Source organism: Uloborus diversus, chromosome 10, assembly GCF_026930045.1.
Source record: "Uloborus diversus isolate 005 chromosome 10, Udiv.v.3.1, whole genome shotgun sequence".
Taxonomy (NCBI): domain Eukaryota; kingdom Metazoa; phylum Arthropoda; class Arachnida; order Araneae; family Uloboridae; genus Uloborus; species Uloborus diversus.
This window is the reverse complement of record NC_072740.1, coordinates 88,288,842-88,360,930: the sequence shown is the minus strand read 5'-3', so window position 1 is coordinate 88,360,930 and position 72,089 is coordinate 88,288,842.

Genomic DNA, 72,089 nt, shown 5'->3' with positions numbered 1-72,089 from the left:
TTTGTCCAGCAGTGCATTTATACGTTTCTCATTAATTTCCAAAAACAAAACTTTTAGCAATCACTGATGTCAACATTTATTCTTTCTATGGCGTTAAATTAACATTTTGGAAGGAAACCTTCTCGTAATCCTGGATTTTTTACCTCTGAGTTTATACTTTTGTCCAGGTTTCACATAATGATAAAATATTAAATTTGCAAATTTTCTAATTTTATGAATTTTTTAATTTAATTGATAAGAGGTACTAATTTTAGAACTATTTCTTCAACTATTCATCTTTACGTAAAATACACCGCCAGCTCAGTCATTTCCAGCCGAGGACTGCAGTTTCGTGCTTATTAGCACTCATCAGCCCGGCATAGGAAAGTGACTGAGCTGGAGATGGAAAACCTCTTAAGGAAGCCAAGAGTGCGAAACAAACTGGTAGCTAATATAGAATTAGCAGACCAGACGAGTGACCGAAGCAATGGTTCGGTTCAACTCGAAGATTGAACGCGAGGCAAGGTAAATTCAGTAAATTAACGCCCATTAGCCAGGGCTAAAGCAGAAATACGTGAAATACACCGCCAGCTCAGTCATTTCCAGCCGAGGACTGCAGTTTCGTGCTTATTAGCACTCATCAGCCCAGCATAGGAAAGTGACTGAGCTGGAGATGGAAAACCTCTTAAGGAAGCCAAGAGTGCGAAACAAACTGGTAGCTAATATAGAATTAGCAGACCAGACGAGTGACCGAAGCAATGGTTCGGTTCAACTCGAAGATTGAACACAAGGCAAGGTAAATTCAGTAAATTACCGCCTTCCTATACCGGGCTGGTGAGTGCTAATAAGCACGAAACTGCAGTCCTCGGCTGGAAATGACTGAGCTGGCGGTGTATTTCACGTATTTCTGCTTTAGCCCTGGCTAATGGGCGGTAATTTACTGAATTTATTCATCTTTACTTCAATGAAAATAATTTAAACTGAATCATGTTGTAATTGAAACAAAAGAAAAAAAACCGAGTCTATAATTTTGTCCACCACTGTATATATATACATATACAGGGTGTTCCGTTTTAACCTGCAAGACCTCTATTTTCGAAACCGTTAATCCTAGATGCATACTTCCAATTGCAACAATGTTCAAAATCAGATGCAGAGTTAAAATATTGAAAGTTTGAAGCGAAAGTAAAAATAAATAAAAAAATACAAAATTTAACTTTTTATGCGAGCCCTAGGTCCCCTAACTTATATTGAGAGAAATAATCGCCACTGAAAACTATTACTGACACAAAAAACGTGACATTTGTGCCAGCAAAACTCAAGAAGATATTCCAGTTCAAAGTTTTAATGGACCATGTAGAAAATGAGATTGAAACTTATCGTCTTTTCAGAAGTATGGCAGGTTGTCGAAGCAAAAAAACAAAGTATTTACATTTTTCATTGGTATTCAAAAATAAATGCAAATCTGATGCCATGATACTGCAAAACCTCAATCAATTTGAAAAAACACACTGTATGCGCACATATAATTTTAAACCCTTGTTTTAACTGCTACATTTTCCTCTATAAGATGTTATTGACGGCAAGTGTAAAGTGGTGTAAATCACAAAACGCTGCGTTTCGTATCTCGGTAAATATTTGTCGTTCTCATGTCAACCTTTTTGTGTTGGAATTGTTTTTCAATGGAGATTACTTCCTTGAGTATAAGTTAGGGGACCTAGGGCCCGTATAAAAAGTTAAATTCTGTATTTTTTGACTCATTTTCATTTTTGTTTCAAACTTTCAATATCTTAACCCAACATCTGATTTTGAACATTTTTGCAATTCGAAGGCATCTAGGACTAACTGTTGCAAAATATTCTGTACTGCTAAAAGTGTTTTGTAGGTGTCCCTTTTAATTAATTAAACTTGATTTTTAAAAGCTAGGGGTTGAAAGTGCACCCTCTTGCACCCCCGCCGGCATTAATGGATAAAGGTATGAGATTGGTATGTTTCATGATATACTTTATAATTTCAGCATTTTATAGTTTGTCCATTGTTCAAATAGAATTTATGGTTAAAAAAAATCAAATTAATACATTTTTAATCAAAAATATTTTTTCTTTCAAAAGCCGGGAGGGGGGAGGGGGGGGGGTTTCAAATGCACCCACTTGCACCCTCTGTAGGTGCCACTGACCTTGTCTCACTCTATCACATTAAACAATCCCGAAGTTTTAAATTTAAAGTTTAACTTTCAACATCACGAAAACTTCCACAATTTAAAGCAGATTTCAACTTCAATAAACAGACTTCGGTTTCAAGTGTTGGGGAGAAGTGGGTATAGTGAGACAGGGAGAACAGTGAGACAACAGCAATGTATTTTCTGTCTGGATATTTCCAGCCTGGTAAAACTTTTGAAAAGTCAGGTCGTCATACTGTGAACAACATTATAGAAAAAAGTTTGCTTTCAAGTAAGAGAAATAACTCTGTCGTTACAGTTTGAACCCATCGAAGTAAAATCATCTCTATTGTTTGTTGCAATCTTTCTAAACTGTTAGATAAACGTTACTGACAGGTGTTATTAATCTTATATTAGCTTATTAACTGGCGTTCATTTTAGCAGTAGAATGATTCTGTTCATTTTCTTTGTCTAAGAATGGCAGTCATTGAGTTTATATTTCGCAATGAGGGAACAGAGGGACAGGAACAGTGATATACCATTAATTTGTTGCTTACTGCTCCCATGGCAGTTTTATACTAAAAATGGAAAAATTATGCATTGAATTACCCTTAATTACAACTACCCTGTTGATGCAAATAATAATAAAATAAGTCTGAAAGCCCTTTATCATCAAAATAAGGATTCTTGAACAAAATTATGACTTTTATTGCTACTCAATGTCTCATAAATACAGTCAAACCTCGTTAACACGAACTCGACGGGGATGCCAAAATATTTCGTGTTAACCGAATTTCGCGTTAACCGATTTCTACGTTTACCGGATTTTGTGTAAGCAGACAAGTTTTTTTGAAGAAACAAAAGTAAGTCAAAACAGACAGTGGGCTATTCGGGGCATTGTGCATTTTAAAACACCTGATTTTTCCTTGATCGCAAGACTAAATTTTCGTTGCAGAGTTGGTGGGTAAAAAAACACAATTTATCGCTTTTAGACCTTAAACCTCTGCATGGACAGAACAGGTGTCCAGAATTAGACAAATTTTTCTTTTTTCACGATGAAATTTTAAATCTAGGTTTATCAGCCACTTGGTTAAGATTTCGCTGTTCATCCAAGCTTTTTTACTGCTAAAGTTCGTACTTTCTTGTAGCAACGAGATTTTCACGATTTTCCTACAACAGGGAGAGAAATTTTCCCGCTGCCATCCATGTCGCTTGAGGCCATGTGCAGATCTTTCAACAATCGAAAGTAATTTCACATAAAAAGATAGGGATTTAATTTTTTTCTTTTCCCTTTTTTATTCAAGACCTTAAAGTTTTCTTCGTCTTATCCGGGATTTCGTCTAAATCCTCTTCGTGTTAAGCGATTGATTTAACACTAATTTGTAGCTTTATCTGACGGGGAGTGGCATTTGTTTCGCAATAAGCGAAATTTCGCGTTAAGCGATTTCGTATTAACGGGGTTTGACTGTTTCCATTTCGTACTTATTCTATTTATTCATTTTTGTTTGAATGCAATATGCTAAATATAATAATATTTTCTACATTTCATAACTTCAACATTCCTAGAAAAAAGGAAGTCAGATAAGATAGTTTAGAGATTTTCTAAAACAGACAGGAAAGAAGCTGTTCTACTAGTGATAGACAAAGGGTACAGTGAAAGCATTCCATCCTTATCAAATGTTACAACACATGATGACACTTTAGGTCATTTTACCAATCCCAGAATCATCTAAATTCTAAATCATTCCATCTCAGTCCCAAACACTCAGTCCAAATGCGTGGTAAATGTCACCAGTGTGTGTCAAAAGGACATGAAATTTACCTTGCCAAAGGTACTAGCTGATAGTAAACCCAACGACAACAATCATATTTTTCCAGGTACATTCAGATTTTTTCAAAGTTCGCTAATTCAAAAAAAATATGTGTCTCACTGTTCTCACCTATCAGGGGAACAGTGAAACAAAACTGCATTTCGTTTTAATTTTTTTCTCGTTTTTGTGAACTCGTATTTTTTTTCCAGATCCACTTTTACATATAACTGACCTATAACTGACCTATAACTATAACTGACAAATATTGTACCATTTAAAATAATTTATTTTTTGTGTTTTTTAATGATAAAAAGTGCAATTCAATTTTCTTGTCTCACAATACCCACTCTTTCCTTACTGATAAGTGATTTTTATGTTATCTTGCTTTTCCTACCAATGATGCTGCGAAAGAGGCCTTAACTTTTAGCACATCTAAGTACGATCCCTCTTTTACGTGTCCCCATTACGGGGTTGATGTCAGAAGATCATATGAAAAAAATTCTGCAGTCTTAACTTTTTTTTTAAAGAAACTTACCTGTTTTTGTTCCGGGACCAAGACATTACAAATCAGTAAACAACCAAATCAGCTAGTGGAATTTCGTATGAATATTTTCAATATTTACTAAAATAGCTGCCGTTATATATACAATGACAGCAAAAAAAAAAATCTTTACATCTAGTTGGCAAATAAAAATTTCACATGCAAACTTCTTGTCATGATTTTATTTGGCATGTTCCCTAGTTATTTCGCCGAATACCGAATATTCGGGCAGACTGTGGCCGATTATTTGATATCCGGCCAATTCGCAAGGGAGCATGCCAAGTAAAATCATGACAAGAAAAAGTTATGCATATTTAAAGTTTTTAATTGCCAGTCAAATGTAAAGATTTTTTTGTCAGCACTGTACACTCTATGTAGAATTTATTTTCATATTTTTTGTGAAAGTATCTCTTATACCCAAGGAGAAATTAGCATTTCTTTCAAAAATTGAAATTTTATTTTAAAGTTTTCGACTCATGGCACGCAAAGTTCTTCGTCAACCGTTACTAAATTTTCAGAAAATTTGACAGCATATAAGAGAAATATAATAATAAAATTTGAAATTAAAATATTGAAAATTTGTTGAAATATGAACGTTTGAAGCAGTTGAATTTTCAGTGCGCGAGGGCGAAAGATATCAATTTATAATCTTCATAATCCAAAGCCCAGATAGATCCTACTCCTCGTGATAAAATTCCAGGTCGATAGCCTAAAAATTAAAAAAGTTATCAGCGATCTAATGAGCCAAATTCTAATAATTCTCAGATAACGAATCAGTTGACGAATCGTAAAGGGTCGTCGCAAACTGGTAACACTTGCCTGCCGTCATTCAGTGTGATTCATGATAAAAACAGATTATTCGCGAACGATCCCTAACGGATCGTCTCCTATCAAAGAATTATTGAAATCCCGCTTATTATATCGCTGATAACTTTTTAAATTTTAAGGGTATCGTACTGGAATTTTATGACGAATTGCAAGATGTATCTGGGGATTGGATTATGAAGATTATAAATTGCTATCTTTCACGAAGGCGCAATGAAAATTCAATTGCTTTAAACGTTCATATTTCATCAAATTTTTTTAACTTAAAATTTAAAAATTATTTTTCTCTTGTATGCTGTCAAATAATCTGAAGGATTAGTAACGTTTGACGGAAAACTGTGCGTGCTATGAGCCAAAAATCTTAAAATAAAATTTGCATTTTTGAAAGAAATGCTTACATTTCCATGAGTATAAGAGATGCTTTCACGAAAATGTAAAACTAAATTCTAAATAGTATGTGTAGTGCCGGTAAAAAAAATTACATTTGGTTGGCAATTAAAACTTTACATAACTTTTTCTTGTCATGATTTTACTTGGCATGCTTCCTTGTGAATTGGCCGAACACCGAATATTCGGCCACAATCTGGCAGGTTATTCGGTATTCGGTCAAATCACTAGGGAGCATGCCAAGTAAAACTATTAAAAGAAGTTTGCATGCAAAATTTTAATTGCCAACCAAATGTAAAGATTTTTTTTTGCCGGCACTGTATGTATATATATATATATATATATATATATATATATATACATATATATATATATATATATATATACATATATATATATATATATACATATATATATATATATATACATATATATATATATATACATATATATATACATATATATACATATATATACATATATATATATATATATATATATATATATATATATATATATATATATATATATATATATATATATATATATATATATATATATATATATATAAAATATTAGCCACAGAAAATTGGAATAACAAAAAGATTGAAAAGTTAAACAAAAATCCCAAAACACACTGGGCCGTCATCAGGGGGATTCCCCTAGGGCAGGGAGAACAACGAGATGTTTCATGAGGGCTGCAAGCATAGAAGCCTAAAACATGCAGCACTAGTACTTCGAAATCTCACAAAACAAGCAAAGGGGATACTGGAAGTAAATTTCAATATACAAGCATGATATAAATTTAAAGTAAATTTCAAACTACATCAAAACTACTCTAAAATAACAATGTATCAAGCAAGCTGGACACAATTGTGTCAGTGCATTAACACTATGTTTAAAATAGGCTCATCAATACATCTTAACCCCCCTCCCCCCCTGCAAAGATTAAATAATTTAATTGAAATACACATTCAATAAGGAAAAAAAATCCGCAACCCCTGGAGAAATAATTTAATATTTTATACACTATTTTCTTAAAAAATTACAAAACACATATAAATAAGATAATATATTTTAAAGTTATTTTGATGTCAATTCTCTATACGTCAATTATACACGTAATTCTAAAGGTCACTGTTTTAAACAAAAATATACATAGTAATGATAAACATATAGTAAATTTCTTACCGTTTTTTAACCCTGAGAAATGTAAAAAAATGATACATATGTATTTTAAATAACTAGTATAAATGCATACTTCAAGCAAATTCATAGTTCATAAATAATTGAATTTCTTTTTCAAATGTGTTTTAAAATCCATCCTATTGTATATTTCTGATTCTAGAATAGAATAGAATAAAGTTTTCCCAGTTCAAGCTTTATTAAAAAGCCACTTTGAAATTCAATATCATCTAATTGTATTAAGTAAAATACTGTGTATTAACAAGTTGATATTCCTTTTAACATGAATTTTCAGTCATAGGTTAAAAAAAAGTCAGATTTAATAAAAATGTATTTCGTCTGTGTGCCTTAAGACAAACAGTTTAATGTAAAAAAGAAAAAAAATGAAATAATAGTAATAATTAAGACGTAAATAATGAAATTAAAAAAAAATCGACAAAAAAATCGGATAACGAAATCATTATTTACTTTTCAAACACTTCACGTGTAAGAAAAACAAAACAAATCTGACGAAAATCTTTTAGATAGGTGAATTTGATTACCGTTATTATGAATAAAAAAAGTTAAAACATTCAGTGCTTTAAGGCTTAAACAGATAAGTAACAATAAATGACTTCGCTGTTAGAACATTTCAAAAGTCGATCTTTAAAGTTAGAAAATGATAGAACGATTGTCAATGGAATTTTCTTCGTCCAGCAGCCCAATCAGCAGATGGCCACACAGCCTGTTCAATCTTACTAAGAAATCAATATTTGAAAAAAAAAAAAAAAAAAAAACTGGAAGACTAATAATTATCCCTAATTCCAATTCTCTATTAAACGTACTAAGGAGCGGGAAAACACAGCGAGTCCATCGTGACCATAGACTAATAATAAGAGTAGACCGAGCTTTCTCATTCTTACTGATGAAGAAAATTGGTTCATAGATGTATCATGTGACTGGTGGAAGGGTTTGGCGAAGACTTTGGCAGCATGGTTGCTAGATGGAAACATTATCTATAGTTTGGCACTCGACATGTATTTTAAGACGTAATGTGTTTTCATTATAATTTTTTTCCAGATGCTGAGATGGAACTGTTTTTCTTTTAGTTATGCATTATTTTGACATTAGTAATTAGTTTTTGATCACAGTTTTCGGTAACTTTTATTTTATTCGGAACTGCTACGTCAGCGTTGGCGTAAACGTTTTGCGTCAAGGCAAAAATGTACTAATCGGTACCTTAAATTGAAATTGTAGGTAAAAATCTTACCGTTTGCCGATTCTTTTTGGGCGCATGCATCCTTAATTGCTTAGAGAGTTATTGAAATTGAATAAAGAAAATGCACAGTACTATCTAAACGAAAAACTCACTATATTAACAAAATTTTTACAACTTAGAATAACAAATTTACAAATCGGACTCCATAAAAGATCATTCTTCCGTGTTCCATCAATTCAGTTAATTTTATTTATTGTTGATCGTCTGCTACGATCAACGCCCGCTGTTGCTAGGATATCCACCAGTCACATGGTTTGGTTTATGAGCAGCAAAAGGGTTGCCATAGCTCGGTCTATTCTTATTATTAGTCTAAGATCGTGACTGATTGGTTACAGTAATGGATAGTCTGCTTCCTTGCATGAATTCTAATTCTATTCTATATGGTGGCAACATTATAGCATTTTTATCAACTGGATCGTTCAAGAGGGCTCATGCAGATGTGTTGGGCCTATTTCCCTACAATTTCTGAATCAAGCCGTGCTTCATGGGATTTCCGATGGCCCTGATGGCTACAGCTTATAGCTACGTTTTGAATATCTTTTTAGGTCATTGACCAGCTTTTCAAGAAAAAAATCCCCATCTTTTTCAAACTTTCCGTGTGTTTTTCTCAAATCATTGCTGTATACAAATTACGAACAGTCATAGAATAGAACGAAATAATACGAAAATGTTTAAAAACTGTACAAAAAGTTAAAAAGTGTGACTTACCTCCACATGCTTTTGTTGTTTCCTCTGTGGCTTTCCATAGAGGCACGATACTAGGTACGATTTTCTCTTCTAAGTATATATTGAACTCCATGCAGATGTGTCTGGTAGAGCTTTTAAAAAGTTTGTTTGTAAAAAAGATTAGTTTTTTACACATTAAATTTTGTTCTGTGTATAAAGGTATTTCAGAACAAAAATATAGTTTCTTCTTTTTGTCATCTAAGAGAGTCACTGTAAAAAATGATGTACATTCCATTGGAGCATATAGAGCTGCATAAGTAACGTAAAACACGGGGTAAGTTGTGCACCAATCACGGTCCCCATAGGGGTACAAGCACAACTGCCACGAAGTGGCATAAAATTGAAAAGGTGGGCTTTTTATTACTTCGCTTTCTATATCCATTTCCCAGGCAATTTTAGCCTCAAATTGTCTGGATTCAGAAATTGTACATCTAGAAGCGACATCAAAAGAGCCCATTTTTCTCTCCGTAACTTTTCAAAACCAAGAACACACTAATATTATTTCAGTTCTTTCGAAGCTGTAAAATGGATACCGGTTTGGAAAAGTTTATTTTGGCATTTAAGGGAGATGCGAAGTTGAGGCCACTTATTTTTGCTCATTTTAAATATCAGTTATTACGGAAAAAAAGGTTCACATTTGTCGATTATTATTTTTTTATCAGTAAGTATAAATACTGTACAGGGTCGCAGTTTCAAAAGTGCAGCTGGACCAATTCAAAGCGCTCCGTAAATAAAAAGGAATAAATAATTATGGGGAATAGAGGACGGAGAAGAACATACAAGAAGGTTGTTTAATATGTCCGTTTTCAAAGAATTCCATCTAAATGGGTTTCGATGAAAATGTTGGCATTTCCTTTCAAGCATTCGTGATACCCTTACGCTTGAAGAGAAAAGACTCAAACCTAATTATATAGTTCTCTCCCATCCTAGTTTTGACTAGAGCTTCGTTAAAATCGTGTCAGACGATTGTTATACGTATATATAAATATATGGGTAATTGAGGATTGTTGTGATGCCCTGGAAAGTAGGCGTGACACTCAGGGGTGAATAGAGAAATAGCTTTTGAGAGGGGACACCAGAGAGCGCTCCGCATTCAATTCCTCCCCCTCCCCCTCATTTTGCAAGTACAAATATAAATGGCTGATAAAACTGCAGAATGTAAATGGAACTTCCAAAAAATTGCGTACTTCATTTCAACGTGTCTGAAGTATTTTTTTTTACTTCCGTTTACAAAAAAGGAAGTATTGTATTCGCGAAAAAAATTTCACTCAAAAATCGGCCTTAATTTCCATTTTCCTCACCCCCGAATGAATGATGAGTTTTTTTTTTTTTTTTCGACCCGATCACACGTGGATATATGCCTAAGAACGTACAGACACCCGAAATATCCATTTTTACGACCCCCGAGTTAATTACAACGAATTTTCTCGTGACGTCCGTATATACGTATGTATGTGCGTGTGTGCGTATGTATGTATCTCGCATAACTCAAAAATGGTATGTCCTAGAAAGTTGAAATTTGGTACGTAGACTCCTAGCGGGGTCTATTTGTGCACTTCCCCTTTTGGTTGCATTCGGGTGTTTTTAAAGGGGTCTTTTGCCCCTTTTTGGGGGGAAATCATTGTTAATTTCGATGTAAACTAAAATTGTGTTATAATGTGTCTGACACTTGGCGATATATAGTCAGTCTTTTGGTCGCCTTGTCGCCAAATTGGCGACAAATTTGGCGATTTTTTTAAAATTTGGTTTCAATTTGTCCACTGTTGGTGATATTTAGAGAGTAAACAATTGAATCACATTAAAATTGCCAATAATGGGGAAATGACATTAAAGTGGAGTAAAAGGAAGTCATGTGATGCACACATCAGCTCGTTTTTTTTTTCTTTTGCCGATAATGAAAATTGATTTCGTTTTAACTATAATCAAGGTGTTGTACGAATTTTTAAATAATAGTTCAAAAATTTGATTCAAGTTTTGAAATATTACTAGCTTTGTTTTTATTTCCTTTTATAAAAACGGAAGCATTGTATTCGCGAAAAAATTTTCACTCGAATATCGGCCTTAATTTCCATTTTGCTCTCCCCCGAATGAATGTTGAGTTTTTTTTTTCGACTCGACCACACGTGGATATATGCCTAGGAACGTACAGACACCCGAAATATCCATTTTGACGATCCCCGAGTTAATAACAACGAGTTTTCTGGTGACGTCCGTACGTACGTGCGTACGTGTGTATGAGTGTATGAGTGTATGTATCTCGCATAACTCAAAAACGGTATGTCCTAGGAAGTTGAAATTTGGTACGTTGACTCTTAGTAAGGTCTAGTTGTGCACCTTTCCTTCTGGTTGCATTCGGATGTTCCTAAGGGGGTCTTTTACACATTTTTTGGGGGAAATCATTGTTAATTTCAATGCTAACTCAAGTGGTGTTATAATTTGCCAAACACTTGGCAATGTATCGCCAAGCTTATGGCCGCGAAGTTTTGTCGCCCACTTGGCAAAAAATTTGGCGATTTTTTTCATTTTTAAGTCTGGTTTTAATTCGGCCAATTTTGGTGATATTTAAAGAGTTAACCACTGAATCACATTAAAATGCCAATAATGGGGAAATAAATCTGTGTGAACCTTTTTTTTTTGCTTCGGTTCGCAAGAAACTAGGGGGTGAAAATATTTAGTGTTTCCTTGCTTACTCCAAGGTGCTAATAGCATTAAATTGGCGTAAAAGGAAGTTATGTGATTCACACATCAGCTCGTTTATTTTTAGTTTTGTTCTTAGTTTCGTAAACAATTTTTATCAGTAAAATTTAATACATTGACTGCGTCGTCGACAGCCTATATATGAACTCCCTGCGCGACCGCCTGTAATTCTTGTGCATTCTCTTCTTCTGCAATTGGAAAAACATTTTCAGCGTTACCTTCTGTTTCAGCTATGAAGCTGTGTGAAAGGTCATTCATTATCAGTAGATGCAGGTTGAAGGTCTACAAGAGCAGGTTCAGGGTTGGTGAAATTAGTCTCTTCGTTTTCGATCTCCCTGTCGCTCAAGTTACAACTGTCCCTGTCATTGTCATCATCGTCAACTGGTTCATCATCCAATAAAGTAACATATTTCACTGCATCTTCGAGCGACATATACTTACATTTGTTACATTTGCTCGTTTTACCTTTTTATTTACTCAGTGACGCCAAAATGTGTTCTCTTTTTGAACCTTGTCTAAATGTTCGTCTGTGCGCGGCAGAACAGCCAGGAAAGCCAATGGAACCCGCTGAAAAAATATAGCAACGTGTTGGCTGCAGGACGAGTTATCTCGTCCCTAGTGCATACAGAATATTTCTGGAGGACGAGTTATCTCGTCCCTTTAAAACGTATGTTCGGATTGTTTAATGTTTCGGATTTATGGGGCACGGGTTACTGGGTTCTGCTGTAAATGAAATGATTTTCTTTCACGTAGTGCTTTAATACATAAAAAACACAAATTTCTCAAACGACCCCTCAAGAAATGTTACAGACTTTGTATAGTTAAAGTTTTATCGAAAAAAAAAGATGTTTTAAGAATTATTATTAACATTAAGAGGTTTAGAAATATTTTGATGGCTTTATAAGCTTTAGTGAGTATAATAGAACTTCCAAAAGGAGATACAGCGGGTATTTTTGTAAAAATAAAAAAGAAAAGTAGTTTTGGATTTTCGACCAAAAATGGCCGCCAGGAGCAGAGCCGTAACTAGAATATAATTTCGGGGAGGTTTTAAAATACTTCATGCGGAGCTTTGCGCTATTTGTACTAATGCTCAAGTCATCGAGTTATCTATTATAAAAGCGTTTTATGCAATTAGTATACATATGAAAGACATTAGAGTTTTAGAACAATATTTTTTGGAAATTTTTAAATATAAACGAACATTTAAATGTCAAACCGAATTTTTCGAGAGGGGGGGGGTGTTGAACCCTAAGAACACACCAATTGTATACGACCCTGGCCAGGGGGGGTTCGAAATGTCTCCCCTTCCACAAATGATTTTTAGTACATTGTCTACATGCCTGCGAAGTTTCATGATTTGATCACAAAATGTAGTTTCCGGCTATATTTTCTACCTAGTCCCTCTACTACTAAGGATGTGTAACATACGACGCGAGGGAGGGGGGAGGCGGGGTATGATGTCCCGGATGAACATTTCACAAATCTGGCAAGCCTACTGATAGGGTTATAGTGGGAGCAAGGGAAGTTTCGCAGAATATATTAAAGGATAATGATAGATAACGCATTCATGGTTTCATGACAATATCTAGCAATATTCACAAAACGATGTATTACACAAGAAACACCAATCATTGGTATTTACAGACAAATGCATGCATTTATTGAAATTTACAAAATAAACATGGTAATAAAACGTGCATTAACATTTGGAAAATATATGTTTATTATATTCCACAAACATTGATGACTATTTATGTTACTTCTTAACTTCAAATGGACCATTAAGTTCAATGCTTTAGAGCTGACTTTCGTAGTGACTGTAATGTTGTCTTAAGATATGCTTCAAAGGAAATATTTCTTTACGAATGAGAGAATGGGCAAGCACATCATTCCTTTCCCAGATGAAAGCAGCGTTTATCAGCGATTTCTTCTTTCCGTTTCTTACGATTTCCCCCTTTTCACTCCGCTTTAAATCACAGCCAAAGAACGGGGAAGGGAAATAAAGCTTTGAATTTCCCATTCCCTTATTGAATGGATGTATCCATGCATTGTTAAAAGAGGGGACTCTGATGGACGAAGCATCGCTTTTGTGGTTTGAAATGCCCTTTATTAGTTGATTTTTGGATTGGAATTGCACTAAATTTATAATATAATGTAGCGAATGCGTAAACTGCGCTCAGTTGCAGCTTATTTTTAAGTACCGAGGAACCGAATTGCTGGTAGTTCAAGTTGTATGGGAGATCCTTTTCAAGAGCTTGGAACTCAATGGACACTTTTATGGGTCTAAGTACCTTTAAGTTTCAAAATTTTTGACTTTCTGGAAAAAATATATGTTATGCATGGGAAGGAATATTCATGTTATTTTACAAGAACGTAACTTTGAAATGGAAGGTGAGAGTAGGGGCTCTGTTCTCCTACCCTTTGACACCTTTTTTGCCCCCCCCCTCTCTCTTTTTAATGCACTAGTCGCCTTTAATGCCACTCAGGACACTTCGTCACTCCTAGTTTATCCTCAGGACATTTTCAGCCATTCGTAGGATGGCTAAGGACATTATTTTTTCCTCGAAAATTCGTATACACCATTGAGAATTATGCATACAAACCAGAAAAAAAAAACAGACATAAGAAAAATAAAATTACTCCTAAGCATAGCTGGGGTTTCCATTGTAGCAGTTAAAAAAATAATAAATTGCTCTCTCACAGTTTATGTAGTTAAGTAAATAATGGAAATAAAACAAAGTCAGATATGTACATTAAATGATCAAGTAATACAGTAGACCCTCGTTTTACGCGGGTTCATTTCACGCGGTTTCTATTATACGCGGTTTAAGATTTGACACATTTATTTTATTTTACGCGGATGAGTTTCGGTTTTACGTGGATGCGGCAATGCAAACAGATAACACATTTTCCTCTCTTTCAAAATCCAAACTCCCAAAGATTACAGATTACACGTAATAAACTGCATTTTGGCGTGCTAATAATCGAGCTTGGGCCACTAGAGACATTTTATGCGATTGGTTCCAGAGCTCTTTCCAGAAGTAAAATTATTAAACTCACACAGTACAGGACTTACTGGAAGAAGAGCTTTTAGGAGTGACAAAGGAGGCCGAAACCAACGAGGATACCGACGTTGGTGACGCACAACCAAAAACGTTCACACTGAAAATTTTGAGCCAGTCCTAGACAATAGAAATGATCTTTCTGATTTGTTGGTGAAGAAAGATTCTATCATGGAAATGACGCAAGTGATCATGGATGAGTTAATGGTCTTCAAAGAATAGAGAAAAATTCTTAATGACTGCCAAAAGACTATCAGAGCTCTTTGAAAACAGAACACGAAAGTGATTTACATTTTCTTTATGCATGTTGTGCATAAAAGTCAATATAAGTACATATTAAACTTATTATACAATTAGTAATCACTAGAATGAAGTATTTTGCTATCTACGGAACTAACCCCTATTTTAACACTGGTATTAGGTCTCAATTTGCGCGGCATTTCCGTGGAACGTAACCCCCGTGTAAAACGAGGGTCTACTGTAATTTCTTTCTATATGTTCTAAATTGAAAGTATAAAAATAAGTTAGAAGGTTACAATATTCGAAATTTCGTCATGACATTATAAAAAAAGAGCAATTTTCATATGCTAGAAACTCCTTGTTCTTTGTCTTCTTTACAGCTTTTTGCTTTTAATCATTCGGGTATTTAATTTGGTTCTTGCTTTTCACAACCAAAATACACCAATCAACTTTACACCAATTTGAAACGTATTTTAATGTACAAAAAATGACATTTTTATAGCGCTAAGAGGGAAAAAAAAAACTCCCAGGAGAGCTGAGTGGGATTGTAACACCAACGACTCAGACAGCTCGCAAAGCAGGAGTTTTCTTACTATTCGGTCACGAAGGTCGGCCTTCGTTTCGCTTATGAGCGTTTACCAGTTCTGCGTCGATGCAGGGGGTCTATATCCTCCCCCCCCCCAATTCAATGGCGCAAATCCCCTCTCCCCCAAAATATCAACCTTCTTTCCCTTTTTTTAATTTTTAGCCTCTTTTTTAGTTTATTTTTATAAAATAGTTTTATTTATTTATTTATTTAGTTTTAAGTATTATTATTAATATTATTGTATTTGAAAAGCTCTGTGCTACGCCAATGACATACACGCCCCCCGACACACACTAAATAAATAAATAAAATATAAACAGAACTGAATAAAATACAATAAATAATTTAAATTAAAAATAAATCTGAAAATAAATTGAAATAAATACATTGTAATAACTTAAAAAATCCCCCTCAAAAATGTTGATGGCACCAACTTGTGCCATAATCCCCCCCCACTTGTGGGCCCCCCTGTAAAAAATGAAAAAAAAAACGAAGTAATTGTTTAGCCATTTTTTGAATAAAATGCGATAAACCATTTTATTCAGAAACAGCCAATTTATTACTTTATTTGTATGACATCGTTTTTCTTTCCATTTACTAATCAATTATTTTTCAAAAAGTTTTCATGTACATTATCTTTATTTCCTGACAAAATATAAATTTCTTATACCTGTTTTTTTTTCATCAACTAATTAATTAATTTATCAAAGCTTTTTCATGTACGTTACCTTTATTATGCCTAACAAAATAAGTAGTTTCTTAAGAGAGGCTTCGACTTTTGGTCATAATCATATTATGTGAATACCATATGAATTGATCGGTTTGCATTACAAACTTATTAAGATGTGATTAAACGATCACATTGTTTCTGTTCTTTCGTCTTTCGAGAATTTGTTATCAGCGTTATTCCTTTAAGATTTTTGCACTTTGTTACATTCAGTTTTCGAAATAGAAAAAAGGAAAACCATTCAATAATTTTGGTTGACGCTTTCACTTCGAAATTCTCCCCCAAACAGGAACCTTGAAAATGCTTTGCAATTAAATTTACTTTATTAAGCATATTTAAAAGTGTAATTTATAAATTATTTTTATAGATAAAATACTTTTATCTTAACTCTAGCTAAGAACTAATTACGAATGCGTCATTGCAGAAAATTTGTGTACTCACCTTTAACTGCTGAGGTTTTTTTTTTTTTTTTTATTTTAACGTAAAGAGTATGAAATTCGAAAATAATATTTCTTGTGTACTCCACAAAATTTAGCAAATTAAAGCATGGAAATTTCGAAATTTTTTTGTACTATTTACTTGTATAAATAACAAATGAAATAGTACTGTAAGTGACATACATATAGATATACTGTCGTGGGCAGGTCAACGCCAGAATCTTCAAAATGAGTTTTTGAGATATTTGAAGAAACGCGTTTTTCACTCTTCACAAGCAATAGCAAAATGTTGGAATTGAACGTTTTTTCATGCCTTCTTTTTAGCGTAAACCAAATACACTAGTACAATAAGTCGTAAGTAAAAAAACGACAAAAATGCAAAAGAAAGGAAAATTTGCAGATGCTGCTATTTATCTGCCTTGGACAGTATAAGGCTCTCAATTTGGAACTGGTAAACAGGTTTACCAGGTAAAACTCAAAAATGAATAGAGCTAAATGTACAAAGAAGTCCGTCGCCAAGGGAGGGGGGGAAGTACTACGCCCCGCCACTTTTTTAGTAATAGAACCGCCAATTTTGTTTCAGCAATGCAAAAAATAAAAATAAATAAATTTAAAGAAAAAGTGAAAAAAAAAAAAAAAAGAAAGAATGGGAAAGAAAGTTTTAAAAAAAGTTTAAATGCATTAGTCTCACTCTTCTAGGGTGTGAGACACCCTACAAGAGTTTATGTCATGGCATGATGTATGTAAAATTATTATTACATGAACAGTTTAAACAACCTTTAATGACTTAATTAACGGTCTCAATTGTTTTCACATCATTTTAAAACTCGAATAAGAAATTTTGTGCTATCCAGCAAAATTATAGCCAGCAACATTAAGATATTGCGTTGTTTTCTCTTCTAAGACGCTATTCTTTTCTTCTATGGCTTCGCCGCTCCCCCGCCCCTCCCAACTTCAGAAACTGGTTTTTACACAAGTGTCGGGGCTGCGTACAAATATGACTTCGGAAAAGGAAGACGCAAGAATAACTTGTTAGGTCAACATCGATTGTTGTGGAAGTAGAAAAAAAAGGAATATCTTCCTCTTGCGTGGGTGCCTCTGATGTCTAGTGGAATATACTTTTAAAGCAATGAGTATTGAAAATGCTTTTGGCGTTTTCTTATACCTGAGATAACAGAAAACGGCGGAAATTCGCATGCTTGCAAAACGATTCCACCTTGAAAAATTTGATTGTGTACAGAGGTGGATTCAGAAAAAATTTCTGAAGACACTGGATGTATAGGAAAGGATTCTCTTTCGTATTATTTTTCATAATTATATCACCATAAGAGCTTTTTTTTTAATTTTAATTTCTTATTTAAAAAAAAATATGTATGGTTTCTTAAAATGGAATAGACGAGAACTGTGAGAAACGGAACAGCTGTATTTATGCCGAAATATAATGTGAAAAAAAAAAGTCTAGCTTGACCAGTACACGTAGCAGCTGAAACTTTGGCTTGATTCTAATGTGCTAGCTCTACTGATCAAGCTAGAAATTTTTTTTTTCCCATTTTAATTTTGGCAAGCTGTACCATTCCTTCAAACTCTCCCCCAATTTTCTAGCAAATACAAATAAAGCAAAAACATTTTTTTTTTACATTGAGATAATTATATAATTTCTGATATTTTAAGTTGCTGAAACACTAAAGCCCGTTCATAATTTTACCAAATACCCGAGATCAAAACGTATAAACAAAAACACACTAATCGGCCAAAATAAAAATAAAAATAAAAGAAGAAAAACAGACAATAAAAGTGAAAAATAAAAGAACTACTCTGGCTACTTTAGGCAATCAGTAGATTCGCTAACAAAATTAACTGCGTTGTAATTGCGCTATGGATTTTGCAGGAATACATCCAAAACTACGTTTAGGTCCTAGTAGAAAACCCACCCATTCTCCCAGACACCAAATATATCTATATCTATCCGTGTATATATGTATACATAGTAAATTACATTACTGAGAAACCGTTTAATTCTTTTGTACGGCATATGTTTCCCAAAAGCAGATTATTTTGCTAAAAAGCCATTATGCTACTAAAATAGGAGCCTTAGATGTATTTTCGCAGCCATTTAACATCCTGGCATGAAACTCCATTGATTGAGTCATAAAGCTTCCTGATGAAGTGCAGCTCAAGCCAATTGATTTTCAAAAACACTCCTTGATTTTTTTACTCTACAGAAATAATCCAGCAGATTTTTTTTTTATGTACAGTAAATTACTTTCTTCGTTTTAGTTTTATCTATGGCTATTTCCCTTAAATAAAGTTTTAGACTCCTATTATTTTTTTTTCTCTATTTTTCGATTTTGTCGGATTTAAGGTAATTAAAGTTAGTAAGGATTTTTTTTTGAACAATAAATTAAATGTGTGCAGCTTGTGCTTATGGTGATAAAGTCCATTAAAAGAGACCAAGTTTAGTTGATACACATTTTACATTTTGATTCCTCTATTTTTTGTTATTTATGTTACATATCAAATTAAATATCGTATAACAAGAATCTTCAAACATTTTTTTGAATGATATCAACTGTACAATGTATTTTGAAACGTATCAATTACCAACAACGTGTATCAAATTGATACACAAACGAATAAGCTAATATGCTGACGTAATAAACATTAAAATGACGTTTTTAAGTGTAGTGACTACAAAATAAGACTCTCATAAACGTCCGAAGTTTTAATCCAAGTCAGATGATAAACTTGAATGAGATTTACAGTCAACACAAGCATAAGTATGTATAATGTATATGCTCTCCGAAGTAGGTCGTTTCGAAAATTTGAAGGAGAATTTCCTTCCTTTGCGTTTTTTTTTTCGAGTCATTTCTGGGGGGGGGGGGGGATTAAAAACGTGTGAGTTAAATCGTTGTAAAGCCCGGCTGATGGCGTGATGGTTAGGCGCTGGCCTTCTACGCCTGTGGACCCAGGTTTTGACCTGGGGTGGCCAGTCGGTGAATTTTCGAGATGCAAAAAATCATCAGCGCCCATGTCGTATGATTATGCGGCATGTAAAAGATCCCTTGGGTATTCGTTTGGCTTAGAATATCATTCAGCTAAATTAAATTCCTAGTGCAATTCCGCATCAAAAAAGAGCCCAGGTGCCTCCATCTGGTGAAAGCTGGGCGTCCAAGTTATCCGTGCCGACCGGATGCCGTATCGGGGATCGCACTAGGTCTGCTAAAAGCTAAATAGCGTTAGAACGCACCCCCATTAGAGAGGAAAAAAATCGTTATATGATATCAATCTGACCCAATAGTGATGTTTCAACTTGGACCCAACAACGCCATTACGTTAACTCATTACGGTGAAAAAACAGCTTCGAATATAAGATTCTCTTAGGTAAAACCTTACCTTCAGCAGGGATGGTTACAGCAGCGGGGCCCACGTCATGCGCAGACTGCGCCATCGAAAGTTTTAGATTTCTTTGCGATATTTCGGGGGGCGGGGGCTTTTGGTCTTAGGTAGAGTGGGCACCCCTGCCTTATGTTCTAGGCATTGCTTTATACGATAAAATCACTTCAAAATAAAAATTTACTTTCGTGCACAAAAGACGATTTCTTATGAACAACCGAACCTCTTTTTTTCTTTAAATTTACTTATTTAGAAGCTAAACAGCTTCACATACACGGATGACTGCGTGCCAAGCGCCTTTCCTCCGGCCCACAAAGGAAAAATTTACAACACAAGAGAAGGAAATAACACCCAAGGCACCGGCGAGAATCGAACCCACGACCTCCGGCTTAGAAGACGAAGCTTCTACCACAGAGTCACGGAGGCCACAGATCGGTTTTCACGCGAACGTTAAGTCAAATCAGTATAAATAAACTGCTTCTTCATAAGAAGCTCAGTTCGTGGCACACACGTGTTCGAAAATTAAAGCAATTGCATCAACTTAACCTTGTATCAACTTGCACCCGGTCTCCCATAATGTTAACTGAAAAAACTTGTTGTGTGTAGTTTTCAGTATAACAATAGGCTGTATAGCTCTATTTCATTGAAATTAGCTTCTCATTACGTTGTACGTTTGATTTCTTTGAATGAGGATGTATGTACCATATTTTTGCTTTAAGGAGTCTTTATTTTCTCATTTATTTCAGTTGTGAAAACCAAACTTTACTTTCACTTGTTTTTTTTTTTTTCATACGAACACTCCTAATTATTATTTTTTAAATAAAAATATTAATCAACCTTTTGATCTCGAGACTAAGTCAATGAGATGCTAACTGCTTCAAACAGTAAAAATTATTACGCGTGCTACATATTGTAAGTTGGTATGCTTTATTTTTTATGTTCTTGAAACGTAAGTATCTGTTATCTTTCAGATTACGTTACAAATCTAGATCGGGCAAGTTTAGGCTTGTATATAAATCTAGGCTAGAATCTATTTCGTTAGATTATTCAAACATGTGACAGTCGTGTGCGTTCAAATATGTGATAATCGTGTGTCTTCAAGTAAGTGATAAGCATTTTTAAAAAAAAATAAAGAAACAGTATACAAACTGTAGTAGGGGAAAAGGGAATGTGAACATGGGGCACATGTAAACATGGTACGTTTTACTAAGTTCACTTCAAGCAAACAATCTGGAAAAATTCTCAAATAAAGACAGTACCAGTTGTACCTCTTGGACAAACATTTAGAGCAATGTGGAATTTTATGTTTCTGTGGTGGCATCTTCTTTGCTTTAGCAGGTGCTGAAAAATTTTTATCACTGTCTTCTTCACGTGAAAACATTTTTAAAACTAACTGCTAATCTAAATCTAAGTATTACAAACCATTGTATGAACATTCAAGTAAATTTATGACAATGTTTAAAATTTTTTATTTAATTAAAAATTCTTTATTTTTGTGAGTTAGCTCTAAAGTAGACAATGGGGCACTTGTGAACACAACATCTAGGGGCACAAGTAAGCAGTTTCCATAGCCGCACTCCGTAATATTATTATTAGTGTAGTATATTGTAAGTGTTATGTGTAAATATTTATAATTATTATTTTCCTATTATCAGTTAGTAAATTTATTGTTAATTGTAATTAATACTATGAAATATTTATTTATCTATATTTATTATTATTTGTTAAATTGTTTGTTAATAAATAGTTGGTCAGTAATTTAGTGTTATAGAATACTTACAGGAAGTAAAAAGACACAAAATATTTTCATTTAATTGAAAACTGAAGTTCAAAATCATTTTAAAATACATTATCAAACAATGTATGAAGCTTAAAAGCGAAGTATTATAGAATAACCCTTACGTAAGAAAAATTTATTTTTATTATGTAATCATATAAGTTTTTTCTAGTGTATTAAGAAATCGGAACAAGTTACGAGACTTTACAATTTGACAGTGAGCAGTTCCGTTTTTTTTCCATTCGGGAAAAAAATTTCTTTAATGAAACAATTACTGTACAGTTAAAATTGACGCAGTATAGGTTACAAACCCTTCAAGGTATTTGTTATTTAGGTATATGTTTCAGATTGAAGAATTTTCCTTTAAAATATGATGCTTCTCCTGCATATGATGCTTCTCCACCCATGTTCATATGTGCCTCAGGTCAGTTCACATGTGTCCCTGGGGGACCCATGTGAACAACTGCAGAGTTTTTAAAAAATATCATAAAGTTAAGAAATAATTTTTTTAAAAAATCCCAAAAAATTCCATGACACAAAGAAAAGTTTGTTCAATTACGAGGACACTTGCGCTGAGAAATTGATTTTATTTTTGAAAATAAGGAAATGAAAAAATGTGTTCACATGTGCCCTCCTTTTCCCTTATACACAACAAATAACAAAGCTTATGTATTTTCTTTATTGTTAACGGTTTTTCTTGATCGTTCATAGAGTGTTTTTCTTTTTCAAATTATTTACTAATACATTTATTCATGAAGCAGTAATGCTAAAGTTGATGGTATTTAAGTATTCTGCGATTTTAAGTGTTTACAATTAAAATTAATCTGATATGTTGTTAGAATGACATGTACGTTCCACCAAACATTTAACGCTTTTAACAATAAGTGCTACACGTATCGACTAATAAAAGTTAGAAATGTTTTATATTTCTTTGTTATTTTCTTGAAACATTTGGAAACTTTTCTTGATTTCATGTTTTCTTGAATCATTTACGTACATATTTGTCCACATGCCGTTAAAAGTCCTTTGAGGAGGATGATAGAATAATGAGTTACTTTAAGCATTTAAAACTAGTACTGAAAGCTTAAAGAGTGGGGGGAAAAGATAAACACATAATAGAACGCAGTGTAAACTATGATTGTTTAGTTTAACGCATTCCATTTATTTCTGTTGCAGTGAAAATCTAAACTTGGTCTGTGACTACTTAAATAATTTGCATGTCAACTTAAAGTTAAATTTAAAGTATTAAGACACACATGGAAAATACTCATGCTAAAACGTGTTACATTGTCGCTAGGGATGCGTTGAAAAGCAAATTGGTCGATCGCCATTACCTATTAATTATTAATCAACTGTTGACAATCGGCCGATTAATTACAATGATGATTTTTTTACTCTGTACAATTTCTCCTTTGCAGTTTTTTCTCTTTTTGTTTAGTTTTATTTCAAAATTTAATTCAATTTTTGTGAGCAAATGTTCATATAAATGTTAATAAGTGTCACGTCACATTATGTGAACTAGACATGAAAATTGAAACATTTAATTAGTTGCCGTATTCAGCAAATGCTTCTAACGCACTTGCTACTTTTTTGCTATTAGTAACCACTTATTCCAATACTTCTATTCCTTTTGAAAACTATACGGTAATCTTAAAGCACCAATCTTTCAACATTGAAAATAATCATTCAAAACAGAAATATTAACTTACAAAATTGGCATTGCTTCAACCATCAGTATTGTATTAAAAAATATGAGGATTTATTAAAATATGAGAAAAATAAATGAGTGAATAAGAAAATAAGGGGAATAATGACTAAATAAGTGAATTATTAAATGAAGGAATGTAAATGAATTTAATAATAAATGAGAATACGCAAGTGATTTCATAAATGAGTGAATAAGTAAATGAAATAAACTATTCCACTTTCTCAAATCCACTGCCTCACGTGCACTTGAACAACTGTAAAAAAAAAGTAATAAAAATGAACTTACTATCCACTATAATATTAAAGTCTGTTCGCGTCCGTCCGTCTGTCTGTCTGTCTAAAGATCGATCTTCTCGAGAACCGCTGCGAATCGTGAGTCAAACGAGATACCGATCAATTCGAAATTTTCCAAATAAAACAATAGGATCAATCTCGTAATTGTGCGACTTTAATTAGCGGAGATATTAATTAAAACGTTAATTTACATAACGTTATTCAGGAATTTTTATTTCTTTCCTGTTGCCATTTTGCATAAGGGTGAGCAAGTAAAATTCTAATAATTGTTTTAAAACAGATTTTTTTGGCTGCTGTCCAAATCTTAAAACAACGTTTCCCTCTAGAATTTCATTTTAAATTAGTTTAAAATTGGTTGCTCTATTCGGACATAGCCTTTATTTTATCGTCTGTCCTTTTTTTATTTTTTACTTTCAACATTCTTAACTCTTTTCGGCATGTGAAAGTTGTTTCTTTAGCTATGTTTATTGATTGTAGTGTAAGTTTATCATTCACCGGCCTCATATTTTGGTACATTTAGGATGTGCGATTAATTGTGTTTATTTTGTTGGACTTTTTCCCGTCACATGGGTGAGATTTTGAACTGTAATAACTCTCTTTTTCCTTCCTGTTTCTATTTTTGAAATACAGTTTGTATCGTTAAAATAACATGTTAAATTAAGATTGTTCGGATTTCTTTAAGTGAAACAGAGTTGAACAAAAAAGATTGTTTTTAAGGATTTTAACTAAAGCTAAATTGAAATCTGATGACAGTGGTATTAAATTAATGCTTATTGGTATTTATTTAGTCTTGGTGCTTTAGTTTCACGTAATCAACCAAAAAGTGTGTGTCATTTTATGTAAAAAGCTGATTGAAATTGTACATAAATATTTCAGATATAGTCTATCAGATGTAATTCATTTTAACGTGAGCACTGATTATGGTTAATAATGCATATATTTTCATCTTTTGTGCTAATTGAAAATACTCATAACTTATATCATTGATAACTATGATTAACGTTAAAGAGATTTTGGCCAAAAATATGCTCTACTAGTGTTTTACAAACCTTGCATTACGCGTATTTATTTACTCCTTAGCGCTTTAGAAACTGATGTCAGAGTAATACAAAAACATCAATTGGACATCTCTTTCATTTTTTAAGTAGCCCGTGCAACGCCGGGCACGCAGCTAGTTAAATAAATAAATACTGCACCGACTATTAGTAAGTCCCAATTAATATTTAAAAAGTTAATAACAAGACATTTTTTACTAACAAAAGTAACACTTTTTCGGCAAAAATGTCCTTCCGTTACCGTTTTTAAAATTTGATTTTTTTTTAAAAAAGTTACTGACAAAAAATTCTTGGCTTCGGATTTTTTAGCAACTTACCATGATGTGTATAAAAGTCTGTGTATCAGTTTTTGAAAAATATGTATTTTGGTTAGCTCACAGACAGAAATGCATCGATTCTTTTTTGGTAAAAACTGTCTTTCCGTTACCGCTGGAATTCACCTACATGTTCTACTACATAGTTAAAATATTGACGGATTGGTGGCCCTAAAAACAGAGTAAATATTTCACTATTTCACTTTGCCCCGCATTCCCTTACATGACATTTTTAAAAATCATATAATAAGTGGAAGAAAGGAAATAAAGTGAAAGATATCATTTAGTATACGATTAGGTACATATATATATGAATCAGCAAGAAATAGTTTATATCCTGAAAATCCTGAAATATTCTTGTTTTTGCATTGCAATTTAAAAGTACTCTGCGAGGATTGATTTAAATATTTCATTCAGTTTTGCGCAAAATTTGTATGATTTGTCTTCATTTTAGGCTGTCCATTTTCATGCTATATGTTATACTTATGTTGCGTAAAAATGCATACATTTATTGTCAATATTTTTTTTCGTATTAGTTTCTCGTCAAAATAATTCTTAAAGATTAAAAAAATATATTAAAAACAATTAAAAAATATTTTCCCCACCGATAAGTCGGCAAAGCTACCGATTACCAATTACTGTCGATTAGTCGGCACATCTCTAATTGAAGGCATATGCCCGCACCGCTAGCATTAGTAATAAAAAGTAGTGTCATGTACTGTGATATTTTAGCGATAAATAATTTCAAGAACAAGTTATTGTGTATTTGAAAAATACAAGTGATTATTTGCGACCAATTACCAAAAAAGAAAAAAAAAGTAATTTCATTTCAAGTTCAGCCTCTAAGCAATAATTAAATGTTGCAAATAAGAAAAAAAAATATCTTTTTTTTTTAGTATTTTAAAAATTTAATTCTTTTTTAATGAACTAACAACCATTTAAACATGTTTAAGATTTTATATGATTTTGATATTTATGCATAGACAAATACATTAACATATGCGCTAAATGTTGGGTTTCTATTTGGTAGTTTTGTATTATACATAAAATTTCGCCCATACAGAAAATATTTTAAGTTCCGCATTTTTCTTTTGCTTCACATATATTCTGAGTTAAAAGGAATCATATTTACGTTCTCTATTTTCGTTTGAGACAAAGAATTTTTGTTTATTATGTGTTCAGATATAAACATCATATCGTTGACAAAAAGGATAATACCGTTTAGATAAAGCATAATATCCTTAGGATAAGATACACATTTTATTATTTGTGTAGTTCATTTTGTCAAATGCTTACTACCCTACTGAACTCTGAACTCTTTTGAATATTTTATGCCTGGTAGACCTTGTCGTTTGTAGCAGCAGCATTTCGCAGTTAGTCATTTTTATTTTTTTGTGCTTCACCTACTTGAAAATATATCAAATAGACATGAAAAAGAAAGCGGCGGGTCAAATTTCTTTTGAAAAAACTATGTTTAGAATTATACTTTGGTTATGCTCGAAGAGGAAGGGGAAAGTGCCTTCTTAGAAGGATTTTGTGCGGAAATACCAATGACTTGCTTCTCCATTAAAATAAAATCAGGAAAACTTTCACCTAGTGACTCATATTTAACTTGTAGTAGTTAAATTAGACCTTGCATTAAAATTAAATAGAAACAGAATGTCAACCATATAAAATGACATATGAAGCTAGGAGTCATAAAAACTAAATGCGATAGATAGCACCCAGATCAACCAGGCGTCTGACCAGTTTGTTCAGAAAAGGGATCTTTCAAACGCCATGCAACACTTGATTTTCTTTCAAACTAAAAATTAATTTCTCTGGTCCCAAATTTTTTTTCCTAGTTCCTAAGATTTTGAAACTTTTGTCGGTCAACATATGTATTGCGTTTTTAAAAAGTGCAATATTTCGAATCAGGGAGTTAAAGAAATGTATAAAATACGTTGACAAGAAAGATTGCCTGTGTAACATTCAGCTATAAAAAAAAGATAATAATGTTTCAAGTTTACTCAACTCGACATAAGTAACGAAATGACCTAAAAACAAACTAAGCTCTACAGCCAAAGTTGTTTTCTTTAACCTTTTGTTGCTTTTTTGTTTTGAAGAGCCAAATAACAATGACTGCTTATGACATGATCAGAACTGGTTCCTCATTTCTGAAACTGGTTTCGCGGATGATTTCCTATTCGATACGACCTTAAACCTTTCTTTCTTTAATGATAAAAAAAAGTCACGTTTTCGTTTTTGAGTTTTGAACGGTTAAGTCCGTCTTGACTTGACTGAGCGTGAGGTGGGGAGAAGACTAATTAAAAAATAAACACTGCTCTTCTTTTGTTTTAAACATTTTTTTTCCTCCTAAAGGAGCCAAATTAATTATGCTGAATTATTCACGCTTAATTGGTTTTCACTGAGTGAGGATATGTCGGTGGGGAGTGAGGATATTAAATCAGTGTCAGTTCATGAGCTTTTTTCTGCTTGAAACCTAGTCTCTTTTTGAAGTGGAAAAACAATCAAAAGTGTGAGATCCACCATTGATGCCGGTTAAAGATCAAGAATGATTTTTTTTTCTTTTTTCCAACAGCAAATCTAAGCGAATGTATCATAGTCGCTGCTTCTTTTTTTTTCTAGTCACAAATTTTTTCTACGCGAAACAAAGTAACTGAAATACCTTTTAAATTGTCACTGAAATTTTTAAAATATTCAGTTTAAATACAGATTATAAATGACATTAGCATTAAGTGATGAAACAGTGAGGGTAGAGAAAGTGGTAACTGGATGGCGAATGATAGTAAGAATTTGTCTTCCCTTTTCATAGTCGCCACATGGCGAGTGGTAACCTCTAATCATGAACTTAAACGCCAGTATTGTGCGAAGTCATTGTGATTCATTAGTTGTTTGTATAGTTACTAAGCTGAAAATCCGCTATTTTCTTATTGTATATAAGTTTTGCACAGGGTGTCCGAAAAGCCATTGTTATATCTTAAAAATTCAACAAAAGAAGAAGAAACAAATTGTGGAATGAATATGCGGTTTGCGCCAGAATACTTCAAAGATTCAAGAATCTTTTTATGACACCATAAAAAAAAAATATAAAAAAAAAATAATTAAGAAAGGGAAAAAATAAATAAATAAAAAGTGTAATTATAGATAATCGCTGTATCGTCACATCAAGAAAAACAAACGTCATGCGAAGTGTTTAATACAGTGATTAAGCACTTCGCATGACGTTTGTTTTTCTTGCTGTCACGATACAGCGATATCTGTAATAAAACTTTTTATTTAATTATTTCCCTTTCTTTTCTTCTTTTTTTTTTATGGTGTCATAAAAAATATTCTTGAATCTTTGAAGTATTCTGGCGCAAACCGCATATTCATTCCACAATTTGTTTCTTTTTCTTTTGTTGAATTTTAAAAATATGACAAGGGCTTTTCGGACACCCGGTGTAAAATTTACATACAACAGGAAAATAAAGCTTGTCGTTACCAGAGTTCAATGTAGGTACCGTTTGTGGATATAAGATGCACTTGAGTACTGTTTAGATGTAGTTCGAGCAACATACGGTGCACATATTCAACTCTAATAATGAAATGTATTGCTTTCTGCTTAATAAAAGGATTTAACACCTCACACGATGTTTGCTTTTCTTAGTATAACAATACAGCGATTACCTATAATTACACCTTCTTCTCTTTTTTTTTTCTTTTTCTTTTTGTCTTCTTCATTTTTTACGATGTAAAAAATTCTTAAACCTGTTAAGTATTATAGCGCGAACCACATATTCATACAACATTTTGTTGATTTTCTATGAAATTTTAAATGCGTCAAGGACTTTTCGAAACCCCTGTATACAAAGGCGCCCATATGCAAAATTTTAAGGGGGGGGGGGGCTCAAAAAATTTCCCCATGGTTTAGCAGAATCTTTTCCCCACGGAAACCGATTTCAGTACATATTAGAGATATTAAAATTTGACATTTTTAGTAACTTATTAATTAATGGCAGGAAAAGAAATTTTTATATTTTTGCAAAAAAAAAAAAAAAAAAGCACTAAAAGCAAGGAGTTCTCATTTCTAATGTGGTGGGGGATTGAGCCCCCCTTACCCCCCTATATGGGCACACTGTATATCCTTGCAATGGTACTATACGGAATAATTAACTGAACGGCATAATTGATTAACGGAAAAAAAGATACAGTGTTTCGTGTATCTCTTCCCTTTTTCTGTGTATTACCATTCCTATTCCTTAATATAGGAGTGAACAGGAGTGGTGCTGTAAACCAACCACCATTAAAGGAGGTTTCGTATAGTCATTGTGAAGGATTAGATTTTTTTTTTATAAGTCTAAGCTTTTGCAATGTTAACACATTGACTGCTAGGGACGAGATAACTTGTCCCCCAGAATTGTGCTGTATGCGCTAGGGACGAAACAACTCGTCCTCTAGCCAACACGTTTTTTTTTTTTTTTTTTCAGCGGGTTCCATTGGCTTTCCTGGCTGTTCTGCCGCGCACAGACGAACATTTAGACAAGGTTCAAAAAGAGAATAGACGATCGCGTCTCTACTGCGTTTGCTGTAAAAACATTTTCTGATGCAAGCAGGCATGCGCGCGATCAAACGAGATAGCGCGCGAGTTTTTTGTGCTGTAGTCTGTGAGTAAATAAAAACGTAAAATGAGCAAACGTAAGTATATGCCTTACATATGTAAGTATATAAAAGAAAATACGTCGTCTGCCATTCTCTGAACATTCGAAAAAAATTGCGTTATCAATCCAAAACATGTGCGTCCAAACCAACCTTATGTGTTATCCCTTGCTTTGAAAAATATCAGTGTGGAAAATTTCTAGAAAAAAATATATAGAATTTGTTTTGTATGCTGCATTATTCACGAAAAAGTCCAATAAAACTGTTTACCTTCAAATTGTTTCAAATAATTAGCTTAGCCAGGGAGTCCATATATAGGCTGTCGACGACGCAGTCAATGTGTTAAATATGCAAAATTTTACTCAATAAATTTTAATTCATGTTGAATTCTATTATTGGAGAACAACTAACATGGTAGCATCGTAATACTGCGATTTAGATGATCTGCGTAATAGGGTGGATCAAAAAAATGGATTTTTCTTATTTCGGAATCGCGTTACTTTTCAAAAGTTGTAGTTTGGTATCCTTAATTGAAAAAAAAAAAAATATTTTTACTTCTCGCATACGCCTTAAATTGGGCTAAAACCGCCTAAAATTTGAAATTTACGTGTTTATTGTACAATAATATACATACATGACATACTTACAATTCGAAAGTATTTAAAAAATTCTAAATTTCTTGAATATAATCATCATAAGATCAGTAGAGAAAAACATAAAATTTTGTCTCTCCAAATGTCTAGTTACATGGACTGTATTTTGATGGGAGAAAAGATTGATTATGTTAAGCTTTTTGCAATTGGATGTGAAGGAGCAGCGATTAACATAGGATGGAAAAACTGTGTTATTCGTAACCTAGAGATTAAACTTCGTTTTCCTTTACAATGGTTTGTGTGTTTATTACACTTTAACGAATTTCCGTTCAAACATTTGTTCAAAAGTGTAGATGGTGATACTACAGTCCCCATAAATTTCTCAGGACATATTGGCAAGAAGTGGACTGACTGGGAAAAACTCCCAGTTGCTAATTTTGAAACGATAAATAGTGAGGAAATAAATGTGAGCAAAGCTGACTTAAGCAAGGGCAAACAATATTTGCTTAATTTTTATCGAGCAGTCAAGACAGGAGCGTGTGCGCCAGATCTCGTTGTGAAAGATCCTGGTCCTCTTAGTAACTCTAGGTGGTTATATAACTTGTGCAAATAGGATCTAAATACTATATATTTCTGTAGTAAAACCTTCTGACAAAATTAAATGATGGTTTGCTATGTATGTGAAGATATACACTCAAGTATGGTTTGGAATTAAAACGCATCTCTTTGTTAAGTTAGGAGCAGTTCACGTATTTAAATTAGTACTGGAGACAAGACAGCTGCCGACAGGGTATGTAAAATTATTCTGAAAAGGTTTTTTAAATATTTTAAACGGGAGGGTAGATTGTTTATTAAGTCATAATACTCAAGAAGAAAAAAGTTACATGTGGGAGCAGTGGATGAATTCATATTTATTATTTTTTTTAAGAGTAGGGGAGAGTGTTGTGCCTTGGGACGTTTGTACCTTGGGACACTGCTAATTTCTAAGAATCTATTTTTAGAGGCCATGTTTATGCAATCTTTATTAGTAACCTTCACCACTAAATGGTGCCCTAGTAAAACTAGTATCAAATGAGTAAAATTGACGATTTTGTGAGAGAAAGAAAATTTTATGACTCCAAAGTAAATATTTTCTTCATTTTCAATTCATTTTCTGTGTTTGTGTTTGTAAATTTAATCAACTGAATTTTATTTTGTCATAAAATAGTACTTTAAATATTTTGCTTATGAGAAAATAATGATAGTGCATCCTGATTGCACATAATTTTGGTTTTTCTTAAACAACGTGGTGATTGTACCTTGGGACAGCCAAACATTTTGTACCTCAGGACACGTTCCAAGGTACAACATATGCATGGTTCTTAATAATTAAGATATGTTTAAGAACATGAAACAATGTTCTAATCTTACGTAGTTTTGTAAGCACATTTAATGTTATGTATTAATTCATAATTCATTATTCATAATTCATTGTTCATGATTTAATTCACTACCATGGAAAAATATTTTTTTTTTTTTTTTTTTTTTTTTTTGTTTTTCAGTGCAAAATTGGTTCAAGTATATGGCAGTTTCCTGAATCATGAAGACTTTCCCATAGTACAACAGGATGTGTCCCAAGGTACAATAGGAGGTTGTACCTTGGGTCAGCTTGGAACTTTTACTTTAAATGGCTAGCAATATTTTATTTTCAAACTGTCCGAATTTAAAAAAAAAATATTTCATAGAAATATATTGGGGTATTATAATGTGACTTTTAGATTTTAAATTGGATTCAAATAATTGACGTTAAAGATTAAAACATGAAAAGTGTCCCATGGTACAACTCTTCCCTTTGAAATACAAAAACTCATACATTTCAAAATTTTAAATGATGTAATGGATTTTAAAGCATTGGATGAGATATGCAGTACAGTTTAGAATACCGTATAAGTTACTGCATTTCAAAGTATCACTTTGCCGCAGTGCCAGATCTCAGATGAATCGGTATCGGATAAGTTGATGTTACATTATCCACGCTGGGTACTCCTTCCCTACAGGAGAATATATATATATATATATACTAGCTGCTGTGGCGAAGTAGTTGGATTAAAATATTCTTTTACTCAATATTTTGATATAATCTAACTAATATTTTTAGTAAAGCTTAAAATAGTCTAGCCAATTTTAAAACATATGAGATTGACAATGCTGTGTTAGGCTGAATTAAGTACTTATTCACTTTAGCAAGTATTAACTAAATTTTCAATGGTAAAAGCACTATACCTACGCTTAGTAAATTTTGCAACTATGACTTCAATCAAAAATAAAAGCAAAATAACTTGAAAGTGATAGTAAATATCTAAACTGATTGTAAAGTATCGGAATGTAGAAAATTAGCGTAAACCAGCATAAACTTTTAGAATGTACACTACATTTTATTCATCTCAGATTTTCCTATAGTTTGTAATAAATAACATTTTTTCAAAATACATTAACTAAATTAAAATCATATAAAAATGAAATTTTATAAATGAGGTAGATAACATTGACTTCAATCCATTGTTTCTATTATTTGTCTTTTGCTAACACGAATAGGTATGATGACTTTCCCAATCAAGAGTAGGCAATAGATAAAGGGTGTCATGAAAAAGACTATGTTTTCAAAAATTTATAACAGGAAAATGGTTAATGATAAAAAAAATAATTTTTGCAGAAAATTCATGTGATGGGCCGTATGTTTCGTCCCACCAGAGCTCTAATGTTTAGTTCAAAAGTTTTTCAATAGATGGCGCTGCAGATAGTAAGCCTCTAACAGTAATTATTAAAATTCACCGATTTTTCCTCCAATTGCGACATGTGGTTGCAGCCTGCGGCATGCATTTTGAAAATATTGTTGCGAAATTTTATTTATTAAAATTATTTTACAAAAAACTATAATGTAATTTTCTGTCTTTCTTTGATTCACGGTCGTACATCTGCTGCGCCATCTACTGGAAAATTCTTGAACTAAATTTTGGAACTTAGGGGGATTAAACTTGCGGCCCATCACATGAATTTTCTGCAAAAGTTATCTTTTTATCATTAACCATTTTATTATTATGAATTTCTGAAAACAGTCTTTTTCAGGACACCCTGTAGTTGCCCATGAGAGAAAAATGTATGTTTCAAGTCCAAACCGAAAGTAGACATTGTTTGGTTTTGAGATCTATGTATGGTCTCTTCAAAAGCTAAACAAATCGGAAATTGAAGCCTTCGAAATGTGTTTGAAAATTATGATGCTATAAATGGATTACTTGCAACACAAAAATTTCTCCTTTAAACTTTTCCTTCAAAATTGTTGAAATTTTGATGAAGAAACGGGTACCGTTGCATAATGTAGGTGGGGTTGTGAAAAAGAATAATTGGTGAAACAATTTTCAACGGGAAACCAGCTAGTAGCATTCCTGGTATATCCAGAGAATTTAAAAATTCAGTTGGAATGTTTGCTGCTTTGTTTTTATTGACAACTGTATAGCCTTGTTCAGCATCAACGGTCAGCACAATCTAATTATATTTTTTTTTCAGCTTTCAGTAATGGCTCATTATTCACAATAATTGTAGCTAAGACAGCGTTGTTGCACTGTTTTTTCTCGTTGTAAATCAGTGTTAACTAAGTCAACACTAACCAATCAATCACGCGATATCACACCATAATGACTAAACAACAAATTTGAAACTGAAATGCATAAATCTTCAATTAACACTAAAGCTTCATTATACATCTTGGGTGTAAAATCTTGATTTGAACATCGGTGTGTTTGTTTAACCCTATGGAGTACATCTTCAAGCATAAAATTTATGTAGCTTCCCCACAGAAATGATAATTGTGTTGGATATTACGTCGTCAAAATTATGTTAAACCGTTGACGAATACTCTTTCTCGTTATGCAAAACCTGCATTAGAAAATGCAATTCCCAATGATTGTGTTCTACCAATAATTACAATTCGTGAAATGCATCGTGATATGTTTTAAATAATCGACAATTAAGTGTTTGCAAATATTTTCGTCTGTTGGGGAATGTTTAAGGAAAACAAAAGCAAAAACAACATTCTCTTTGTTTTGGCTGCACAGTTTTGTTTTAGATGGAGTTTTGATTCCAATGTCTAGACTTTAATTTTTCATTATGCCCGAGATTGATGAATGTTGTGTTCTTTGTTTGCTTGGCATGAATGTTTTTTTTTTTTTTTTGATTTTATTCAACACTGTAAAAACAATTAAGAAACGTCTTGAAAAATAATGGGCATCGAATACGCGCAATTTCTGACAGTAACGTATCCCACTAGGAGTGAGAAACCTTCCTAAAATTATCCTGAAGTCTTTCCTAAGAATTCCGAAACCTCTCCGATTCGAGACAATCATTTCTCTGAAACCTTTAGAGAAAACCGAAGTAAGATTAAAAATAATAGCTTGGCACATTTTTCGACTCACCAAGAAAGTACCAAATGCATTTTCGCTACCATGGCCACTGCTAAGATAAACTTGCAAGCATGCGCAAAGTATTCCACTTGCTTGTTACTCTTGGAAAGTTACGGAATCCAGAGACTCACTTCCTCTCATTGGGAGTTACTTCAATCTGGACGGACCACGACGACAGTAGTGAAGTCAGTTCTTCACTAAAATTCATTAACCTTCCTGAAATTATCCTGGAACCTTTTTGAAGCATTCAGTTATCTCTCTGGCTAAAAGCCCGTCGAGCCGCTGGACCTTCAGAGAAAACCTTAAGTAAGTTTAATACAAAAGCTTGACACCTCTCTACTTTCAATTAAGCTCCACCAATAATATCGCAAGCATGGCGAAACGTAGTTGTATTTAAGTACCCCAGGTCTAGCTCGCATGCGATTCTTGCAACGCTACGGAGTCCAAAGGCTCATTCACTCCCTCTGGGAGCTTTTAGTCATTGCAAACGGAACGTAATTGACTTGAAGCCGATACACTTAATAAATGCGCTCAGTTAAACTTTAAACTGGGAGCTAAAATATTTTTCGGAACAGAGAGAAGTCTGCATTCATGGCGTTTGTAGCAATTCAGGAAACTTTTTGACGAAGATACTTCATTTCCCAATAAAATTGTTGATGACCTGTGAAATCCCAACATGTTACACGGAAATAATCAGTGACATTTTGGATTTTTTACGGTGCGTATAAAATAGCGTGGAACATTGGTAAATAATTTTATTTTTGAGAATCGGGCCAAACACATTAGGTTTTAAACAGTGTAAAAAAAAAAATCATTGTTGTTTTTGGTGATTCAAGTGCTTTTCGTTGAAAATATCTTCGGAAAAATATATTCGTTGACTATTTTCAAGATGTATTGTAAGATGCTGTACAGATGGGTCTCTTTCGTACATGGGGTAGCCAGATAGCTTCGTTGCTGTTTTTATGTCTACTCATTGCGTTATATCGTTAATTTCTCGTACCTCTATTGCGACCTAATAAGAACCATTAAAAACGTATTTGACAAAGTATTTTGTTGACCTCACGGAATTGCAAAAATCGACATTTATATGAGACTCATACGTTTTTAAAAGCAGTGGTGAGGATGGAACTTCCCGCTGCTTATCAATTTCAACTTGATTTGTAGAATTTGACATTTACATTGAAAAGTGTACCCTTAATACTCCCCCTTTCTCCGGCGATATTGTTGATAACCATGAATATCCGTAACATAGCATTATTTGTAAATTTTAATTAACTTAAGAATACAACTTTTGAGGATGAATTAACTTACAGCGCCATCTATTTAGAATTTAAAGAACCAAACAATTAATACACACTATTAATACATAATAAACATTTTATTTACAATAAAAAATTATAAAAACCACCCTATCTTTTAAGTTGGACCAAATTACAGAAACTTATGAAATTTGATAAAAATCGGTTCAGTAGTTTCAGAGTTTACCCCGAACAAACATCGTGACACGAGATTTTTATATATATAGATATATGTGACTGCGTCACACTTTTTTAAAGAGAAAAAAAGGAAAAAAGAGATTTCCGCTAAATTGTCTTTTTTTAGAGAAACAAATTTTCCGGACGTCTTTTTTTCTTTTTTTTTCTCAGTTTGACAACTGCCGAAAATGAAGAAAATGAAAAAAGTAGAAAAGAAAAGTTAACCAATTCGATAACAACGAAAAAAGAAATAAAAAGCTGATAAATGATATTCTCAGTACTAAAGCTTACACTCTAAGAAAATTCCACCAAAGTTGCGTGATTTCTCGGGTTGAATCCAGTTTCCAAAGAAAAACAAGTATCTTTTTGAAAAGGTTTCTGAATTCAGTGATACACTTTGAAATTTATTTATTATTATTATTTTATTTATTTCTTCATTTTTTTGCATTAACACCTTGCTCTTCGCTCTGGTGCTTGCTTCACCCCTCTTTTGAGGTTATCAATCTGGAATAGCTATAATACAAGTGGAAAACTTCATAAGATAAGTATATTTTCATACTGGTAGCTAAAATATTCTAGCACTTCAACGAGAAGTCTCTATAAGCATAGCACATGAAGATACAAGCTAGAGTAGGGTCTAACTGTGAATATATACTTTGTAGTTTGTTTAAAAAAACAAGGTTTCTCAAAAGTTTTTCTTGTGTGAATTGGCAAAAGTAACTTCCTTTTACACAATTCCAAAAACAAAATAATTTGAAACTGTTGTGTCTCTGTCCCTCTTTAAATTTCATGTACAAAATACTAATTATTAACAATTTCATAGACCTTTAAAAATGAAATTGGGATTAAGTGTTCGTATAAAGTTTTGAATACACGATAAAATATTTCTAGCTACTAGTGTGAAGATATATTCAGCTAATTTGTGATATTCTTTCTCCTTTATAGCTTGAACTCCGATTTCTCTCTTGCACGGGGTTTCATAACAACCCGAGAAAAAGCGAAATTTCAGTCTCTGGATGCTGTACTGTATCGGTAATTGCATGCTAAAGTGTTTGCAATTCTGCCTTAGCTACAGTTGTAGTTTTTAAATATTTTGGGAACCTTTTTGGTAAAACAGAAAAGTGACCTGGTTGTTACTTCATGCATATGAAAATCTTTCTGGAGGTTCCTGATATATTCCAGAAACGTAAGTGGCTTCTATTGGAAAGAATTTTGAGTTCTTCCGAATGAGAGAGAGATTTCATGTTAAATTTAGGAAGGTTACAGACTTAAAAAAAAAAAAAAAAAAATCTGTCCCCCCCCCCCCAGTTATGGTGAAGCCAAAGCTAAGATTTTTTTGTTAATAACTTTTTTTTTAATTAAATTTAAAAAAAACGGTAACGGAAGGACATTTTTGCGACATGATTTTCACGCTATCATGTTCGCCCCAAAAGTTCAGCTAAACTATAAAAGGGAAAATTCTATAAAAATTAGAGCACATACGGGAGCATTTTCAATCATTACATTTTGACCTCTAGTTTTAAAAAATAACTATTTTAAGCATATGAACTATATATTTGTTAAGGGTAACGGAAGGGACAGTAACGGAAGGACAAGAAGTTCAAAACAATCAAACTTGGTAAATTTCTACTTACAAACTTTTCTACATTCAGCTCATACTGCAATCTGAAACAATGATATCTAATGCCGGTGCCAAATGTTACATTCTGAAATCTTTAAATACTCAACAATTTTATCATAATCCATAGAACATTTATCTTCTTTCTCAGCAAACACGAAGATCATTCCCCAATTATTACGCATTCTCAAACCAGATATTTCTATTCCTTACTGTTCTATATGAAGTCCATGTGCAACATTGCTCTTTGTTAAATTCTTTTCCCTCCATCCAACTAGCAAATCTTGTCCAAACGTTAATGAATCCTTTGGCATATTCTTATGATTTGGTGTTTTTGATTCAGCTGTATCTTCATTTTCAACATTATTTATTAACTTTCAAAGTGAGTCTGTTGACTTTAAAGTGAAATCTCCTTCAATTTATTGAAGTACTGACTATATCCCTATAACATAACTTGTTACAGGATTCAAATAGCGCATATTTTGTGTGCCGAGAAGAGAATGGATAGAATGGATATTTTTGGATCATTTATCTCCATCGTTTTGAAAGTTGATCTATGAATTTACTGATCCCTTCGCAGTACGTTTAACGGTTAAATCAATGCTCTCAACGGTCCTTTCCTGTGACTTGTGGCAACAAATCTGAAAGCAGTTCCAAATTATTGTACTGTTCCAATATAAATTTCAAGTTTTTAAACAAATGTTTCTGCTTGAATTGGCTTGTCATATCACAAACATGTCATACCAAAATGATTTTCACATGCTTAGGAGTTTTTAAGTGTAATTTTCTTGATTTTCTTCACATACAGTAGAAGAAATAAAATCACGAAACAGTTTTTAAAACAATTAAATAAAAGTTAAACTTTTAAATAAAAGCACCCATAATTTTTGTACAAATATTATAGTCCAAGAGCTCAGGGCCGCCAGACCTAACTTATTTTCTAAGTAACAAAATGTGTAGGACAGAATAGAGTTAGCATGTGCTTTCAACATATGCGTGTTTATTAACTTGAACCGAGGACCAATTTGCAGGTACTGGGTACTGAATGTACGGAAAAACAGTGCTAACCTAACTTATTTTCTAAGTTTCAATTTTTATATTATGATACTCAGGGAGCTATTCCAAAACATTTTGTAAGCTGCCAGAGCAATCGTATGGGCCAAACATCCCGCCAGGCACAACTGAATGTACGCAAAAACGGTGCTAACCTATTTTCTAAGTCTCAATTATTATATTCTGATACTCAGGAAACTATTCTAAAACATTTTGTAAGCTCCCAGAGCAATCGTATGGGCCAAACATCCCGCCAGACACAGTTAAAGCAACCTACCAAACTACCAGACACGTCCCGTGGGCATTAATGGCTGCCAGTGGCACAACCTTACTTATTTTCTAAGTCTCAATTTTTATATTATGATACTCAGGGAACTATTCCAAAACATTTTGTCAGCCAGAACAATCGTATGGGCCAAACATCCCGCCAGACACAGTTAAAACGTCGCTCTGAGTACGAGCGCGACGCTATTATTCTTGCGCATAAAAGCAATGAAAAATATCGTCTGCTTTCAAAAAGCAATATTGTTAAAGCAGAAAACCTAGTAAAAAAAACATGAAAATGGGATTTCAGTGAAACCCCGATTTTACATCCCCCGAATCTACGTTTTCTCCGAATTTCACGTTTTTTTTATCAGGTCCACCAGTTATGTCTGCTAACTTAGATCGAGGGTCAAATTTCAGGTACTGGGTACTGAATGTACTCAAAAACAGTGAAAACTTTGCTTATTTTTTGAGTGCTAATTTTTCACGCGCTCGTACTCACAGCGACGTTTTAACTGTGTCTGGCAGGATGTTTTGGGAATACGATTGGTCTGGCTGCTTACAAAATGTTTTGGAATAGTTCCCTGAGTATCATAATATAAAAATTGAGACTTGGAAAATAAGTTAGGTTAGCACTGTTTTGCGTACATTCAGTACCCAGTACCTGAAAATTGGCCCGCGGACCAAGTTAATAAACACGCGTATGTTGAAAGTACATGTTAACTCTATTCTGTCTTACACAGTTTGTTACTTAGAAAATAAGTTAGGTCTGGCGGCCCTGGGCTCTCCGTCTATTACTCATACAGTGGCTCCCAAAAGTTGTTCGTACACCTACGACTTTCAATGAAATAGGTCCCTATCCATTGGTTAGAATTAATATTTCGGAAAAGGTATTTAATTATAAGATCTATGATCAATTTTCAACAAATCTAAATGAATTTTTTTTAAATATTAAAACTTAATTTTTTAAAAATCAAAAACCAAAAAGTGCCGGAAATTTTATTTCACAAAAGTCTTCGTACACTTTAAAAAATGTCTATAAATTATTCAATAATATAACTTTTTATTAAGTTATTATTTAGTAGAATATCATGCAGTATCAACAACACGTTTTAAATGTCTGGGAATAAATTTCATTCCTTTTTTTCTTTTTTTTTTGCGTAGTTTCTGAGTAAGTGTTCAACCACGCTTCGAGTCTTACTGTTTCTAGCTCTTTTTTCGTTTCAAAGCCGTATTTTCGTAATCTAGCCTCTATATATCTCTAAATATGTTACATTAAGTTCAAATCTGGAGATAGAAGGGGGTATTTTCTAAAATTTAGGTCAATTTTGAGGGCCAGGACACAATCATTGAAAACCGTGTGCTTCTTATCGTTATCTTGATAAAAAAACAAAGTTTTTTCCGATAACCAAATTTTTGGCTAAGAGTTTAAAATTGGTTTTTGAAATATTTAAATGAACAGCATGATTCGTTATTTCATCAAAAAATTCCGAACTACCAAGTCCTGATGCTGATATGCACCCTCACACAAGAACACCTTCACCGTCCTGATTAACTGGTCCAACTAAGTTCTTAAGATAACGTTCCTAATTTTTTCTTCTATTTACAATTATACAACAATTTAACCAAAAATGTTGAATTAATTTTTATCTGTAAGTAAGACGTAATTCCAAAACATTTTGAGCTTATTTATCATTGGTTTTGCGACAAAAAGCGTAAGCTTTCTGTTTTTCGCACGGCCAAGAAAATGTCTGCGGGAAGAGGTCCCACTTAATCCAGCTAATCAGAGAACTTGGCGAGCAATTTTAGGTGAAAATTAAATGTAAAAATCTTCCTTTAACTCTGCAGAAACTTTTACAGCACTCAAATGTGTATTTTTCATACATTTTTCAACTGTAAATCTCCGATCACGCTTTATCATTTTTGCCAGTTGACCTTTTTTTACCTTATTTTTGGTCTGATTCTTTTCTTTAAAGCATTTTATCATGCACTTTACTATAGAATGGAATAAATTAACTAATTTAGAGAAATTTCAAACCAATTTACCGCTACTGTGAGGAAAAAATTCAAATTTTGAATGATGTTTGTGGTTTTTTTACGAATACCAGCCATTTTAAAGTAATAAGCACAATATTAAGGAATAAATAAACAAAAAAAAAAGCCAAATGACTTTTAAGGGTCAACAGAATGCAAAAATAACTAAAAACAACATATGATAATTTTAATCATGAATTTATTCGAAAATATTTGAGTGTACGATGACTTTTGTGGCGTATTATTTCTCTGTTTCTTCGTTTTTTGATTCATTTCAGAAAGAAGATCCGTCAATATTTTGAAAAAACTACAGGGTTTTATTTAAAAGGACATAGGAATGATGGGAAAAAATATTGGACTTCATACTGGAATTCAGTTTCGCGTTATTTCAGTTTTACTAAAAAATTTCTAAGTGTACGAACCCTTTTGGGAGCCATAGTATATGTTTTAAATGTGACTACTAACTTTAAATAATATTTTGTTTTGTGTCAGCATTCTAAAATTTTACCGTGTACCAGCTTAGAGTTAAATGTCCTTCCGCTACCGTATTTTTTTTGTCCTTCCGTTACCATTAAAAACCATATAAATTAAATCTATATTAAAATTCTAACTATACCTCCTTGACAAAGAATATAATTCTGCTTTGCATAAAAAAACAGTTTCTATACTCAATAGGTTCTTTGTGAACTAACTCAGATGTAGTATTTTGGTAACGGAAGGACAGCAAATTGTCATATTTTAGTAATGGACCCATTCCATGGTTGAAAAAAAAGAAGAATTTTAAATTACTTACCGAAAAGTTTAACTAGACATTCGAAGGACAAAAGTTAACCTAAATATTATATGCTGCTTTATTGAAGTTACAGCATGTAACAAAAGAGATTTTTTGTTCTGTAAAAACACAAAGAGAAAACTTGATTTTGCACTTGATTTTCTGAAAGTCATCAAACTATTTGTTAAAAACACGTTAAGATTCAAGAAACTCATCTTTTTTTGAAGAGAATGGTATATGTCAAGTGATAGAATATTAATTTTTAAAATTCAAGTGTCATGTCTCCTTTTTCCTGGAATTCACCTTATGTTAGGGACTGAAATCAGGCACTTTAACTGCACATTATTTTCCAGGAATAATACTGATTTTTTAGTTTTTTAAAGTATAGCATTAAATGTTGAATTTTACTGATTACAAGATGTCATCTTGAAGGTTATTTAAATACTCAAGCTCACTGTCTACATTCAAATGAAGAAAAGCAACATCTCACTAGTTGCTAATGTAAGCAATGTTCGTTTCATTTTCCTGTTATTTAGCTATCACCCTAAAAACAATAAGTATAACAGCACAAACTTTGATACTTTATCATTTTCGTCAAACTGTATTTAACACGTTGACTGCCATCTACGAGAAAAAACTCGTCGATTGCGTTCTTTTTTAGGACGCCAACCACGAATTATCCCGTACTTCTTTACTTTCCATTTTTGTGCTGCTACGATTAAACTTGGAGTATATCAGTGCTAATATCGATAGTTGGCTTCTGGGAAAAGAAAAAATAATCAGTACTGGCATGCACGAACAGAAAATTTATTAAGAAACGAAAAAAAAAATGTATTTATAAAAATTAATTCTAATTCAGGAAATAAAATAATATTTTATTGTTTGTGAAACTTCTTAAAACAATCTTCCATACAAAGGGTTGGCTTCTTTTACAGGCTGACAGAAATAACGCGTTTCTCGTCGCTTTTTTGCTTGGATACATATACGACATGGGTTTGTCAGACGCTGTATTTTTTTCTGTAGGTGATTTCATTTTTTATGCCTTTTAATGATACTAGAATTAGAGTTTTTAATAATATAATCTGATTAAATCAAATCGTCATTTTAGGCCAGATTTCGGAAAATTGCCGTGGCAGTCAAAGTGTTGAGGGGGGAAACCAGTTTAGAAGGCCGAAATTTTAGTGTTTTTCGGGATTTTTTTTAAACAGGAAAGAAATAACCATAATTTCTTTAAAATTGGAGGATGTTTTATTCATCTTTTGAAGTACACCTTGTAATTTTTTGAAGTCATTTCCACCAGAATTAGTGGAGTTAGAAGCTGCTGTCCATGGACGGTCTCCATCAGAGCTTCATGCTGGTGAGCATTACTGAAGCCACAATTTTTGCCTGTAATCGTTACAATTTTTCTTTCTCGTAAACAACATATTTCCCTAGAATATGAACTTAATTGTGATCAAAAAAGTTGAAAATTGCACGTTTTTGAGATGTTTGATTATAATGATACCATTTTTTTTCATTTCTTGCATAAAAAATATATTTTTATTAAAAAAAAATAATAGATTCTTTATAGAGTATAATTGGATGAAGAAATCACACAAATTTTTAAAACGATTGGTCAACAATTCTTTGAGCTACAATGCACATCACTTGAGAAAAAAACTTCTTTCGAGAAAAACGCGTTTGAAAAAAAAATACCGTGAACGTTTTCGAATCTCCACAGTCATTTTAAGTGCTCATTGCATCGGCACTAAAAAGAATTTTTCACTCAAATTTTGGCAACATATTCTTGAATAGTTTTACTAACATTTTATGACATTAAAAAAAAAGGATTTTTGACCTGTCTAAACTGCCCCCCCCCCTTAACATGATGCGTCACTGCACAATATTAAATACCAGAACAACTGTTGTAAAAGTAATGAGTCATCAAATCTCAAAAATGCCCTTTTCTTAAGGGTTTAGCCAATTTTCAGCCCTGCGCTTTTGAACCTGGATGGCCACGGCCCTGCGCTGCTAAAAGATTTCAAAACGCACAAAACGTACAGAGTGATATACTATAGCTAGCAGAGAGAAATTACAATACCGTACAAGAATCAACTAATACAGGGCTGCCCATCCACCCCTAAAGAACAAGGCCACCCCCCCCCAAGTACCACAAATACCCCTCAAATTGTGAGCTCCCCCCCCAAATAGTGAAAAAGACTCCCCAAAACACCCTCCAAAAATTTCAGTGGCGCAGTCTGCGCTATGACCCCCCCCCCCCCCCTTGGAGGGCACCCCTGAATAATGTATTCGCAGTACGCAGTAGCCCGCTAAGCGAACCGGTAATTGTAAAAAAAAATGGAGATATTAAGCCAATGCGAGAGTTAAGACGCTACCCACGATTGTCTGACCTTGACGCATTCACACGCCCTCTCTACTTCAGGATTTTAAAAATAATAACTATACTTACATTTACGGCGCTGAATGGGAAGGGGGGGGGGCAGTGAAGACGCATGTTGTCCCATTATACTTGGAAAGGGACTCCAAATTTTAAAAATTTTATCATTTTTTAATGGAGAAGAAATCTAAGAGCAATTACTCGGGTAACTAACTGATATTACAAAAGCAAAATCATACGTAATGTGTATTGTGCAGGTTTGGTTAGTTGAGCTGTGACCTTGACTATTTTTACCTGTTTTAGAGGAGTTTAGCGAAAAATAGACATGTTATTGGCTCGGATTTTAGTTGGAATATTTTTTAAAAACTACTAAGAAACTTTCTCAACTTAGCGCCAATTACCCCTCCTTATTTTCTAAAACAAAGGTAAACATTTTCAGAGTCGGAGCTCAGCTTGTCAGAGCTGCACAATATTTAGTGTTGAGTCACATTTCATGCAAAATATACATTAAGCGAATCAGCAGCTTGATTGAATCAAAATTGTTTCAAACAAACAGGATTCATTTTAGTGGTCACTGATGTCAGGGCCGTATTTAAGGAGTGGGTTTTTAGGGTTCAAACCCCCTCCGAAATTTTTCAATGCCATTCCAAAAAAAAAAAAAAAAGGTTTTCATTTTGCTTATTTATTTTTTTAAATTATTATTCTATTTTTGTACTATATTTTTTTCTTAATTTCAATTAGGAAATGAAATTATTGTTGAAGAATTGTTCAATGTGACAGCTTTATCTGCAGCATTAATTTTTATTGTAACTATTGCGGACATCCTGTCTTTCAAAACAATAGGGGGGTTTTAATTCAGATTTTGAACACTGACACTAACAAAAATATCCAAATATTTCGAATTTGAAAGTAGTACCAAATTCTAATTTAACATATTTTATAGGTGTCATATTTAATGGTGTCAACTTGCGTATATATTTGAACGCATGTACATGAGTGCACGCATTCATTTTTTTTTAATTATTAAAAATAATTCGAATATTTAACAGGGGTCCATCTGATTTTTTTCTTTATTTAATTGATACTTAATCTTTTACATTTGCTTATGCTAATGTCTTTAAATAAACTATTGCAACAAAACACAGCAGACAAAATGAATGAAATCAAATTTTACGATATAGATTTCAGCACGAATGGTACGCTCCCCCTCACGCCCCCCCCTCGAAGTCTGGTAACGGCCTTGACTGATAGAGATAGATCCACCAAACATTTATTTCTTTTAGGTAACTGAAGAACTTCTGAAGCTGGGTAAAAAACGCCTTTGGAAAATGTATTTGTAAGTCGTTGATAATTTTTGGATAGTGATTACAGTTTTCCACCCCTGTATTATCGACCCCTGATTTATTTTTAACTTTTTATTTTTAAGTCAAAAAATGATACTGCCTATTTCGCTCATTTTATTTGGAAAAATAACTGTTATAATTTTTGGTGATCTTTAAAATTGATATTAAGTATTGATGCTACACTGTGACCCACTAAAAAGTTAACAAAAACTAAAAGCTACATTATATTTTACTTTCGTTATACTTTGAACAGAAAGATGGCGCTGTAAGTTTCATACGACGATTCGAAGTCACATTACCAATCGAATGAGGAATAATTCAAGATGATACTAATTATTTCCTCAGTTCAGTTATAAATGTGACAAACCTTATGCAGGTTCACGAATGTATACACTAGCTGTGCAATCTCATATGCAGCATAAAGTCGTGGAATTATATGCACTTTTTCTTTTCATTTTAGTTCTCCGCTGCAACATTTAATGTTTCAATGATATATTTATTTATTTATTTATTTATTTGGATGGAAAAAGAAAGTCTGTAAACTTAACTCGGGTAACTAAAACTAAATTAGGGTAACACTAAATTAGGGTATTTAGTTTTTAGAAAATAAAGTTGTTTTACAGACATACACGCAGAGAGCTCTTAATAATCCGGACTCTAATAAACCAGACTTCGCTTAATCCGAACAACCATTTAGATCTACGTATTGTATATATAAATGCGAGTTAGCGAAATGATGTATTTCTATAGACCGTGTTTTTTATGTTTGTTATATGTTCTCTTATGTAGTTATTTCTAATTTTCTTGAATTCAAAACACAGTTTTAACTGTGTACAGTAGTTTGTTTATCACCTTGACCCAATTATCGGTTATTTTTCCCGCTGATTACCTGCATCCCTTTATTATTGAGGTTCTACTGCATATGCCCTCTCATCCTTCATGTAATGTGCCAATGGCTTTAAAAAAAATCGCAAAATACAAGAGCTGAAATTCATAGAAATACGTTTTTGATGCACAAAGGAACTAGTAATGCATAAATGCAACTAATTTCATGCATCTAAATATCTAAATCATACAGTGCCCGCTGCTTAACTAAATCACATTTGTTTTGAGGACATTTGATTTTATAAAGCGGCTGATTTTATAAACCGACATGCTTACACTTAAAAAAGTGAGGAGGTTTTAAAGTCTTAATGTTCTAAAAAAGAAATGAATTACTGTACTTTTTTTGTATCTCTACAATTGACATTTTCCTGAAGTTTTTTTTTTTTCATAACTATTAGGCATAACCATTAGGTATAAAACCATTAGGTACTGATATAAATATTTGATAATTAGTAATGTTTTCCTTCCTAAAAGACATTTTTTCTTAACCATACAACAATTTCGGCAATAATATTTGTTGTTCATTGGCATGGTATTAGTACGTGAAGTTAAAATATACAAGAGTGAGATGAACGAAATAAAACTTGAAAACGTCTCTTTTTTAATTAGACAAAAATCTATAATAATAATAAAATAGCTAAATTAAATAACTGAAATAAAATAATGGACCTGAGCTGACGCAAATCGCAATAGATTAAGTTAAGTTTTCTTTATAAGTGAATCGCAAAGTTTAAAAATTTTGAAATCTAGAAAGTTAGAGATTTTTGATGCGCATAAAAGATTTCGGATCTTCGATTGGTACTCAAGCAAACGGGAACTATTTGCTTGGAATTCTAGTAGTGTATTCCAGTATTAAGTAAAAAGTGTGATGTAGGATGTCTAAATTGAACTTATGATTAAGAAACAGTAGAGTTAAGTTACTGAAAGTTTAAGTTACGAAATCTCATTTATTTACATCAGAAAAGCTGTTAAAGTAGATGTTCAAGACACGTTCAAGGATGTAGTTGAATAATCCACAGGGAAGAAAGAAGGACTCGGAGCAATATTTTGGCGCCTGATGGTATGGATTCCTACATTACACTTTATACTAATGGTGGAATGCTGTATTAGAACTCCACTTAAATAGTTCCCGTTTTCTTGAGCAACGATAGCAGTTTATATATAAAAAAAGTTACAAAATCTCATTTATTTTCATAAAAAAGCAGCTAAAGTAGGTGTTCAAAGTCACGTTCAAGGATGTGTTTGAATAATCCACACATGGAAGAGTGAAGGACATAGAGCAATATTTTGAGTCCTGGTGGCGTGCTTATCTTATGTACTTCAATGATAGTGAAATCAGTTTGAATTATTTTTTGAAAATTTGTGATGATTGTGTGTGAAGTCAAGTATGCAGATTGGTTTCAATTGAGCACTGGATTAATGAAATTTAAAAATGAATAATTATGTTTTTATAATTATTAAAAACGTACTACAACTACACTATTCATGATCAACGAGCTTAAAATGTAATTTGGGGATTCACAAGTAAAAGTTATGAAAGTTTTGTAATTACAAATCAAGTCTACATATTTCAGACATATCAGTCGATGATCTCCAGTTGTTCAAATTTCAGGTGCATTTTTCAATAAATTGTGCGAATTTGAAATTATAAATAATAAAGCTCTCAAATTAATTATCTAATCTCAGAGCCAAGACTGCCAAACAACCTTCGACCTGAATATTTACTGCTGTCCGCAGAATAAAACCCAGATTTCGGCATCAAGGTATTCGAAAAGTGAGTAACTTGTAGGCTTTCCTTGCAATATTTTGTTCTGATTTCGAAAAATATGGTTTCTCACTTTGCTTTCGTTTTGGCTTCGTTTCTAGCGAAGTGGAGGCATGACCAAAGAGACGTCGTTCAAAACTTTATGATAACTTAGTGTCAGCATTACACAAAATGGGTAAAAAAAAGAAAAAAAAAATATTTTTAGTAAAACGAACAGGTGTCTTAAGACTAGGCTCCCTCCAGTGTCTCCTAGTTTAAAAATTATCTATCTACGGATGTTAAAATATAGAAAATGGATGTTTTCATTAATTGAGACAGGCTGACTTTAAATATCAGCAGTAAAATATAGGTCATTCTCCAGAAAATGCAACTTTTGAACGCAAATATTTTTCAATTTCGAAACCATTCGTTTTCTTTCTTTTTTCATTCTAACATGTAAGTGTTACCTACTAGAAGTAACCATAAACAATGGCTCAACTATGTTCCGATTATTTTACTCATAAACTAAAAAAATAAAAAAAATAAAAATGCCTTGTTCACGGAAATAAAAAAAATTAATGTTAAAAAATCGAGGTCAATTTAATATTAAAGTAGTAATTTGTTTAACTGTGGAAACAATGAGCTATTTTAATGATTAGTGGGAATCTAGCATTAAGCTCTTTTAAGTGAAGTATGGCTTAATTTTTAGCTATTATTTTGTTCAAATGTGTATTAAAAAATAGTATTTAGTAAATTTGAGAATTAACTGCCAATTTATTATTTTGGTAGAATGTTGATGTATTTCCCCTCCATCATTTATTTTCACCTCACAAATAATGACATTGATAAGGTCTGTCACGGAGGTGAGGAATTTTCCATTAATATAGGCCTAATGGATACATTTTTCAGGGAAATATATTTTTGCTTCGTTGCTACAATCTGCACATGTTAAGAGCCATTGTCTGTAAGGATCAGGCAGGTTGTGATTGTTGACATTTTTAATTTTTCTCATTTTCACATATGTTGTTCCTTATCATGAATGTAATGCTTGTGCAAAATATGAGCTTTGTCTGCCTTACCGTTTTTGGGAAATTAAATGCTTAAATTTAGGGGGCGTGGCACATTTTTGCGTGTTTTTCAAATTTGCAGATTTTAAAGTTCTTGTTGCTTTAAGTGCCCCTATAATGACGTGGATTTTTAATTTCTATACTATTATATGGTCTTCTTAGATACTATTACAGCTGTCAAATCGGTGTCACTACGAGGGCGACGGCCACAAACTCCGTTTAAAAATGACCGAAAATGAATTTTTTTACTACATTCAATGCCAATTTTCTCAAAGCGCCTTCATGGTGACACCAACGTTTTTACATAAATTCCTAGCTACACTTGCATACATCAAAAATATGTAATAAAATTGGTGTCACTATAAGGGCGCCAGAAGATGTTGGAACTTTTATGTGATAAATTTCACAAAAATGCAAATGTTTAAAATCTAACTACTACTCTCGCCCTCATAGCAGATATCTGAAACTAATTAAGTTTGATAACTAACATGTTCGTCTAACATATGAAATAAAAAAATCGGTGTCACTCCTATTACTTTCGGAAATATAATCATTCGAAATTAGTATGTTATGGACTTTTCTAATTCGAATGGTTTTTTGCATGGTTTGTTTTAAACTTTAATATAAAATTACAGTAGTGACACCTAAAATAGTATGTTTCTAATGCTTTTTATAAAAAAAGCTTTGTAAAAAGCATTGGAAACACAGTGAATCGATATAGGTACAGATGGACGCATTGTGTAATGTGCATTATGGCTAAAATAGTCGTACTAATATTCATATTTTTTCAACCACACTAATTTTTATCTGTTATTTATATTAAAAATGCAACTATTTATAACATAATGTCTTAAATAGTGATGAACATAATGTACTACATAGCGATAGCATTCAGAATCTGAAACATAATTTGAGGATGACGTAGACTAAAATAAAGAAAACATAAAAAAACAAATCACCCAGTTTCAGAAAGACGGTAATTTCTTATTGATATCTGGTAATTTTGTAGCACTAAAGCTTGGCAAAACATGGTATTCCGGAGAAATAGTAGAAGTCGACCATTTGCAAGTAAAGGTCAAATGCATGGCAAGAAGGATTGGAATAAATAAATTTATTTGACCGGAAAAAAGGCGAGTATTGGTATGATAATCTAAACACATTATTCACAATAGATCCACCTGGTACCCATATCAAAACGAGCATTTTCTATTCAAGATAAAGACGCTCTTACTGCCCAAAGCTGTTTGTATTAAACGTTGCTTCTGTGTAATAAATTAAAAATAAATATGGTCAAAACACTATCTGGGTGTAATAAGATTAAATTAACAAAAAGGATTAAATTAAAAATAATAATAATAAATGAAAAAAATGCACCACAACATACTAACTTCGGATGATCATATTTCCAAAAATAGTAGGAGTGACACTAATTTTATTAGTTCAAAGTTAGTAGCACTAAAACCAAGTTTTAGTGCTACAAAATTACCAAATATCAATAAGATTATACTTCCGAAAGTAATAGGAGTGACACCGATTTTTTTATTTCATATGTTAGACGAACATGTTAGTTATCAAACTTAATTAGTTTCAGATCTCTGTTATGAGGGCGAGAGTATTAGTTCGATTTTAAACATTTGCATTTTTGTGAAATTTATCACATAAAAGTTCCAGTATCTTCTGGCGCCCTTATAGTGACACCAATTTTATTACATATTTTTGATGTATGCAAGTGTAGCTAGGAATTTATGTAAAAACATTGGTGTCATAAAAGAAGGCGCTTTGAGAAAATTGGCATGAAATGTAGTAAAAAAATTCATTTTCGGTCATTTTTAAACGGAGTTTGTGGCTGTCGCCCTCGTTCTGACATCGATTTGACAGCTGTAATAGTATCTAAGAAGACCATATAATAGTATAGAATTTAAAAATCCATGTTATTATAGGAGCACTTAAAGCAACAAGAACTTTAAAATCTGCAAATTTGAAAAACACGCAAAAATGTGCCACGCCCCCTAAATTCAAAAATTTAATTTCCCAAAAACGGTAAGGCAGACAAAGCTCATATTTTGCACAAACATTACATTCATGATAAGGAACAACATATGTGAAAATAAGAAAAATTAAAAATGTCAACCATCACAAATGCCGTAAACTGCCTGATTCTTACAGACAATGGCTCTTAAGCATATGAAAACATGTTCACTTCTTTTTTACATAAATTTACATCCCTGAAATTCAAGTTCACGGAGGTGGGAGTTCACAATAACCACACTTGGTTTTTTAAACAAAATCTATATTCTTGTTTTTCGACGAAAATGTCACAACTTCTTTGTGGCTGAAAATAAAAAAGGGGCCCTAGTATTATAGAAAATAATATGTGATGTTATTATTGCCACGTGTTAATGAGAATTGTCATTTTGTGTTTAGGTAATGGAGGTGATAATTTATTTTGTGACATGATTCCTTATCCTACTAAAACGAACTAAAGCACAATATTAAACAATTAAATATACTTAAAGAATTAGTATTTGAGACACTTGTGAAAGGAATAATAAATAAATAAGTACATACTTTAATTCATCGAGTTATTAAGCAACATAAACTGTCACACCAGGTGTGTGACATGCCACGGAGTTGAGAATTCACATATTGTGAACCAAAAATATATATGAATAAAAATTATTATTAAAAAAGTGTTGCCAGGTTTCAATGCAGTAAACTCCCGATTATCCGCGGAATTGGGTGGCACAATTGCCGTGGATAATAAAAATCGTGGATAAACCGCAACAAGACTAAAGTGAGAGACACCTAAGATAAAAGTTGTCCTTCCAACAAAAATGCAGCGGTATTGATGCATAATACATGCCTCAAACAGTGAAAATAGGTACAGTACAGTAAAACTGTTTTGTATTGTTGCACAACATAACTTAGCATCATTATAGAACAAGTGTATGTACGATGAAGAAAGCACAAAAAATAAATAAAACAAAAACAATGGAGTTGAAATTTGCAATTTTTGCGACAAAAAACAGGTATCGGAATTTGATTTTTACTGCGAAAATACATTTTCCTGATTGTAGATTGACTAGTGGATAACCCACCCTGCGGATAATCCGTTCGTGGATAATCGAGAGTTTACTGTAGATATATTTTTTAATGAAATTAAGAAGCAGTGTTAAATGAATTGTTCTTTAAAATTTTTACAGTAAAAGGCCTGTGACTGAAAAGCTACACATTTTGAAGAATGACCCATGTATATATTTGCATTTTGATGGAGTTTTTCGACATTTCCATTGTTTCAAAGGGCGCGAAAATAACAAGAGAAAAGGAAATAATTATGAAAATACAAAGCAAAGTATGGAGAAAAAAATACATCGCTTTGCCCATCATCTCAAGTCTAGAGATGTAGTAATATTCTCACTAGGTCACCAAAAAGCGAAAAGCAGGCACGGCAAGAAGCAAAAGTGCCTCACGTCAAATTCCACTGGAGTATTACACAAAAGACAAAATATTGTGGGTGCTAAGTTGACTCTATACAGGTGCTTTGAAGTTAAAGACTATCGTACCGAGAAAAAGGTCGTATTATTGCTACATATTCATCTTTGGGGGAGACCACTCGGGTACATCACGAATATATCTATGCTAAAGCTTGCGGCTTTCCATAGCTACAGAATCATATAGAAACGAGTTGATGTGTGAATCACATGACTTCCTTTTTCTCCAATTTTAATGTCATTTTCTCATTATTGGCAGTTTTAATGTGATTCAATAGTTTACTTTCTAAATATCACCAACAGTGGCCAAATTGAAAAATTGAAACAAGATTTAAAAAAAAAAAAAAAACTCCAACTATGTCGCCCAATTGGCGACAAAACTTTGCGACCAAAAGACTGGCGATATATCGCCAAGGGTCCGCCAAATTATAACACCACTTGAGTATACATCGAAATTAACAATTATTCCCCCCCCCCAAAAGGGGCAAAAGACCAATTTAGAAACACCCAAATGCAACCAAAAGGAGAGGTGCACAACTAGAACCCACTAGGAGTCTACGTACCAGATTTCAACTTTCTAGGACATACTGTTCTTGAGTTATGCCACATACATACGCACATACATACATACGTACAACACTAGAAAAGTCGTTGTAATTAACTCGGGGAATGTCAAAATGGATATTTCGGATGTTTATACGTTCTTAGGTACTTATCCGCGTGTGGTCGGGTTGAAAAAAAAAAAAAAAAACTCAGCATTAATTCGGGGGTGAGCAAAATGGAAATTAAGGCCGAATTTTAAGTGAACATTTTTTCGCGAATACAATACTTCTTTTTTTTGTAAAAGGAAGTAAAAAGCACTTTTACCCACTTTCTTGACCTTTAAGAAGCAATTAAAATGCAGTTACAGCGAAAAAATGTCTTTCTAGAGCCAGCTAACAGAACCGAAATTGAAATATAGAACTGTTTTTAAACATTTTTAACCTAATTTGTTGCATGTAAAACTTTAATCGCCTCTTTTGTAGATAATACCTTGAAAAGGAATTTGTCAAAAAAATTTCTGATTTCGGAACACTAATGAATGCCTGGGGATCTTGTGTAAATTTCAACTTGTGTACTAAAGTAAATTTGAGGTTTCTAACCTGAAGTTGATGCAAAATTTTGTATGACGCTTTTTTGGTTACTTATGAGCCTGGCTAGAAACAACGGAAAAGTAAATCAAGCAACGAAGCATTAAAAAAAAAAAAAAAAAAAAAATCAACATAAAAAGATTGCGTTAAGAAATCAAATTTCATAATTTTTACACATTATCTTTTACAAAGGGCACGCTGCCAAAGTCATATATATTTATTCTGCGTATCGCAGCTCGACACTGCAATCAGACGCAAAGCTGCCAAATCTTAATTTAAAGTTAAAAATCGCTCAAATCAGTTTTAGATGCACCGGGAGCGATGTGCAAATGCTCTGACAATTCGGAGGTGTCCCAAGAGGAGCGTTCAAACACCTTGCATAAAATTATCCTACTTAGAAAAGTACACACAAAACATTTTTCATAAATGAAAATCAATACATGATCAAGTTATGTTTTTGGAACAATCTAATTGTTAAATATGAGTATAATAAATTCAATAGTTGTAAATAAATATGAATGCAAATTCTTGCATAGTATTATTACGTGGAAGCTTTACTCTTTGGGGCTTTTATTGTGACCATTTCGTAGGGTTGAGTCCGCCCGTTTTTAAGGGAAAAAGCAGCATTAACGAATCCCAGCGTTCATAACCCATATTGTTCGAAGATGGTTAAAACCAATATCAATGCACTAAATCATTTTTCTTTCTTTCTTTCTTTCTTTTTTTTTTTTTTTTTTTTTGTGTGTGTGTGTTACAGTATGCGTGATGTTCATCTTTTCTTGCAGTGGTTGGAGCACTTTAATGACTTTGTTTATGTACTTAGACAACCAAAAGCGCTAGAAGAACACAAGGATAGTATCCATGTGGTAGTGATGACCATCAAGATATGGAAATATGTTAACAAGGTTATACGAGAACAATATTTTAAATAGGAGACAAGAAAGCGTTTTCCTTTTTTTGTGTGTGTGTGTTGCACCATGCGTGATGTTCATCCGTTCTTGCAGTTCTTTGGGGGCAAATCAATGACCTTATTTACGTGACTCCATTACCAAAAGCGTTAGAAGAACACAAAGATACCACCATGGGGAAGAAATCCATGGGGAAGTAATGACCAATGCGCGTAGCAACTCACATAGCACATTTTGTTACGTCGTCCTAGTAATGGTTACAACTGCCGCATGGATGCTGTACTTGAGTTCTTTTAACGCTTTTGGTAGTTTGTTAGTTTAGGTACATATGGAACAGATGAACCTCACGTATATTGTAACACACACAAAAGGGAGAAATATACTTTTCTTGTTTTGTCGCCATTTAAAAAATACTGCACTCGTGTTACGATCTGGTTAACCCAATTTCAAATCTTGATGCTTATTTTCATATATTCCCATACTTATACGTGGAGTATTTTCGAATACGAAGCGTTTATTATTTGTAGTAACTCTGTGTTACTGATCGAATGCATTTATTTGTAGAAATTACCAAGAAGGGAGAAAAATAATAGGGGAGACTCATCCCCAATCGTGCGAGGTGAAGTGTTCCTTCACCTCGTTAGAGGAAGTATTCTACCAGAGAGTAAATCCCTTTTAGAAGCACGAGAAAAGCTCCCTAAAGACTCGTCACCTTTTTCATTCTCACATGACAGGCCCTCGAATTCACCTTGAGGCGATAACTGATTAGCGATCATTGGCTGTTATAGGGTTAATTACGCTAAGTCGAGCTATGCAAAATATTTCTCGCCAAAAAATACTAAATATAGTTCTGACTTCATTAAAATTTAACTGTGTGGCAGAAAGACACGTGTCAATGTAACAAAATCCTGTTTCACGTTAGAGACTGGGAAGTAAAACTGGGCTCTATTGGATGTCTCCAAGGCATGGGAAATTCATTTAGCGAGGAGATTTAGTTGGAGAACGAACATTCACATTCAAGAAAATGTTGCAATCACCAGAAGGTTTAGTAGCGTACTAAGCATATCGTATCATTTTATTACGAATTGGAAAAGAAAACTGAAGGTGATTTTAATACAATATTTTTGTAAATAATTTTCTCCATTATGCTCGATTAAATATACTGAATTTCGTAAAAGATTAATTAGGTCTTAATGTTAGAAGTGATAGAAGTAACTATTTATAATCTCATAACCATCAGTTATTTTATATTGCAAAAAGTAAAGTTACTATGATGAAAATATCATTTAATACTAAGTGAGCACTTTTTCTGAGTTAATTTATTTAGCTATGCAAAAAAAAAAAAAAAAATTATTGAATTAGTTAAAAATATTCTAGTCAAGCGAGGGACTCGAACTTGAACGTCCATACTATACTCAGGGGACTGGCTGCGTTATTTCTCTGCTAGCGTATGGGGACTGCCTGCGTTATTTCTCTGCTACCGTATAAAAAAAAAACTAGCTAGTATACATTTAACACTGTTGAGGGTCGGTTACCCTAAAAAAGCAGGGGAATCTGGGGCAAAGTGAAATAGTTAAGATATCTTTCTCAAAATGAACAAATTGGAAATTTTGAAAATTACAGAACATTAAAAAATAACAATGTATTTTACAGTAAAACTTGCATTTCATACATTATTTTTTATTTTTGGAAGCAAATTGAGTATTTTATTTTTGGAGCCTTTAATAAAAGGTACAAAAAATTTCCCTTTTTTTTCTTGGGGCAATGTGAAAAGTAAAACATCTTTCTAATGCAATACTTTCTATTCGATAATTATAAATATTGTTGATCAAATGAATGAGTAAATAGAAGACTGAATGCATAAATGAAAGATAATGAAACAATGAACAAATAAATAAATGAATGTATTAATTTATATGTCAGAAAAAATGAATGAGTGATTTAAATATCGAATGAATAAGAAAATCAGTGAATGCATGAATAAAGAGGCAAATTATTAAATGAAGGAATGTAAATGAATTAATTAACAAATGAATAAGTATGTAATTTAATAAATGATTGAATAAGTAAAGGAAAAATTAACTATTTCACTTTGTCCCGCATGCACTTGACTAGTTGCACAAAACATTTGGAATTTAAAAAAAAACTTAATATTACATAACTAATTAATGCTCCGAATATTAAATAGGTCTTAATAAATATTCAAAACGTTAATAACAAGAATTACATCATTTTATAATGACAAAAATAATTTTGAACATACAGTAAAATATTACAATATGACTATCAAATTTTTAAAAATTGCTTGTATTATCGTATGATTTGATCTTCAGAGGTAATTTTTTCCCCCGACCGGATAGTACATATATTACAAAGTTAAAATATTACCAGATAGGTGACGCTAAAAATAGAGTAAATATTCTACCATTTTCCCCCATTCCCCTACTACTTTTTTACACTGAGTCTAACTTCCGAAAATTTCCCAGGTAGTGCATCTCCCTTGTAAATCTAGCATAGCACGATATTCTGCAGATTTGTTGTGTCTAGGACACGAAAGAAATAGTGTCAAAGTTTCAAAAGAAATTATTTGTGTTGGATCTGTTTTGAAGTCATTTGAATGTAATACGTACTTACTTGAGTAGTTACTGAGTAGAGTGCAACTCTTTATTAGTTACTTCGTCTAAAAATTATAGGTAACTATTCCGGTTGCAGTGCACAACTAAATGTTGTGTGCTCTAAAAAGTAACAACAGTTACCAATATTAAATCAGCAAGGACGTTTGTTTATTAGTTTCTTTTTTTTCATTTTAATTCGAAGATTGCAAGTAGTGCATTGCCATTCCTACTTCCCCAAACACAAAAAACTTTATCGATAAAGCAATTAAAATTTGGCTATTTTCAACCGAAGTGTCTTCGCCTTTTCTTTGTATATTTTCTCCATAGATGTAATTTTAGCTCTATTATTTATTACAAAAGCAAATGGAGGTTTTAATGAAGAGTAAGACTTTATCATCAAGAACTAAACAGTTTAGATACGTATATCTGTTTCCGGGTCACAAATAATCGATATTTCCTTACCTCGACACAAACGTAAGCATGATTCAGTGTCCTAGTTGTGTCAAGACAAGTTAATTATTTTTTGTCTCTAGATAAATTAAAATAGCACGATATTTTTACCTAATTATGACTTTTTGAAACCATAGTTCTCACTATTTTGAAAATATATATACCGACCTCCTAAGGAAAAAAAAGAAAGTCTACATTTATTCTTGAAATAAAGCCCTCTCTTCTAAGAAACATTTATTGGAGTTACAACGTAGTTATAAACGTACTAGATTTAGAAGAATACAAATAAATAATAGGTGTGGTAAATGAATCACACTACAGGATTTTTTTTTTTTTAATATAGAGCAGTAGAACTGATAAAAACAGAAATTAATCTCTTTTACATTGCATTTTTGCAGCTAAAATAACTATTTTGCGATAGTTAGTTTCAACTTTATTCGTGTTATCTGAACAATGCACTCTGAAACGCAAGTATGACTCACACTAATTTGAAAAGAACATTGATTTTGCACTAAGTTTATATTTGAGGCAGTGAAAAGCAAAGGGATGCAAGTAAACATTTTCAAGTTTTGTGTAAAACGCGTGTTTAAAGTTATAGTCCTAGTTAGACTATCATTGATTTTTTTTTTAAATCCTGCTGTATAGCAGCACTTACAAGAGCTATTGTTATAATGAATAAGTGTATCATTTTAGCGGAATAAGAATCTCTTCCGAGGATTATATCTTGTTGTCTGTGTTGAGGATCACTAATTCGAGTCGCTACTCTTTGGATTATTCCAATCACGCTTCAGATTTCTTCGTTTAAATCACTGTATCGTAGAGCTCATTATTATGATCAATTATCCACGTAACAGAATGTTAAATGGGCCTCACTGTTTCACAAGATTTGTTTTGATTCTACAGTACAGTAGATGTTCGATACGGTCTAGTGAAAACTGTTCAAAATAACCTCTAAGCTGGTAATCTCGAAAGAATCACGGGAAGCATGGAAAATTGTTGTTATGCATTTATTATCTTTGTTTATGTTTAGGTTAGAAATCTAATAAAAATAACATGCAGCAGTTTTACATTACCATAAAAATTTCTCAAAAAATAGTGATAAAATCTACAAAACTTACATAGTACACTAACAAAACAATTTCTTAAAATCAATCATCAGTAGTGTCGGTGTTGTCAATCGAATCAACGTTTCCGTCTGACCCAAGTAAATACATTGATATTTTCGTTTAAGATAACTTTGTGAACTACTTTTAGGATTCACTCAAATTTGATTTATTTTACTTCATACCGGAAGATATATTTTTGGATTTGAGATTTCTTTACGCAAGATAGGAGCAAGAATACTGAAAAACAAGAATGATTTACAAAATTCAACTTAGAGCTTCAATTATTAAGCGTATACAAAAGATAACGGCAAGGAATTTGAGGGAATTAAAAATTATTCCAAGAAGATGAAAGATGAAAAAATTACAGAAACGTTGAAACTTTCACGTTAAGAGTTGAAAAAGGATGAAAATTTTTTAAAAGAAAAAATGACACAAAAAATACAAATACGTGTTTCTGCCTTGAAATTATGTTTACCATTCCATTAAGCTTAACAAACACACTAGTTTGTATTTGTGGCGTCGGTAAAAAGTTTTGAGGAGGATTACTGTTCCTCTTTGATACATTTCATTATTTAAGGCAATTAGAAGCGTCTAGATCTGAAACTTGAGAAATTAATAAGAATTTCTTTAACCAAAGAACATTTCTTGAAGGACACATATTATCTGAAGTAAATTTTTGCGCAAGAGAATGTTTTGAATTAAGTTCATTTACATGAGTTTCCGAAAGAAAGTTGTTAAAAAAAGTATTAAGATCTCTAATAAATGTGTTCTATCTCACTTCATGTGGCGAAACTAAAACACATTATCGCGATTTAAATGTTCATGATGTTATGAAAAATAAGGTTGCTCTTAATCGAAGGTAGAACAAAATCCTCTTTTAACGAAGAAGTTGACTTCAAAACAAGAGTTGCGGGATATTTATTTTGAAACAGGTGTCATTATGCATAACAAATAGTGTTTAATTTACCGCATACTTGCTGCAAACTCAATTGGGTATATTCCTAATATAATGATTGGGCGTCCACGGGGTGCTGTGATACTCCATTTTGCTATTCAAAGAAGAAAAAGAAAGACAGTAAAGAAGAAAATGAAGAAAATAAAAGGAAAGAAAGAGTCAGAAAAAACGGGCAGAGAAATATATTCGCTAGTAGTTTCCTTGAAACATATGTTTGTAGCATGTATTTTCTTTAAGTAAAAACGATCTAGAATATTTTTGCGTTTTAAATTTATCAAATTCTTAATCGAGGTATCTCAGGTAAATGCTTCTTCAAAACAAGCGTCAAGTATCCTTCCGTCTGACCCTCCCCCAAAACAAAACACTGGGGGTATAGATGTAATCTGATCCCTATGCCTAATAAGAAAACTGTACTCAGGCTTATATAAATAATGATGTGAAAGTGTACGATTAGGCAGCAAAGTAATGTTTCAACATGTCAAACAAGGCTTTGCTACTGGTAAAATAGCAGTTAACATGTAACCTGAAAACACACACAATGAAGAAATGTTAGTACCCCAGCGGTCCTTTACAATATTAGTATGGGAAAGAAAGTGATATTACAAAAAGTAGAATTACTATTTACTATACTTTCTATTCACTATACTATATATTTTGCAGTAGTTAAGTAGAAATCAGACAATTGTAGTAGTTAAGTATAAAAACTGATATTATGAGTTAGCCAGCAGAGTGCAGCAGTAGGTCTTCTATAGTTTCTTTTGAAGTCAAGTACACTAAAAATGCTTGAAATCGCGCTTTGTTAATTCACGTAGTTCAAAGTTACTTTAAATGACTGCACTAATAAGAATAAACCAACAACGTCTACCCTTTAAATATGAAAGAAAATGTAAGTAAGGTTAAAGTGCCCTAAAGATGACACCAAAAAAAAAATACTCTTTCTAATACTGACATCTTTAATCAAAATAGCTGTTTACAATTCCAAAAACTTACTGGTGGGTTTGAAAGAACAAGTACTAGAAATACGACAATTCGGTGCCTGCACTAGAAATAGTTGCCTCTTATGACCATGGCGTGATGCTATCTAGTTACCAAAATTAAATAAAGTTCATGAAGATCACCAACTTTGGTTAAGCGAGGTTCCAGTTGAAAGAACTTCGGATAGTTAAGATTATACTGTACTGTTTCTTACTAAAAACTGCTTACTATTTATTTTATTTATTTATTTTTTTTCATTATTTAAGCATAATTATTTTTCTAAAATAAGTTAGAGATTTTTTTTCCTTCTCCAAAAAGACACTCATTCAAAAATTTTAGAAAGTTGGAAATGTTTTAAATGTTAAAGGGTGTCAAGTTTAAAAACAGTTTTTTTTTTGATATCAGCATTAAGGCACTTTACCTTACTTTAAAAAAAAAATTCTGAATCACTGACTAACCTTAAGACAAGAATGAAAATATGCCTGAAATATAGCATTGCGATTGCACAATAATTGCTTTAATTCACGTAGAAAACATTATCAAAAACCCTATAAGCACTGAATGAGAGTCAATGAGTACTTTGCATATGTGAAGCAGAAAGAAAATTAAGGATTCAACCGTTTCTAAATTTAGATAATTGCTTTTCTCGGCACGCAGTAAATTACAAAGGATCGTGGAAATGATTTTTCAGAGTACTATGTTTAGAGCTTCCACTTTTCCATTAGTAATGAAGAAATTTATTTCCAATTATTTGCTTAAATTCCCTCGATAAATTACAGCTAAAGAATAAGGATGGAAATTCTGTCAAATTTTTTATGAATAAAATGGCAGTTAATGCAAAGGTGAGATAGGGTGTTTTATGGAAATCAATTATGCATTTTCCTACGTGCTTAAGACATTAGAATTCGATGCGTAAAGAACCATCTATAACAACAAAAACTTTAGAAAATAATTGCTAGGAAGTATACTGAAAAGTGTAACCAGAAACTGTAAGCATTAATCATATTGTAGAACTCAAGAAAATAAAAACTTTTAAATTGTAAATTTTTTTTTGCCATTTATTTAAAAGTTTTAAGACTAAGATATATTTATAAAATATGACCTAGTTTTGTTCATTATAAATGGGTTATGAGAGTATTTCTAATTTCAAACGGAACATCAGGGAGCACTTAAAAAGGAATGAACATGATTTCAGTCGAATGAATGAACATGATAATGATATGAACATCATTTTAATAAAATGAATGAAGGAACATCACAATGATGTGAACCTGATTCCAGTCAAATGAATGAATGAACATGAATTCAGTCAAAAAATATCTTAATAAGGGGAATTTGAAAATAAAATTGACAAGTAAAAAAATACACATACAATAGTACAAAAAGAGAAAACTTATTTTAAGAACAATGACAAATTAAGAAAACAGTCTAAAGAACAAGTCACGCAATAAGAACAGAGAAAAATAATGCATTTACAAGAAATTCATAATCACTTGAGTATGGTTTTGAAGAAATACTCTCAGGTAATGAATTGAATACTCCAAAAGTGAATACTGTTCTTATGAGAATTAATTTCAAGAACTCAAGTAAGCGAAAAAAAAAAAAAACAGCATTTCTGAAATATTAAAAGCTTGCAAAACATCAAAATCACACAATATTTTTCAGTTAAACTCTAGAAATGAAAGAAGTGGAATGAAAGAAGCTTCAACAAATTTAGCAACTACAAGATTTCTTCAAACTCTATTTCCTCACTTCTTTTTTAAACCAATAAACGAATACGAAAAGCTTGTTGCATTTCATTTGGATAAGAAATCTTACATTGCCAAATAATTCGCTTAAGTATTCCGTGACATAAACCATCAAATCGGTTTTTACTGCCAGAAAACTAGATTTTATTATTTAGAGAGAGAATAAAATGGAAAAGCGGCTTTTTAAGAACAATAGTAAATGGTTGAAATAAAGAGAAATAAAGGAAAAAGTATCACGTGTCTTTCAGAAATAAAATGGTAGTCTCGATTAGCAACAAACCCCTGAAAGTTTCTCAAGAAGAGAATCAATGAAAGTTAGCAAATATGCTTTCTGTCAACAGCTCAAGCTAAAAGAAAAAACATGTTCAAATTTTAAAGCGTGCGATGAGCAAACGTGTAAAATGATGCAGTCTTTTAGCCACGTCAATTACAAAAGGTTTTGTAAGAACGAAAAAAAAAGTTTTGCAATTTTTAGTAAGAAGCAGTAGAGTAGAACATCAATTATCCGACGTTGTTTCAACCGGAACAAAGCTAAACCGAAGTCGGTCGATTGCTTGAATTTTATTTCATTTTTGGTAAGTAAATAGCATCACTCCATGGTCACCAGAAACAGCCATTCCTAGTGCAGGCATAAACGAATTGTCTAATTTCTAGTAGAGGAATGTGGGGCATATATAGTGAAATAGTTAAAATAACATACGTTTTTCAAAATGAACACGTTGAAAATTCGTTCTGAAAATTACGGTACATAAAGAAAGAATATTACACTTCACAATAAAACTTGCATTGAAACATTATTATTTTTTTATTTTTGGAAGTAAATCCGTACCTCAAAAAAATGATGGAAATTTTTCACTATTTTTTTATGGGGCAAAGTTAAAAAATAAAATATATTTCTAATGAAATAATTTCTATTCGATTACTATAGATATTTTTGATCACATAAATAAGAAAATAAAAGAAAGAATGAGTAAATGAAACCGAAATAAAACAATAAACGAATAATACATAAATAAATAAGGTTATAAATGAGAAAAAAAATAAGGTTATAAATGAGAAAAAATAAATCAGTAAATAATATAGAGAATGAATACGAAAATAAGTGAATAAATGAATAAATGAGAGAATTATTAAATGGAGGAATATAAATGAAATAATTAATAAATGAATACGCAAGTGATTTGATAAAAGAATGAATAAGTAAATGAATTAAAGTATTTGACTTTGCCCCAACCACTTTGCCCCGCATGCACTTGAATAACTGTACAAAGCAATTAGAATACAATTAAGCTTAATATTAAAGAAATAAACTCTGCACTGAATATTAGTAGGTCTCAATCAATATTTAAAATGTTAATAACAGGAACTTTATCATTTAATAATAGCAAAAACATTTTTGACTTACAACAAAATAGTATGAGTATGAATTTTTGAAAATTGCGTGTATTATCACATTCTCTGATTTTCAGAGGTATTTTTTTCTTGACTGGAATAAACTACATGTGCTATTACCTGGTTAAAATACTAAATAGGTAATAGCACATACTAAATAGGTGGCGCTAAATGCAGAGTTAATACTTGACCATTTCATTTCTTCCCGCTATTTCACTCTGCCCCACATTCCCCCACTTTTTTTCAAATCTACCAGTAAATTTTGGAACTATACACAGTTCCAGTTTTAAAATGCTGTTGAATTCAAAGTGATTTAATCTGAAAGTAAAAAATTGTTTTCTGCCCGTGAGCAGCTAAACGGCAATGTCTGCAGAAAAGAGTTTTCGAGATATTTTCTAGAAACGCGTTTTGGATTCAATACTAACGCTAGGGAAATGTTGAAATTAGACCATTTTTTTGTGCTTTTTTTCAGCGGAAACCAATTAAGCAAGCTTGTACAATAACGCTTACGTACAATAGATAATAAAAATGCGAATAAAAGGGAAAGAAAAATTTGCAGTTACTACCTGCCCACGGCAATTTTTCTTAGCAATTATTTTTAACTAAGTATTAATGTTTATAATTAAAAGAACAAAGCAAAGACTTCATTATTAATAACACTGTAAATATTAACGTTTACTATAATATGTCTAGTAAATTAGCTTTGCATTTTATGATTGGAAATGTTTATGGAGGATATTTATCATTTATAACTATCCTCATATATATAATGACCAATTTACTGGTCGAGTAACGCTCTGGCGTCATCAACAATGAAAATCATGCCATAGCATGCGTGATGGCATTATTTCATTGTTGAATCACCAAAAATTCAGTAAGTTATTTAAAATTTGATAACATTTTTTGGCAATGAAGAAACAGAAAAGTGTTCAACAATATATGAGATATCTTTTAAAAAACAGAGTAGATTTAAAAAAAATTAATATGGACCAACTCTTCTGGAAAACAATATGCGTGATAGTTTTCAGAACGAGAGAAAAATTATTTTTAGCCAAAGAGTTCTCTTAAAACTACAAGTTGCAGGAAACTTGGAATAAGATACAGATAAAATTTTCGTTTGTGCACTTTGTGTACACACACATAAATACATAGGTAGATAGTAGGTGGACATACTTATGTACGTGCAAGTATTATTCAGAGAGGGCTGGAATGAAGGATTTATATTTGCTTTCCTTTTGCAACTTAAAATAATCTATTAATCTACATGATGTTTTATATAAGATTAAAGCTGTAATATATACACTGTAAAAAAAATCCGGAAACGTTTCTGAGTATATCGTGCAGCTGTGGTTCATGAAAGTTTCAAAAACGTTTCTGAGTATTTCGGAATCCTCTTTCTGTAATGTCCAGAAACGTGTCTGAGTATTTCGGAATCCTCTTTCTGTAATGTCCAGAAACGTGTCTGAGTATTTCGGAATCCTCTTTCTGTAATTTTCAGAAACGTTTCTGAGTATTTCGGAATCCTCTTTCCGTAATTTCCAGAAATGTTTCTGAGTATTCTGTGCAGCTGTGGTTCATGAAAGTTTCGAAAACGTTTCCGAGTATTTCGGAATTCTCCAAACAATTTTCTAAAACGTTTCCGAGAATTTCGGAATCCTTTTTCCGTGATTTTTTCAAAAACATAATTCTTTATTATAGTATTGCATACCATATCAGTTTAAATTCTTTCATATCTAAGAGCAATAATACAAGCAATTTTAGAATTATTCGTGGATTTTTTTTTTTTTTTTTGGAATTTCTAATGACAAATAGCATGGTTAACAGCATAACATATGCACAGTTATAAATTTTTGAAAAATTATGAAATAATCTAGTAGTTTCATTCCTAATCACAAAATCGTCGGTGAATTGGAGTGGGGGTACCTTCTGAAAAGTGGGGATTGTTTGTTAAACAATCTTAAAATTCAGTTTTTCTCTCAATATTTTCAAGACAAAACTATCAACATATTGTATTTTTAATGCAGAACTTAAAAACATATCTTGTATCAAACTTGATAGCTTTTATCTTCGGATAAAATTTGACAGGACTTACCTACCCTTCGCGTTCCGGAATTCGTTCACCTCAAGTCAATTTCTCTGACGAACAAAGTGTACCGAAAAGTACCAACAGAGAAATTGATGAATTTAAATATGACACCAAGTCCCCCTGCTGGAACCATTCGGGTTGATTCTTCTGTTCTTGCCCTTTTCCAGCTCATCACAAATATAAATACTTATTCAAAATAGGTTACTGATTTTATTTTTACAGTGTGCGCAAAATGCATTATATATTTTATTTATTAAAACATTGAACTCTATTACATGATTATTCCATTTCATATATACGAGAATAACCCCTCCCCCACCATAAAAGTGATGGTGCACCCATAAAATGCTATGAAGCGCCCCCCCCCCTTGAAAAAGCAACATCATATTCATTATAAATCAAAGTATCACATACATTATAAATCAAAGTATCATATAAATTATAAGTCAAATACTTTAATATTAGAGACGTACCGAGTACTCGGTAACTACTCGGTACTCGGCCTACTCGGCCAATTTGCCGAGTACTCGGTACTCGGCCAAATTCTGATCAGATACTCGGCCAATACCGAGTAGTTGTAAAAAATTTAATATTGTCCAAGACAAATACTAAAATTTATAAAAAAAAAAGAGCAAACATAATATTCTGCAATCATTTACAATTAAAATTTATAAGTCAAATTGAAATTTTGAGAATAATGAAGTTTTTAATGCTTCAATGGAATAAATCTTTATTTTAATGTCCCCAAAGTTAATAAAACTTATTTATTAAAAATTACGCAAAAAAGGTAAATATAGAAAATATGGAGTTTTTATATTAAAAATGGATTTTTGCTACAAACAAAAATTAGTTATAAAAAATGTAAAAATACCTTTGCTTAAAAAATAAAAGGAAATAAAACAACGTTAAAAACACAGTGCAGGAACACTGCAGACACGTGTTTTGGCGTTACAAGGAATTCCTTTTTCAATGCACAAAATGGGAGCTGATAGATTTAAAGGCATCCGACAAAAGTCGGATTTTTTTGTCGAATGTCTTTACGTTCTTTAGCTCACATGTTATGCACTGAAAAAGACGTTCCTGGTAACGGGGGGGGGGGGGGGGGGCAGAAACACGTGGTCTGGAGTGTTCCTGCACATTTGTTTTATCTGCTTTTAAAAATTATTTATGTTTGGCGGACTAGAACTATAATTGATTGGTATGCAGTGAAACTCCTCCTAACGGAGACCCTCTTATGCAGACAATTTTTAATTCCCCAGTTCCAATGCAAATAACATTATTAAACCTCTGTCCTGCGGACACCTCTATATTGCGGACAAAAAAATTTGTCCCGTTAGTGTCCGCATTAGAGAGATTTTACTGTAATTTGTTTAAATTCCAACTTGATTAATCATACCTTTTATTTATTTATTTTTAATTTTAAAAACAATTTTTTTGTAAAATTTTTGACACAAACAAAATTGTATATATAATGCATAATTAAATTTCAGCAGGAATTTAGTCTTAAGAACTATTATATGGACAAGGAGGCCTATACTACTATTCCAATAAGTTCAAAATTCATCACATGTGTGTTGGTGGTTCTTCTTAAAACATAATTGGTACTTGGTAACTCGGCCGAGTAGTGAAAGGCCGAGTACTCGGTAACTCGGTACTCGGCCGAGTAGTGAAAGGCCGAGTACTCGGTACTCGGCTACTCGGCCAAAGTGCTACTCGGTACGTCTCTATTTAATATGGTGTAAAAATACAAAATTATTTTATTAAGTCTTTTTTTTTTCTTTTTTTTTTTTTTTTGCTTTTGGTAAAATTGAGGCTCGTAAAACGAAAAAAATGAAGACACTTTTAAATACATATATGTATCTATTTGTTAAATAAATTAATACACATTTAACTAATTTAAAGCGTTTCGCTAATGCAAATATTTAAAGAGATATCGTCATTTAGATAATACTGAAGCACTATGTTCCTAATTACAAGAGATAGTTTTTTTTTTTTTTACTTCATACAATCTAGCTACACTGTTTACAAGAGAATGAAAACATGCAACCTTAAAGACGAACTATCAAACCTGACAATTTGCATATTATAACATTTAATTCATAATGCTTGATACATAAATGTTCAGCCAAATATTAACTGAGATTGACACATAAAAACAAAGTACACAATAACACATACTTAAATTTTTTTATAATCTTCAATTCATAAATTTTACAGAATAAAACTAGACACACTTGCACTTTAAATATGTGTTCTATGTAATGTAAAATATTTTCAAATTGCAATAGTTCACAACGAAAAAATAATACTGAAGAAAATAGTTTTTTTTTTAACGAGATTTATATGAACTAAATCTCTTTAAAAGTAATAGAGTTGCAAAGCGACTTACCTATTCGTCGGTGGTGGTCTTTTGCAGGCTTTGGTCACCAAAAAGGTGATTTTTATGACAGAATAAAATTCTGCCAACAAAAATTACCCATTTGGTAGAAAGAAGAAAAGTATCCAAGAAAAAAGTAAATTACCTACACAAGTTATGCGACGCAATGAATTTACATGGCGTCCTCTCGGTAGTTATTTGGTTTTCAATTTCAGTTTGAATTCCTTCCGCGAGCATGCGTCGAGAATTTGCACTTCGTACTTAAAAATAAGTGACATAGCTTCAAATTCAATCTTATGACGATACATATGCAAGAAAATATAAGACTTTAGAATTATCTTCAGTGAATTCATGCCAGGAACAAAACTTCTACTAATCCCCTTGATGAGTGTAACTTCGCATACATGAGTCAGCACTTGTTTTCATTGCGTGCTTTCAAAAGTTTCAGTTTAGATTTGCTGCTGGACTATAAAATTGTGAGCTGCGCATGCGTCGACTCTTACTTTCTTGCTATACGGGAAACGTTTTTGATTATGGCAGAAAACTGCGGAGGGCGTACGAATCTGTGTATTACGGAAAACTTTTTTATATATTCAGAGAGTTTTCCGAGATTTTTTACAGTGTATACAGGGTGGTTATAATTAAAGTTACCCTGTTTAGACCCATCTAGTGACCGTTCTACACATCGGTGTTCGATGAAACTTGGAATATATATTATATAGACCATGGGGAGCGGGATTATACAATAAAAAACATTAGTTCAAAAATCTACCACCAGGGTAGAAAAGGGCGCAGGTATCAAATAAAACGGAAACTGTGTCACAAAATCGATTTTATTTACAGGATTAGGGTCAATGTGCATTCCATCTGCGTCAATCACGTGTTCAAAACGTGTTATAGCCGGAGTCATAGTTGCACGAAGGGTTACCCTATCAATAGCATGAACATGGCTCCTTGCTATCCTTTAATTCAGGCTTCCGTATGCTTCCATCATAGACCCGATCTTTTTCAAGGATTGCCTTGACATGGACCCTTTCCGTCTGCCTTTCAAACTTCGATATTCACGCAGTGCGGCAATAAGATTACAATCCTTCTGATAGAAGACCTTGCTCAGTAAGACTCGTTCTTTCTTTTCCAAAGTCATCGTGATGAAGATGAGTGGACTTCTGCCTTTTTAAAGCTCATTTAATTTGCATAATGCATCGGTGGTTATTGCCGGATATTTTACGTGTGTAGAGCGCCCCCTATCGTCAATTTTTGAACTAATTTTTTATTGTATAATCCTGCTCCCCATGTTCTATATAATCTATATTTCAAGTTTCATCGAAATCCGATGCGTAGAACGGTCACCAGATGGGTCTAAACAGGCTAACTTTAATTATAACCACCCTGTAGTTATCAACCGGAGATAATTAATGGTTTTCGGTTCAATTGATAAAAAATAAAAAATGCAGTATTTATTACAGCATACGAATTTGAAATGAACTCACTACGCGAATAAAAAGTAATTACAATTATTAAAAATAAGAGCATCAACAACTGCGAACATTGTCTTCCGAATAACGCTCATAAAATCAATTGCTAACCTAAAAGAAACGAAACGTGAAGTTCTAGTGATTGATTTAAAATTGGAGTCCATTTAGAAACTTAAAGCTTGAAAAATTAGAAATCAATAGAACAGTATCCTTTCTAAGGGTATTAAGCTAAAGTGAAATCAATCAAGAGTTTCAAATTTCAACAAAATTGCATGCTAAAAGTTTTTTTTTTTTAGAAATTTTAATGTTTAATTATCTATGTTTTTATTCGTTTTTCCGTCGTTCGTCTGTTTTGTTTACCGTTTTATGTTTCTTTCATTCTTTTGAAGAAGTTTATTAATTAGCAGAACTTTGACAATTTGGAGGAATACTTTTTTTAAAAGTCTGTATATAATTCAGCAAAATCAGTCCACAAGTTTTTTCGAAATATGTTGCTACATTTTGAAAGTGATGAGTTAGCTCAATGTATAGGAAAGCACAGTGATTAGTGATTGCAATACTGGACCAAAATTGCAAAACCGTTTTTCGGTACTTTTTGAAACGTAATACCGGTATTAATAGTGGTATAAGAAATTTCTCAAAAAAGGATCAAAATATACTTGTTTCGTTGTCATATTTTAAAATTTTGTGCATAAAGTAGATTAATTATGAAACTGTGTACTGTGATTTGAAATAGACCAAAATATAGGGTAAACCGGGGCACGTTTACGAGGATTTTTTTCAATGAATTTTCTAAATTTTATGTTTTAACTTCGGAAGTTTTAGACGTTGCGGTTTTATGAAGCAGTTAATGGAGTCAAAATTGGTATATTCAGTTGCTGCTCAGTTTCTTTTTTAACCGTTAAAAAAATTATTTTTGAGTCCAAGTCGGTTGCGTAAACTTGCTCCGGACACGGGGCCCATTTACGCATATTTATTTTGATACCTAACGTGGTTCTGTTAAGTATTTTGAACATAATGTCTTACCATCGTAAAAAAGCAAATGAATTAAAGACTGAATAGTGTATAAAGTGAAAGCTGAACGGGCCTGAAGACAGCACTACATGATTGTAAGCTATTAGATGCGAATTTGAAACTCAATCAAAAAATAAATGGTGATTTTCAAAAATAAATAGCCGGAAAATATCAAAACGTTTTGAGACAGTTCTGAGCAAAAAAAGCGTCAGGGCACGTTTAGAAGTAAAGACACAGTAAGAACGTGCGTAAAGATGCTCAGACGTCAACGCGTAAATTTGCTCCGTCGCCAAATTTGGATTTATTTTTAACGTGCAAAAAATTTAAGAACGTTTCAGTTCATACAAATAAAATTCTCAAAAAAAGGATGAAATTCTGCTAATTTTATATATTTGTTCTTTTTTAACTAAGTATTATTTATTCACTATGAGCTTCAAAACGTTCAACTCAAAATTTACTCGACTTGGTAAAAAACAGATTATTCTTTATGCATGCTAGACCGAAACTCGACTCATGCTCAAACCTTGCAAAGGATATTTGTTAGGGAGCAGCATCAATATGTTATGACTGTTGGCTCCCCAGTTATAATTAGTTTCGAAAAAAGGGCAATGCGTAAACTTGCCCTATGCGTAAACCCAACTCGTTTATTGTCATTGAAAAGCATTTCCTCACAAAATTTCGTGAAGAACCACTGCATAGTCACAGCATCAAACAGTCAGTGATGGTGAAGCAGTCTATGCAATTGGTTGTGGTGTTGGGGCAAAGAAAATGGCAATCGTAAAGTTAGGCCACCGAGATCCCCTTATCTAACCGCTTGTGATTTTTTCCTTGCGGTATTTTGCGAAAGACCAAATGTTTGTGCCTTCACTTCTACAGGACTTACTCCTGTAGGTCCTGGGATAATGGAAG